The sequence below is a fragment of the Zea mays genome, chromosome 2 (assembly GCF_902167145.1).
Source record: "Zea mays cultivar B73 chromosome 2, Zm-B73-REFERENCE-NAM-5.0, whole genome shotgun sequence".
NCBI lineage: Eukaryota > Viridiplantae > Streptophyta > Magnoliopsida > Poales > Poaceae > Zea > Zea mays.
This window is the reverse complement of record NC_050097.1, coordinates 202,483,783-202,551,043: the sequence shown is the minus strand read 5'-3', so window position 1 is coordinate 202,551,043 and position 67,261 is coordinate 202,483,783. Positions and strand designations below refer to the sequence as shown.

At 44.5% G+C, this 67,261-nt stretch overlaps 4 protein-coding genes across 5 annotated transcripts; all 4 read right to left on the bottom strand.

Moving 5' to 3' along the window:
• Nucleotides 1-12,820: 12,820 nt before the first annotated feature.
• LOC103647622 (CDP-diacylglycerol--serine O-phosphatidyltransferase 3) lies at nucleotides 12,821-16,704 on the bottom strand. The gene is made up of 12 exons (XM_020549120.2): nucleotides 16,452-16,704; nucleotides 16,059-16,306; nucleotides 15,749-15,876; nucleotides 15,605-15,676; nucleotides 15,290-15,349; nucleotides 14,719-14,809; nucleotides 14,538-14,592; nucleotides 14,355-14,434; nucleotides 14,132-14,248; nucleotides 13,950-14,034; nucleotides 13,505-13,596; nucleotides 12,821-13,269 (listed from the first exon to the last, which is right to left on the bottom strand). The coding sequence occupies exons 1-12, from the start codon at nucleotides 16,702-16,704 to the stop codon at nucleotides 12,937-12,939; spliced, it is 1,614 nt and encodes a 537-aa protein (XP_020404709.1). The 3' UTR covers nucleotides 12,821-12,936.
• A 1,230-nt stretch (nucleotides 16,705-17,934) lies between these two features.
• LOC100279523 (uncharacterized) lies at nucleotides 17,935-21,784 on the bottom strand. 2 transcript variants are annotated; one of them, XM_008669568.3, is made up of 12 exons: nucleotides 21,422-21,784; nucleotides 20,848-20,913; nucleotides 20,676-20,740; nucleotides 20,470-20,582; nucleotides 19,560-19,629; nucleotides 19,381-19,457; nucleotides 19,213-19,274; nucleotides 18,982-19,113; nucleotides 18,843-18,896; nucleotides 18,420-18,485; nucleotides 18,254-18,328; nucleotides 17,935-18,153 (listed from the first exon to the last, which is right to left on the bottom strand). In XM_008669568.3, exons 1-12 carry the CDS (start codon nucleotides 21,584-21,586, stop codon nucleotides 18,103-18,105), a joined length of 996 nt encoding a protein of 331 aa, XP_008667790.1. In that variant the 5' UTR covers nucleotides 21,587-21,784; the 3' UTR covers nucleotides 17,935-18,102.
• A 1,268-nt stretch (nucleotides 21,785-23,052) lies between these two features.
• LOC103647621 (uncharacterized) lies at nucleotides 23,053-24,124 on the bottom strand. The gene is made up of 2 exons (XM_020549373.1): nucleotides 23,404-24,124; nucleotides 23,053-23,266 (listed from the first exon to the last, which is right to left on the bottom strand). The coding sequence occupies exons 1-2, from the start codon at nucleotides 24,107-24,109 to the stop codon at nucleotides 23,229-23,231; spliced, it is 744 nt and encodes a 247-aa protein (XP_020404962.1). The 5' UTR covers nucleotides 24,110-24,124; the 3' UTR covers nucleotides 23,053-23,228.
• Nucleotides 24,125-51,226: 27,102 nt separating this feature from the next.
• LOC100282919 (uncharacterized) lies at nucleotides 51,227-59,361 on the bottom strand. Its single transcript, NM_001155824.1, is given in 7 exon segments — nucleotides 51,227-51,528; nucleotides 56,931-57,039; nucleotides 57,125-57,246; nucleotides 57,349-57,390; nucleotides 58,453-58,502; nucleotides 58,588-58,945; nucleotides 59,032-59,361. Coding segments are annotated over 7 exon segments (972 nt in total). The 5' UTR covers nucleotides 59,269-59,361; the 3' UTR covers nucleotides 51,227-51,474.
• Between the last annotated feature and the right edge of the window lie 7,900 nt (nucleotides 59,362-67,261).

Below are 67,261 nucleotides of genomic sequence, written 5' to 3'. Positions count from 1 at the left end.
AGGAGGATGAAGAACAAAGGCCGCCACACCCAAGAGTTCACCAAGCAATTCAACGAGATCACCCCGTCGACACCATCCTCGGCGACATTCATAAGGGGGTAACCACTAGATCTCGTGTTGCACATTTTTGTGAACATTACTCGTTTGTTTCCTCTATTGAACCACACAGGGTAGAGGAAGCACTGCAAGATTCGGATTGGGTGGTGGCGATGCAAGAGGAGCTCAACAACTTCACTAGGAATGAGGTATGGCATTTAGTTCCACGTCCTAATCAAAATGTTGTAGGAACCAAATGGGTTTTCCGCAACAAGCAAGATGAGCATGGTGTGGTGACAAGGAACAAAGCTCGACTTGTGGCCAAAGGATACTCTCAAGTCGAAGGTTTGGATTTCGGTGAAACCTATGCACCCGTAGCTAGGCTTGAATCAATTCGTATATTATTGGCCTATGCTACTTACCATGGCTTTAAGCTTTATCAAATGGACGTGAAAAGTGCCTTCCTCAATGGACCAATCAAGGAAGAGGTCTATGTTGAGCAACCTCCCGGCTTTGAAGACAGTGAGTACCCTAACCATGTCTATAAGCTCTCTAAGGCGCTTTATGGGCTCAAGCAAGCCCCAAGAGCATGGTATGAATGCCTTAGAGATTTCCTTATTGCTAATGGCTTCAAAGTCGGAAAGGCTGATCCTACACTCTTTACTAAAACACTTGAAAATGATTTGTTTGTATGCCAAATCTATGTTGATGATATTATATTTGGGTCTACTAACGAATCTACATGTGAAGAGTTTAGTAGGATCATGACACAGAAGTTCGAGATGTCTATGATGGGGGAGTTGAAGTACTTCTTGGGATTTCAAGTGAAGCAACTCCAAGAGGGCACCTTCATTAGCCAAATGAAGTATACTCAAGACATTCTAAACAAGTTTGGGATGAAGGATGCCAAGCCCATCAAGACACCCATGGGAACTAATGGGCATCTCGACCTCGACACGGGAGGTAAGTCCGTGGATCAAAAGGTATACCGGTCGATGATAGGTTCCTTACTCTATTTATGTGCATCTCGACCGGATATTATGCTTTCCGTATGCATGTGTGCAAGATTCCAAGCCGACCCTAAGGAAGCTCACCTTACGGCCGTAAAACGAATCTTGAGATATTTGGCTTATACTCCTAAGTTTGGGCTTTGGTATCCTAGGGGATCCACTTTTGATTTGATTGGTTATTCGGATGCCGATTGGGCGGGGTGCAAAATCAATAGGAAGAGCACATCGGGGACTTGCCTGTTCTTGGGAAGATCCTTGGTGTCTTGGGCTTCAAAGAAGCAAAATTCGGTCGCTCTTTCCACCGCCGAAGCCGAGTACATTGCCGCAGGTCATTGTTGCGCGCAATTGCTTTGGATGAGGCAAACCCTGCGGGACTACGGTTACAAATTAACCAAAGTCCCTTTGCTATGTGATAATGAGAGTGCAATCAAGATGACGGATAATCCCGTCGAGCATAGCCGCACTAAACACATAGCCATTCGGTATCACTTTTTAAGGGATCACCAACAAAAGGGAGATATCGAGATTTCTTACATTAACACTAAAGATCAATTAGCCGATACCTTTACCAAGCCTCTTGATGAACAAACTTTTAACAAACTTAGGGTGTGTTTGGTTTGACTTTTGGCTTTTGGCTTTTGCCCCCTAAAAGCCAAAAGCCAACCAAAGGGTTAGATCCAGGAAGCAGCTTTTTCTAAAAGCTGGCTTTCTCACAGTGCAAATCTGAAAGCACCCCTGAACCTGCTTTTAGTGGCTTTTCGAATGGAACTGTGAAAACATATATCGAAGAACTTTTAACGACTTTTAGTGGTTTCCACCAAACAGTTTTTAGCTTTTTAACGGCTTACAGCCTACAGCAGCTTTTTCCATAGCTCACAGCCCACAGCAACTTTTTTCACAGCCACAGCCCAACCAAACAGACCCTTAGGCATGAGCTCATTATTCTTGATTCGCGTAATTTCTTTTGCTAATTTGCACACATCGCTCTTTTATATACCTTTGATCATGTCTCTTTCATATGCTATGACTAATATGTTTTTCAAGTCTATTTCAAACCAAATCATAGGTGTATTGAAAGGGAATTGGAGTCTTCGGCGAAGACAAAGGCTTCCACTCCGTAACTCATCCTTCGCCATCGCTCCATGTCACTCTCCATCTTTGGGGGAGAGAACAAAAGGACTTCGTCTTTGGTATAATCTTAACTCATTTATTTTTGACCAAAGGGGAAGATAGTACTTCAAGGGCCTATATTTCATTCCAAGTATCCGTTTTTGGCGATTCATGCCAAAGGGGGAGAGAATATTAGCCCAAAGCAAAAGGACCGCACCACCACCTAAATTTAAAATGATTTTCAATTGGAAATTTCAAATTGGTATCTTATTATGATCAAAAGGGGGAGAAAGTAGTATTTCAAAATTGATATATCAAAACCCTCTTGAACACTAAGAGGAGAATTTCATTTAGGGGGAGTTTTGTTTTAGCCAAAGGAAAAGCATTTGAAAAAGGGGGAGAAAATTTCAAATCTTGAAAGATGCTTCGCAAAATCTTACTCATTTACCTTTGACTATTTTGCAAAAGACCTTTGAAAAGGATTTACAAAAGAATTTGCAAAAACAAAACAAGTGGTGCAAGCGTGGTCCAAAATGTTAAAAATAAAGAAACAATCCATGCAAGAATTTATATTGGCGCAATTCTAAGTAACCTTTACACTGACATTATGCAAACTAGTTCAATACTGCACTTCTCTACTTGCTTTGGTTTGTGTTGGCATCAATCACCAAAAAGGGGGAGATTGTAAGGGAATTAGGCTTACACCTAGTTCCTAATTAATTTTGGTGGTTGAATTGCCCAACACAAATAATTGGACTAACTAGTTTGCTCTAGATTATATGTTCTACAGGTGTCAAAGGTTCATCTACAACTATACTAAATCGATTGTCCGGAATACCGTAGATTATTCCGGACAGGAGAAGCTTTTTGGAAAAACAGGCCAAGCGCGGACCGTCCGGGCCCTTGCAGCGGACCGTCCGCAGCACAAGGATGACCCTCGGACAGAACCAATGCAAAAATCCGAGTCTGTACTATGGACCGTCCGGAGGATAAGCGCGGACCGTCTGAGACCTCGCTCGGACCGTCCGGCCTCAGGCGCGGACCGTCCGGTAGGCAAGGATCCGAAAAACTCGAAGGTGACGGGTTCGGAAGAATGAATTATAGCGGCCTCGCGGACCGTCCGGGGTGCACGACCGGACCGTCCGCGACTGGGTCTGTCTGACATCTGACGACGCATTAAATGCAATATAGCCGTTGATATAGCCGTTACTGCTGACCGTTGCATTTTCAGCCGTTGATCTACAGGGGCGGACCGTCCGGACCTGGCGGGCGGACCATCCGCGCTCAGCAGAATGGAGTAACGGCTAGGAAGTGGTTGGTGGCTATAAATACAACCCCAACCACCTCCATTCAAATATCCAAGCATTCCAACCTTCAACATTCAATACAAGAGCTAGCAATCCATTCCAAGACACATTCAAAGCCTCCTTCTCTCCAAGTTTCACAATTGAGAAAAGAGATCATTAGTGATTAGTGGCTTGAGAGAGAAAGTGATCCGTGTGTTATTTGTCGCTCTTATCGCTTGGCTTTTGCAATCGTGCTTTCTTTCAATCTTTCTTGCGATCAAAACTCACTTGTAATTGAGGCAAGAGACACCAATCTTGTGGTGGTCCTTGTAGGAACTTTGTGTTCCAAGTGATTGAGAAAAGAAAGCTCACTCGGTCCGAGGGACCGTTTGAGAGAGGGTAAGGGTTGAAAGAGACCCGGCCTTTGTGGCCTCCTCAACGGGGAGTAGGTTTGAGAGAACCGAACCTCGGTAAAACAAATCCGCGTGTCTCACTTGATTATTCGCTTGCGATTTGTTTTGCACCCTCTCTCGTAGAGTCTATTATATTTCTAACGCTAACCCGGCTTGTAGTTGTGATCATTTTTGAGAATTTCAGTTTCGCCCTCTGTGGCAGAACCTCGAAGTTATTGGGCCCACATGCACCTGTCCTTGTCCCGAAGACCTCAGACGGCTATGCATGTGCACCAGATAACTTAACAGTATCTGTCCGATTGCCCCAAGGACATCGGATAAACCACTTACAACCAGAACCGCGGGATTAAGTAACACGAATCACACACACCAACAGTTTGCAGCGGAAATCTTATTACCATATTTTACAAGTTACAAAAAATTTACTTTATTATATCGGAGTGATTACAAAAGTATAAGTTTGAAATATATGCTAGCTCAAATGACCATCCTCAATAAGAAGTATGGAAGAGTTACTTAGACTTATAAGAAGGCCGAGCCCACCGGCACTTAACACCATCACAGCAGCACAAAGTTATATCCTGAAAAACAACAGGGAATAAAACCCTGAGTATGGAATTACTCAGCAAGACTTACCCGACTAAAGAAAAGACTCTCAAGGGTATGCTGGAATTGGGAATCAAGGAGAGGCTTTAGCAAGAATCAACTTAGATACTTTTGCAGAAATAACTTACTAAAGTGAGTCCTTACTTTCAACATTTTAATGCTAGATTAAGTATTAATAGACCTTGTTTGCATCTAGTCTAATTTCACCATCACATTAATCAATCCAACATGATTTTTGCTCATTAAGATTCCATCCATGACTTAGATTGCAGGGCAGTGACCAAGTCTTCATAACCGCGAAGGTACAGCGATCCGAATCGATTATACTCAGCTGAGGATCTCCAATCACACGACATATGTAGCACTTAACCCTTGCATATGTCAACCCGCCACCGGGGTTCTTAAGACCAGATCAGGTTCACGCAAACCGAGAGCACAGATACACCACCGTCCAGCCTCTTGCTACGGAGGGTACACGCTACTCTCGCCACCGCTCCACGCCCATTTCGTGTTATCTTATTCTGGCCTTAGTCTGCCTGAGGCAAGGCTTACCCATGACGAGGCATGTGACCAGCTAAAGGGTCCTCGATCATCAAGCCTACATTCAGTATAATCCTTAATCAACCTGGGTAGAACATCACCTGTTCTTAGCCCAAGTCTCGATTTAAGTACTTCCACCCTTAGGATTGTTTGTATTCCTTAGGATGAAAAGAGCATCACATGGAACTTTGCAGTAAGATCCCACCATGCTCCCAATGAAAATATATTCTTGCAGGTAGAAGCCATCTTTCCTCAGGATAACCCCTGAGCAAGGCCTTAACGCAAAAGATAACCTCTATCCACAAGATCTAAGCAGAGCTAAGCATTTTTGTAAATCATATTTTTGATACTTCACCAGAAGTATCTATAAAGGTATGGATATCAAGGACGGCAATGCATCAAAGGGTTCCAAGCAACTCCTATAAACCTAATGCACATTTCACTAGACTTAAAGTGTGCAAAAATTATTTAAAAACACAAGGAAGGGGTTGCATGCACCGGGGCTTGCCTGAATAACACTAGGTTAGTGTTGTTAGGTAGCGACCACTTGGCGACCATCTCTTGTTCTGATCTTGTTTCGTCTATCCATCTTCAGATTAGTTCATCAGCTTCATCCTGTGGATTAGCCCGCGCTTGGGGTCGACTTGGATCGTCTTCCGCATCGCGCGATTAATTAACGTACCTGAATGAAATGCATTATGCACATGAATGCATATCGACGGAAATATTACAAACCTAAATAGTGTTACGCGATAGCGGAACACCTAGCGGCGAGGCGTTGCGACTACGTATAATAATTACGCTTCTCTAAATTAAACGAACCTAACACAAACATCACAAACAACAAATCATACACTTTAAACATAATTAGCCTAATTTTGGCTACACGATAATAAATCGAATACCTAGTGACGAGGCACAAATAACATTTAAAAGCAATTACCAGATGCTGGGATATTACTAAGTACAATGATCGCATTCTTCCAGTCTAATTAGATCTAGTTGCCACATCACGGAATTGATAAACTATACACACGCTCTACCCTCCTTAGCTAAAGCTCAACACCCTAAGACTAACAAACTTAGACTTATTAGTTTTAGACATCTAAGTGCAAAACAAAGATAGAGGCACAGTAACTACCTTTGTAAATTCTCATCCGGACTAATGTGCACAATACGCTAATTATATGAACATTACACTATTCTATAGTCTAGTAGGTAGAGCATTATCAAGGACTATAGACCTTTATACGATCACAACTTAAATCCTAAAGACTTAAAACACTAATAGAAAATATCCATTAAGTAGCTTTCATATTTTAAATGAAGCGGACCAAACGATGTTGCTTACCTCCAAATAATTTGGACCATGATAAACAGGATAACGATAAACATTTATTTGAGACTATTACTCTGAACGATCAATGTTCAACTTCGACGTTTACCAATCAACGATCATGGATTATAATAACAACTAACGCAGGACACCGATCCCATCATATAAACACCTTTCATCAAAAGCAGCACTAACAACCTATCAACTAAACGTTCGAGACCCGAAACCTAAACTTTACTAGCGAAACAAATACGATGCCACAAGCAAAGAGTTATTTTCACAAACATCTGACACCACCACAATGTGCCAGTGCTATCGACAAGAGAAACGACGTAACTAACGTGTCTAACCAAATCCATCCGACCAATAGCAGAAGTAACGAATCGACTTACCACATCACAATTCGTCTCGATATCAGCGAGAACGATGACGACGAACTTTGGTTCAGGTGTTTTGTTGAGCGCCTAGCGAGCGCCATTTCGGGCTTCACTTTCTTCTATACTCCACACCCATTCCTAGTGCGTCGGCTGGAGATGAGGGACGCAACGCACAGGTAGACGACCATGGTGTCGATGACAGCGTACACGCAGGTTCCACCCTCACGGCGAGCTAGACAGGACGGGGAGGGAGCTCGACATGGCGAGGAACGACACTGGCAGGCGCGCTACCGAGACGAGGCGAGGACGTGGCGGCATATCGAATCGACGGCGAGCATCAGGGAGCCACGACCAGCAAGCAGAGGGGCGCGCGGTCCACCGGTGACTGAGAACGACGCCCAGGGCAGAGCAGAACTGGTAACCGGCGTGCAGTGAGCCAGAAGCCAAACACCGGCCATGGGCGAGCAGGGATCCGTGCGCGGGGCCCTGAATCCGAGCAGGGAAGCAGGCGCTGGAAAACTGAGAAGGAGCTGGGGTGCTCGGTGGCCATGGCTGGGCGCGCCAGGGGAGCTTCGGCAGGTCGCGGCGAGCTCGGAAGAGCAGACGCGCGGAGGGAGAGGCTCGCGAGCACAGCTGGACACCGGACTTGGGGATGAAGCCGCGACGCTGGGGCGAAGGCCAAGCCAGGTCCGAGCTAGGGACGCGGCCATGGCAGAGGACGCTCGGCAGGGAGTTGGGGCTGGGCACCGAGCTCACGGCAGGAGAAATAGAGAGAGAGCAAGGCGCCAGAAGCTGGACGCGCGCCATGGAAATCCGGCCGAGCAGGGCACGGAACTGAGAGGAAGGAGAGCGGGCTGGGCGTGCGTCCAGGAAAGAGACTTCGGCTGGGCGGCTTCGGCTGGGCGTCGGACAGGAAGCTCTGGCCATGGATGGGGTAGAGGACGCCGGCCACGGAGAAGAAGCAAAGCACGGCTGATATTTGAAGACTCCCAGGGGCGGCGCCGTAGAAGACGAGCTCGGCTGAGAAAAATCCGGCGAGGGCGGCTGCGGGGATAAGCACCGGCGAGCCAGGAAAAATCTGCCGTTGCTAAGGACGACGACAGAGAATTCAACAGGGAACGGCGGCGGAAAAATCTGGGAAGGAAGAAGATAGGAACGATGACGCGTAATGGATGAGGCTACGGCTGAATTTTTTTTTATTTTTCTTTACACGAGAACACAAAGATAATTTAATTCTCTGATTAAATCGGTGCGAGATGTAAACCGGGCAAAACAAAAGATATCCGTCAATAAGTATAGACTGCGCTTGATTTAATTTAGAGCAGATAATTTTATCCGCAGTCTGAACAGGGAAACAGATTAGTTATGAATACTCAGCTCGGTTCTAATTTTTTTAGCAATGCATACGATATAGACAGTAAGGATGACATGGTTTTGATTTAGCGAATGCTTTGCAATCAGATGAGTTTGCGCCGTTATTTATATCCAAAGTTTGGGATCGAGGCGGACAGATTTCGTCTTCGAGAATTTGTTCTATGGGATTCGACTAAAATTAGCCAAAACCATATCTGAATTATTAACGTCACGCCCGATTTTCAGAACAAATATGTTCCGAACATCACAAAAAATTAGGACGAGCCCGAATAGATGAAAATAAAAACGATGTCGCACTCACGACAGACGGCACAGATGCGATATTAAAATCGCGAGAGGCGAAGATTATTAAAATTTCGCATCCGTTTTACCCACTGATATTACGTGCTTAAATCCGTACTCGTTGTCGAGCGGAATATAAACACCTGGGGTGTTACACCCTCACCCCCCCTCTAGGCGACTTTCAACGCCCACGACCTGGTGATCCAGCTCAACAACGCGCCCGCGGGCGACGGTGTACACGCGACACGTGGTTTGCGTCGTTCGCGGCGTGGATTGCGGAGGCGGGCGGATTGTGGCGGCGTTGGCTGCGTGGTTTGCGAAGGTGTTTGGAAGCACGGCAGGGTTCGCGGGCGGGCGGGCAGAGGTAGGGGCGGTCTATAGTACTAACTTAATAGTTAGTAGAGATTAGGGGAAGCATTGAAAAGAAGTCAGTTCATTTTATGTTTGAGCGACAAATTGACTAACATATCGCAGGCTACTAAAGAACAGTTGCAGCAACAAATTCGCTTGAAAGCTTACCTTGGCTTGAGAAGCTGTGGTAGCCGTCGTTGCGTTGCAGCGAACCCCCGGCGGTATCCTGCCATCCGGTCCGAGTCAACCAAGCGGCTCTCCCTTCCTTCTTCCGCACCCGCTCGCTAGCTGAAACAACAGGCTATTAAAGAATGAACAGTTCCTTTTGTAGCTCCTCGTTTGTCATACTAAAAAGGTGTGACATACAATGTAACAATTTATATTTCTCCAATATCTAAGAAAGCATTCTACTCTTTGAAATAATACGTCTGAGATTGTGACAATAAAAAAACATGTGTTTAGAAAAAGATTTTGTATGATAAGAGTACTGAAACTGAACCTGTTGTTCGGTCTGTCCAGAGTCCTTGGCCACTCGTTTCCTTCTCTCGCGTGATTCAGCAAGAAGCTTTGGTCGTTCCCTTTCCTCTGCATAAGCACCAATAAACAACTGACCATACAGATAGGGGAGACGAGTTTCGCCATCAAGGAACTTAGGATTAGTTATTGACTGAGACACTGTTTAGTTAGTGGCCTTAGCCTCGAAGCTAAATATGATGATATGATAGGAATGCATCCTTGTGGTCAGAGTTCAAGCTCATAAAATAAACGTTCTACTAAACATATATTGATAATACCTCTGAGATTGTGACAATATATTGGTTCGAGTATGAACATGCTAATACATGTGTAGTATGAACATGCCACCAGACTGGATAATGCAGCACAAATATATTGAATAGGACCTGGCTTGATAGGAGTCGGTAGCAGCAGTAAAACGTTCTCAAACCAAAAACAATAAAAAAAACATGGTGAAAATGCAGATTCTATTCAGAAGACAAAAGTAGTGTTTCCTTTTGGCAGAAATCATGCTAGAATAATAAATAACCTACTTGATACTGAAAGTTTTAATTGCGTGATGAAAAGAATACTTAAAAATGAGAATCCTTGTCATATTTGGTCATAGATATTATCTGTTTTCTGCTTTTAATTTCATCAAAGTGAACGCATTCAAAGATAACTCGAAAGCCGGAGTTAATAAAGTAAAAGTTGAAAATGGAAATATAGAGTGAAACAAAGCACATGATCCATTACTGAATATTCATTGCATGCAGGATCCATTTACTGAATAAACAGTGATAAAAATGTTTCTTTCAGTAGTTAGTTGGCAGCACAGAATCCTCAAACAACATTGCTTTGACCAACCAGATTTCATCTGTCAGATTATCTTACTAACAAACAAATGGCATAAAAAACTGGATAGTTCAGATAGTACTATCTGAACTCTGAACTATGAACTCAGAACTAACATGTAGTTCAACTTATAATAGGAATATCTGAACTCAGAACCAATATTAGAATTAAAGCATGTATCATACTATTTGCAACTCAGAACTAACATGTAGTTCTAAATGATGCACTCATGAGCTATTTTCGACAATATAAGTATGCTTGCTAGCTGGAATCAAACAGTGATCATGTTGTCAGTAACAGTATTTTTTTAGGTGCATAGCTTGTTCTTCTCTTCTTCAAACAATGGATTTAAAATGGGATATATACATGATACATACATCTAATCTAAGCTATGCTTGCTAGTTGGAATCAAACAGTGATGATGTTGTCAGTAAAAGTATTTTTTAGGTGCATAGCTTGTTCTTCTCTTCTTCAGACAGTGGATTTAAAATGGGATACATGTATGTCTAAGCTAAGAGCTGAAATCTGATAAAAATGTTTCTTTCAGTAGTTTAATTGGCACCACAGAATCCTCAAACAACATTGCTCTGACCAACCAGATTTCATCAATCAGATTATCCTACTAACAAACAAATGGCATAAAAACTGGAAGGAGGCAGAGATGCAATAACCCATCTGAAAGAAGCAAGGGAAGGAAGAAAGGAAGGAAGGAATAAGTCCTCGACGCTTCGTCCCCTGCCTTCCTCCTCTCCACTTGACCAGGGAGAAAGCCAATGAACCATTCAGTTAGTAGCCTAGGCCTGGGGTTAAATCCATCCGTCCAACCCCACCGATCATGAAGCAACTACTGACTGAATGGCAGATCCTCATGCTTGCCTCTTCAGACACTCCTTGCGCTGTTCTGTTTGTTCTGCTGCCGACCAACTTCTGTGCTGCAGTTGACACACGAACCAAGGCCATGATAGAAGCAACACACAACTACACACGTACAGAGCAACAACTCAGCTGAACCCACGATCCTTTTTTTGTGTTCTTCAGGTGAAAGCTCATCATTTTTTCTTGAACTGTCAGCAAGTATAGTCTAACAAATACAACGAACAAATCTGTAGGAATTCTCTTTACAAGCTTTCAATTTCCCATTTATCCTCCCTCATAAACAACAGCCTCTTTCCCAATTCTACACCCCCCAAAAAACATAACTTATTTGTACGAGCTCTGTACCATGCCATGACCGCGCACTTACTGACTGACGGCGTCGCCACGGCCAATGGCGGACCGGACACCAGATCCACGACGTCTTGTCCTGCGCGCCAGGGTCACCCCGCGCGGATCCGCTTCTTGGGCGGCAGGGCGCGGAACACGGTGGTGAGATCGCGCGACAAAGAAGAAGGTCCGGCGAGACGACGCCGCGGAGGAGGGCGGGGACGGCCTGCTGCGCTTGTTGGCGGGGACGGCCTGCTGCGCTTGTTCTGCTGCGCGTTGCGGGTTGCGGGAGGGGATTCGCGGCGGGAGGTTCGCAGCGGGCGGGTTTCGCCGGCCTGCTGCGCGTTGCGGGTTGCGGGAGGGGTTCGCGGCGGGCGGGTTTCGCGGAGGGGCTCGGCGTATCGCGGCACGCGTGCGGGGGTGGGCGGGGGCGGGCGGGGCGCTTCGCGGCGTACGGTTCGCGGCGGGCGGATTGATCGGGCGGGCGGTTGTTAGGCGGGGGCAGTCTACACTAACGTCTTAATAGTTAGTACAGATATAGAGCTCATTAACACCCCCTATCAACATCTCTTTTCTTTATCAACCATCAAAATTGTGGTGACCTTTTTTTCCCTTAGAAGATAAGAGATCTTCGAGAGCTCCCTACAAAATGACTCGTAAAAATCAGTTTTAAGAAGCATCTCATAAATTATTGGGAGTAGATTTTAACTCTTTCCCCTCAAAAGTGAATAAAAATGTAAACTAGTCCAGATCATCCTTAGGCCCACGTTTATTGTTTTATGGGTGTATTTTTTTTTCTTTCACGGCTTTGATCCTTGCCAAACAGCCCAACCTACACCGCCATCAGATGTTGCTAGTGGTACATAGGCAGTCGTGGCCGACGAGCTTTGATCTTCGCCCAACAACCCAACCTACGCCGCCGCCATCAGAGGTTGCTAGTGGTGCGTAGGCAGCCTCGGCCGACAAGGGAGGACCAACAGCAAGGCCAAGCAGCAAGCAGCAACAGAGGGCTGACCGACGATGAAGGTCCAATAGAGGGTTGTGCGGTGGTAGATGTCGGATAGCGGGAGACCGCTATCGACAGTGGACGATGAGCTTACGCGGGCAGCGATGAATTGTGTTTCTAGAGACTAAAAAAATCTCACTTTTGTAGCTACAAACGAGAGAGTTTTAAGAACTACGAAAAATTAAGAGCACTTTAGAGAAAAATGTTAGAGACATGTTTTTGTATTTTTTTTTCTAAAATAACTTGATTTAGGAAAGACTTTTAAGAACCTATTGGAGATGCTCTCACAGAGCGCAACATACCAACCGAAAATTGTGGATCAACGGCCACTCAGAATTGGTCCAACACTGGAGTGTTAGATGGTCATGGTCTGACGGTCATAAAAAATGGGGTTACAAATACTCCAACCGGCACATAATAGATTAACTAGATACATGCCCGTGCGTTGCAACGGAACCAATATAATAAAATACATTGATATGAAAAACACTAATTTTCAGTTATCTATGGTCATTGTACTTTTGTTATTGGATGAATGGCAAAAGTACATGCTATTGAATGAATGGCAAAACCAATACATAGGCATATGGCTGATCAAATCAAACCAAGCATTATGGAACCAAGAAACCCCTAAAAATTATAAACTTAATATTAGATCAATAGTAGGTGGCAGATCGCCAGATCAACACCCCATTGTCGTCCTCGTCAGAATGCGTGAAGAGCAGACATGTCGTCGTGCTGTCCATGGAGACAAATGAAGCTAAAAGAATAGAATAGGATTCAGCGAGCACGGAAAGATCCTTTAGAGGAAAAAAGGTCGGTGCCTGGTGCTGTAGCCTCCCTCTAGTACTGCTTCCTTTCAGAGTTTTAGTCAAAAAACACACAGTTGTTTTTTCTTTCTGCTTTGTGTTGCTTTCGGCGAAAGAATCGTTTCGTTGGGCGAAACATCGTGAGATCAAATTCAGACGTCGCCATTTTCCTCGACCAACCTTGCATCAAAAGTTGAGCTTGTAAACAACAACGAGAGTTTGCGTATCATGCAACAAACAAAACGACTGTTTATATCATAGCTAACAGAACTGTAGCCGGTGGCATAACAGATTCAGGAACAAAAATGGGGGAGGAATGAAGGTCATATCTATATAGTGACAAAATTATGACAAGAGTAACCATTCATGAAATGGAGAAACCATGTTTGTGTTAATGTATTGTCAATAAACATACCTTACCCATGATGCTTCGTTGGCGGCTCAGTCCGACCCATTCATACGTTTTGCCATCAAAGTAACGGACTGTGTGCATTCCTGCCCAAATACCTGTATCAAAAATAGAAGTGTTTCAGTAGAAAGAATAGAATTATCAGTGCTAAACAATGTCACAAAAGCCAGCAATTCTTCTTGGATTCCCAATGCCATGAGTATTGAACAAGTGACATAACATTAAATGTTATAGTCAAATAATGCGATGTCAGATGTATGTCAAAGATGTTTTATTTTCCTTTCCGACTTAAGGATATAATTGATAGAATCTTATGCAAAGAAACTGTATAAAATCAAGCAAGTGGAGAACATGTGGACTGCTTACTTCTAACTTATTGCAGATCACATTAATGTAAGCAAGGTAACTGAATGTATGAGACATGAACATTAATTATCTCCAAAGGTCTCACCAAACCAATTGCAGATCAAGATATCCAAAATAATGCTATCCCACCAGCACTCATTAAAGTTTGGCAACATATGTCTGAAAGTTAGCTGCAAAATGTCATAGTAAGCATTCTTCCTTGCCAAAAAGATGACATGAATGAAAAAATATCTTTGAAGTCGTTCCAATAGTACACCCAGATCTAACCTCCATTAGCTCAAAGCCGATCGACAAGACCCAAAGTAGAAGTTGATTTCGTATCATCACAGCTTTGCCAAACCACCCAAGGATATGGGCAACAACAAATTCATCAAACAATGTCTCCTACACATAGATCAGACAGTCTAGATTTAATAGAGCAATAGCAATGATGAGAAGCAGAGCATGTGCGTCTTCATAGAGTAGGAAGGTTCATACAGAAAAATCATACATAAATATTTATGAACTTGTTTTTAGGGTTTTCTGGAACATACAAACGGCAATCAGCTCCATAAGATCTCTCTGGCAATTCTGCATTGGAAAGACAAAAGGTTTATTATCACCACCGTCTTTTTTAAAAAAAGAAAGAAATATATTACATTTCTTGTGAAACTATTTGGCGCAGAAATTTTACCAACTCCAAGATCAGGGTGGAGGAGTTTCATGAACTGGCGAGCATCGTCACGATTCTGGGAAATGAGAAACAGATAAGAACCAGTATGCCCTTCGGACTGAGTTGCCAAAACTAATAAAATCATCGCCAACAACGACAACAGAACATTATACGTCCAACTGAAACCCCACATCTGGCTAACCTGGAAAAGGAGGAAGGTAAGAGCAACGAGGTAAACGACAGCCAGTCCATGTACCAGGCGCCAGACAGCAGGGTGGGGCCTAATAAGTATTCTGTGACAAAATTGCCAGGAGCACTGAATCAGTACAGCAGATTTATGGGAGCTGAAATGGCTATGGATTATCAGTAAAGCACTACTGCGATTTATGGGAGCTGGAAATGGGTATAGAATGAACGACTGGTGATGCAACATTGCGAAGACAGGAATATAAGGAGCAGAATCTTGCAGCAAGCACAGGCAGGTAGTGAAGATGCCATTGGCACCGTGTGTCCCTATGGGCAATTTGTCAATTGCTACATGAAAATAGCATCATCCACATATGCACAAAAACTTCTGCGGCTTCAGCACCAACCGCCAATTGACAAACAAGATGCAACTCCACTGATAAAGCTCCTATGTTCGAGTCGCGTTTTTTTGAACGAGTAGAAACTGACAGTGCCTGTTTTTATTGATATAGAAGAAAAATACAAACATACAGCCATAAGAGGCAATCTTATCTACAAGAGAGAGAAAAGATAGGAAATTTACTCACGTTGAAGGTGCCTGAAGCGTGCAGTAGGCAAGGAAGGATGCAATCATAGCCCAGACACCCCTGGAAGGTTTCGGTAAGAAGATGAGTCAGCAGCAAAGCATCACTCTCACTCTCCAATCATTGTGCAATGCTGTGAAGGTAAAAAACAGCTCGAGTCCAAAAAGGCAGCATCAGAACGGAACGAGCAGAGCAGTGGCCTGATCATCCTTTTTCCGTTCGAAACACGTGAAAAGTAGCGTGCGTGTTCCTTCTTTTCTTTATTCCTACTTTTGAAACAAAAGTCATAATTAAATCCTGACGACGATTCAGCCATACCTCTTGATTGATGTCAAGCTACTGTGAGCAGCAGCGCCTTCAGGATCGAGTGCTCCACTTGCCCAGCTGAAAGGCAAGAACAGTTAGTTGAATGTATGCGAGAAAGCTCAAAGGAAACGCCCCCACATTTGGTCAGTACGGTACGGTTGGTATGGCATCCACCGCTGTGCCCAGTCTCGAGGAGCAGTTGCAGGATCTCGCCATGCCAAAACAATCAGAGCATCAGGGGGAGGCGATCGATCCACCCACTCGCTCAGATGAGTCCCTTGTTCCTGCAGCAAAGGCGCATCACGAATTTGTTAAATGCGAGCATGCAGATGTGATGCGTCGCCATACCGCTATCTCATGGAGTGAGGAAGGAAGAGAGACAGAGCACATCTATGTCTGCTTGGAGAAGGAGGGCCCCGCGGCGGAGGCAGAGGACGACGAGGTCTTGATGCGGAAGATCATGTACGTCAGCGGGAGCACCACGCCGCTCATCATGATCGCTGCCCCCACCAGTCGAGCTGTACTGCGGCAGACGAGCAGCGTAGGGCGCCGCCGTGCTGGGACCGGCCGAAGGGTAAGCCGTCACCGGTTCGCCCCCCTTGCCTGGCTTGCCTGCCGCGGGTGGGTAGCCGGATGAGGGCGGGTAAGCAGCGTCGGCCTTGCCGCCGGCGGGCAGGTAGGCGCCGTATGGAGGTGGGTACGCGTCGGCCTTGGCTGCCGGCGGGTATGCGGTGGCAGGGGGGCGTACGCGTCGGCCTTGCCTGAAGGAGGCGGGTACGCGGCGGGAGGCGGGTAGGCATCAGCCTTGCCTGAAGGAGGCGGGTACGTGGCGGTCGGTGGAGGCTGGGCGTAGGCGGACTGGGCGGCGGGGCGGGGGCGTAGCCGTTGGCGACCTCGCCGAGCTTGTACGAGAGGTTGAGGACTCCCTGGGGCTTGCCGGAGGAGATCTTGCGCACCTGGTAGGCGACGAACTTGGCGGGGACGGGGCCGTCGGGGGCGCCGGAGAGGAGCTCGGACAGCGGGATGTGGACCTCGCCGACGTCGCGGTCGCAGAGGGCGCGCTCGGCGCGGAGGAGGACATGGAGGGAGGAAGGCACCACGCCGCTCATCATGATCGCTGCCCCCACCAGGTACCTCACCGGCGAAGGCGCCCCCACCTCCAAACATCGATACTCGACGGCAAGCGGGGGAGGAAGGCAGGCGCGGCTAGGGTTGGCAGCGTGGTGTCGTCAGCGACGCCCGTGTATGGCTCGCGACCCTGAGGGTCCAAGGTGACGCTCTCTGGCTAGTTCGCGCATCGTCGTCCTCCTTCTCCTCACAGCCCGGGGTTGAAGCAGACGGCTGGGGGTGCGACGGTCTTGAAAAACTTTGAAATCTTGTAACGCGGACGCGGGATACCCGGAGGGCAAGGCCGCCTGCGCGCCCGGTCCGGCCCACCGCCGCCGCCGCGGCACCACAGCGCGCAGCGTACACGACGCGCGGTCACGGCCAGCCCCACCAAAGAAGAACACGCGCGCTTCACGAGGCAGAGCAGTAATTGAAAGCAGGTGACTCGGCGAACCGTGACGTCCAATCCGCCGTACGCCGGGACCCACAGGACCTCTGCCCCACGCACCGCTCCCTCTGGACTCGCCTTTTGTTTTTCTTTTTCGCCACCTCCGTCTTCTCCCCTTCCCTTCAACTCTTCCCAGCTCGAGCCTCGAGCTGCTCTCGCCGGCGGAGCGCACCTGCGCCCCGGGTGAGAGGAAGGCAGGATGGCGAAGCCCGCCGCCGCTGAGCCATTCTCCATACGGTAAGCGCGCGCGTTTTTCTCCATTTTTCCCGGCTCGAGCTTCTGTTTCGTCTTCTGACAGTTTGGCATGGCTGCTGTGTTTTGACACGAGCGGGGGTGTTCCCTAGCGTACGTGGCTGACCTGTTCGACTGAATGCGAAGGGGTTACGCCATGAGGATGCGGGCTGTCGACGCGGCCGAGTGCTACCCGTTCGTCGGTGGCTGCTGCAGCGAAGGGGAGGGAGAACTGCCGCCGCGGTTCCCGCAGATGGACCCGAAGCCGCTGCCACGGTGGTGGAAGCACGAGCTCGCGGCGGGGCAGGCTCAGCTTTTGGCTGGCGCCAAGGGCGGAGAGGCTGCGGCAGCCGGCTACCGCGGCGGTGGGCTGCGGAAGGGGACCAAGAGGAAGGCGGGGGGGGGGGGGGGGGGAGGGAGGGGATGGGGGCGGACCTGAGCGGGGTGAGCGGGGGCCACGGAGGCGGGGGCGGGGGCACGGTCTACAATTGGCTCTTAATAGTTGTAGAGGTAGTACTCTTGCCCCTTTAATAGTTAAAGCAACATATTTGGAGTGTGAGAAAGAGGCTTTACCTAGTACTCTATGCAGGACATGTTTGCAAACAACAGTAATAATTTATGCTATTCAAATCGTCACTTGTGCCATTCTCATATTCTTGAGTGCTGGTAATTTCGGACATCCAAAGTACAAAATAATTTAACTCTCTATGTATGATGTTCCATGCTAATCCCCATGGATTGTGTAGCGTTCCCACTTCTTCGTTGGGTCATAGATCTGTAAGGTAATTTGAGTCATTAGTGAATGAACATAAACTGTTGATAAACATATCCCTATCCACACAGTTGATGAAAGAAGATGAAGAAAATTGCCGAACCTCCCATCTTGAGGCTGGGAATATATGCTTATTTTTCTCATACCAATGCCTCTCTACAACTTTCCCCGCGTGGGACTGCAGTGAGCCAGTGACCAAGCATTTGTTAGAATGCAGCATATCAATGGAAAACTAGACTATAAATAAGACATTACGAAACGTCAATCACCTCATCCTTTTCTTTTGTTGCGTCGGCAATGGTACGAACATCCTCATGAACGTCAAAATGGAAAAGCTGTCAACAAAAATCAGTGTCATTAAATGTTTAAACTCTAATGCCATGAAGAAATAATCCATCTGGAATAACAAAAAGGATCTCTTAGCATCTGTAAGCAACTACAATTACGAAATCATTTGGTTTCAGCTCCAATATTCTTAAAATTGCGAATTAATGAGGTTAAAGAAAGAAGAAACTGCTAGTCTTCTGTGATGAAACGATAACAGTGATCAGTTAAGCCAAGTATTACATGGTGGAAACACCAATGGAAAAAAGAACTGCACAGTTGTTTATAAAAAAAACTAGGAAAAACTTCACAACAAACAACATGTTTTGAGCAGAATATATACACATCACAAAAGAAAGAAGAATTACTGGTCCACTCTTGCCCCTTGCTTTGTTGATAATTAATTCATAAAAGCTGTGTTGCTGTCAAACAAATGAGAGAACATGGAATCAGAAAAAGGTTGAACTTCAACAGAACTTTGTAGATTACAAGAGAATGAACACATACATGAGGGATGATAAGATCTTCCTTCACATAAAGTAGATTCTCAACTGAAGTTGTCCGTACTTCACGGAATTCAGGGGCAAGCTGCTGTTGAACAGCCCTTAGAAATTCTCCAATGGTGTCACCTTTACGGACCTGGCATCGTAGTAGGCTTTGTTTTCATTGTACAGTCCACAGATCAAAAGCTTAAAACGGGCAAATAAGAAGCAAGTTCACAATTGGTTAGAAATTAACCTGGATTGCTCTTCTGTGCCCAGTCCCATCCCAGTAACTGTAAGTAATTGAAAGAGGTTCATCTGGAATGTGATAAAATGCTTAATCAGTTAGGAAGAAATTTTATCAAAAAATTGTGACTCAGTGGATTGATTAAAGGTGAATAGTTCTATCAGAATGTGGCAGTACTTTTAATCAATTCCTGCTCATGCGACCACTGCTTCTTCAGTCGTTCTCGTTCTGCTTGTTCCTCTGCCTCCCTTTCTCTGAAGGATCACTCTTAGCAAATAGCTTGCAGGTCAAACAAAGTATGGAAATGGAGAATCAATCAACACTCCAAGGTGGTAGTCATAAGCTAACAGAAATACCTATCAGGTAGAAAACTTGTCTCCACAGTTGGATCCTTCCCAAGTTTGGCAGGGCCATTTTTCTTGGTTTCTTCTGTTCAGAAAAGCAAGGATATGTTCATATTAAGAGTGCTTCTATTATTCTTCAGTAACTTCAAGTAATAATAGTTTAAAAGTCAAGACACTGAGAAACATTGCTGTTGGCACTGGGCAAGGGTCAAGACATTCTACGGAAAGCCCTGTGCAAGACCTATTTAATTCACTCTGGTGTTTCTCTACAGGTAAACTATACATGAAATGAACTAAATAGCAGGATCATGAAGACAACAAGGTTATTGCCACAGTTGCATCAATAAAACTCCATTTCATTACCAATTTAACAACTCAAGCAAAAGTTTAAAGCAAACGATTGCAACAGAAGTAAGATCTCGAAGCCAAGATTGTAACACAACAGGAAAAAGAAACATAAAACAGTGCATCACAAAACAAAATGTTGAATTTGATAAGCATGATGCAAAACACAATTATCAGAAGTAAGATCTCGAAGCCAAGATTGTAACACAACAGGAAAAATAAACACATAAAACAGTGCATCACAAAACAAAATGTTGAATTTGATAAGCATGATGCAAAAAACAATTATCAGAAGCAAACTAGTACACGACCAAAGAATATACAGATGTGCTATATTTAGTATTGTTCATAAACTACGTCTCGACTATGGTAACAAATGAAATATGAAACCATAAGCTGCAATCAGCCCACACAAGTGGGGAATAATGAAACAAAGCAAAAAAAAAACTTGGTCAATGCAACAAAGAGAGACATGTGCAATACGCCCAAAAAATGAACAGATCTGCTTGAGATGGACATAAATGAGGTAAGAAAACAATAAAATAATAAGAGTACAGATAGGTTAGAAGCAGCTTACGATTCTCAAAATCATCTTCGTCACTTCCATTCTCAATGTCATCACAGAAAGATAAGCGTGGATCACTCTTCACTCTCCTCTTTTTCCTTTTCTGCATTTGCAATTCTTCTTCTCTGAAACACACATAACATCATTGTTTGTCTGGGGGAAAGGAATGCAAAGGTACTTATGATTTTACCAGGCTTCAATTGAAAGTTCGAACTCACTCTTGTTGCAGCTTTTGAAGTTTCTCTTTCTCTTCCTCCTCAATCTTGGTTCGAATGTTAACCCTCTACTAGGACAGAAGAACAATATATTAGATGGAAAATCCCAGTTTTCAACAAATGAGCCGGCTGATAAAGTGATAATGATGTATGTATGAATGAATTGGCCAATTACCTTCTCGACATACTGCTCCCTGGTGACGAGACCAACTGTTTCCTTCTTAAATGCAGTCTCAAGAATCTGAATGTAGCAGCAATTAACATTAGCTTAATAAAAGTCAAGGGTATACACGAGCTACAGTAACAGCTTACTTACAGAAACTCAAATAATAATTAAACGAGCGAAGAGGTCTATACATGTTTTACAAATTAAATGACATAAATCAGCCAAAACGACATCAAACACACACACACACAAACAAACATATCCATTGGTCACTTCAGTAACAAAACTGATGAGTGGAAAAGGACTCGAAAGTGAATCGTTAATGGGTAACTAAACAGACGACAAATCTCAAGCTGGTTTTGCTAAATCACAAGTAGGGCTAGCTATCCAGTTAAAATTACAGGTGATTACAACGAAAAAGAGACGAATCCTAAACGACCGTGGCGACAAGCGAGTCAGTACCTTGTCCCTTGCTCGTAGCTTGCTGGGCAATTACAACGCATCGACAGGATTAAAAGAATTCGGTAGCGAGACCCGTAGAGGAGCGGAGGAAAGCGAAGCGCGCGGCCGTGACGGCGATTACCTCGGAGGTGCTGGAGCCGAACTGGAGGAGGCCGGGCTGCCCGTCCGCGGACTTGTTCTTGAGCTCCTCGATCTTGCGGCGCTCCGCCTCGCGCTGCTTCTCCAGCCGCCGGATCTTCACCGCGTCCTGCGCCGTCCCCACGTACCCATCGCCGAAACCCGACATCCTCCTAGGTCAGAGCGGGGTTGCCAGTTGCCAACTGCGGTGAAACTTGCAGCGGCCGCCGGCCGGTCGGAGGGTGGAGAAAGAACCGGGGATTTGTCCCTGTACCTACAACTGCGGCCTGCAGCGGCGCCGGGCGACCGCCGGGGTGCTTAGGTACGTGGGCCTAACCGACTTAGAATTCTTCACCTTGATTAAGTTGGGCCACGTCTTATTGAGGCCCATAACAGCCCAACGGGTAACAGGCGAGTTCCTCGACGTCGAATTTGCACTCATTTTGGTTTCATTCCGAGCAAAGGTTACGCTTATTCATTTGGTTTCAACTGTTTGAGAGCGCGTGCTAGTATGAGGTGAACTTCATGATGTGGCCTGTGTACTACTGTAGCCTGTGGGGGAAACAAATACGTGCTTGAACAGAAGGAGGGGGGGGGGGGGGGGGGGGGGGGGGGGTCAAAACCCGCATCACCTGCCCACCAGACAGCCAGGTAAAACGATTCAAGGATTTAAACTACTACTGTCGAGAATGACAGAAACAGGAGAAATTTAACCGCCATACAATACGCGATGTATGTTAACAGGCCAGACCTACATTGGATATAGGGAAGTATTTGTCCTGCTCGAATTCGTATTTTGGACAAATATAAAAACAGTATTAAAAAACAGAAAAAAAATGAAAACGGTTTAGGCTATATCCCGGCCGTTTTCTCGTAGTAATATGAGATTATATCGTATTCAAATACGGTATTTATGTCGTTAGTGGGCCTATTGTCATGCCCACATGGTGTATCCATATTTCTATTTGCAAATTATATCTTGTATTTCTATATACAAAATTATAGAATGACAAAGACATAGAGAAGAATGACCAGGAACATGATGATGAAGAGAAATAATACATTGACGATGATCCTAATATCATGGATAATTATACTGAGCTTTGAACTATAGTTGTAGAGTATTACTTTTAGTTTGAATTATTATGTCATGTGTGGTTGACTTTTGTGAACTACAAGTGTGCTTGTGCAATTGTGGGCGTGTATTTAATTATTTACATATTGATATTGGCTTGTTTCATGTTTTATAAACCTATTATTAATATGTCGTTATGTACTTATCTTACCCATATTAATATATTGTACGTTACCATATATTTGTTGTTCATTGATGAGACTATGTATGATATAGACGATGTTTTCATTTTATCTTCCTGATTTTCAACGGTTACCACTGCATTTCTGTTCGGGTTAGTTCGTTTTCGTTATCACGCACATTCCGTGTTCGATTCCGTTTCCGACAATACCTTACTTGTTTCAATTAAAATGTAAAAATGAAAACAAGAAAGGGTTTATCCCGATAGATTCCGTTCGTGTTTACGACGCTAGTTGGATATAATAGGCTCTAGATTATAGGCTATTTTATTTAAGTCAAATTTCTTTGGTTTCGACTATATTTATTTGAGCTTATGCATATCGATGTATTATTTCTCTTCAAAATGGTTAGAGTGAAAAAGATTGTTCAAGAATAAACCTAAAATTTGAACGGATGGAGCACTACAAACTATAAAAACATAAATTATTCTGAATCTTGTTGCCAGTAGACAACAGGCGACGGCAGGCATAGGCGAAGAATTCAGCTCCTTGACGAATCAGATAGCTCCTGATCCATTTTGGCTTCCACGAGGAGCTGCAACACAGGCACAGCAGCACAGTGATCAGTCTTGAGACATGAGATGTCACTTAGCAACCGTAGCACGAGAAGCAACGATCAAAGCTGAAGAAAAAAAATACTAGTATTCTGAAACGATGCAGAGTAATCGGTACCTGCATGTTTCTCGGGACGATGATGTCTAGCAGCGGCCTCCTTTCGCTTGGCCATCCTCCTGCTCCTCCGCTCCCTGGCCTCGACCGCCGCCGCTTGGTCGCCAGCGCCGAGTGCCTCCTGGTCCTGGGCGGGCAGGCGAACCTGATGCCTGCTCGGCACAGAGGAGGAAGCCGCCCCAGAGGCCTGCAGAGCCATCCCCTCCACTGGGCCCAAACTCGCCCGTCCATCTCCCACCATCTCTTCAACGAGACCGTCGAGAAAGATTTTGTCGAGGGTCCACTGGTCGAGGACGCCGGCCTCCAGGAGGAACTCCTCGAAGCTCTTGTCGCCCGGCACCCGCGGCGGCTGCGCCTGGGGCGAGCCGCCAGCTGCTGGAGACGCCGTCGCCGGTATACCAGGGCGCTGCGCTGGAGGCGCCCAGGCCCATCTTGTCTGTCCACCAGGTTGCTGCACGGGAGGCGCCCAGGCCCAGCTCCCGGGCATGGTCGTCCTGCGGGGTTGGTTCTCCGGCTGTAAAGTCTGTGGCCCTATGGCCGGCGGCACCAGCGTGTCGGCAGTAGGATGGCGGCCTAGCTGCGGAGCCCTTGCACCGGTAGAAGGACCGCATTGGCTGATGTTGGCCGGAGCCGGAAAAGACGGCGTGAAGTGGCCCGACGGGTTGCTTGGACGAGCCATGTTTCCTTCTGAATCTCCTGGATGCACCATGTCTCTCTCCGGATTTGAGACCTGCTCCGACGCCCCCCCCCCCCCCCCAAAAAAAAAAACACACACACACAAAAGCAAAATAAATAAAACAACGAATGGAAGATCGAGAGACATTCTTCAAAATTCTCCGTTCATGAATCATGGCAGGTAAGGGCAGCTCCAGCGTGCACGCGAAACAAACACAAGCAAGAGAGGAACAGCTAAAAAAAATCATATATATACACTGGAGCAACCGAACCATGCGCGTGTCGCGCTTGCTGTTTCCGGTTTGACGCAAGAGCATTCTATTAGTTTCACTTGATGATATGCAAAAGAGAAAGCAGATGAGCTCTGATCTCTACTTGTCTATTGTTTGATGCGGGTCAAAAACGAACTGCACAGAGCAATGCTCCTTACCTTGCAAACGAATGGAATGGCTGTATTCGTGGCCTGACACGTACAGCTCGGTTCGAGGCCACACTAGGGCCGGAGCTGGAGCTGCTCTAATAGCATTTTCGCCGGATCAGTTATCCTCTGCCCTGTCTATTAGATCACAGTAGATCTTCTATCAGATATTTTATCTTTTTTATCTTTAGAAGATCTTCTAAATCTACCACTAAAGAAAAAGGAGTCTTATATGTTGTATCCTCCTCAGTGGCAGTGGCGAAATTATAACACAATTAAGTAGGGCATGTTTGATCTTATGGCTATATAAGATTTTTTTTTCTAGGGTGCATATATGCATATATGTTATAGAATTCATATTTTTAGGGGTGCATTTACACCCTGTTGGTGCCGATCTAGACGACAATCACTACGATGAGTACCGGCGGTGGTGCTCTATGCAAAGGCGCGGACGATCCGCGACCTGGCGCAGAGGCTAGGGTTTCTGCCTGACGAGTCGGACGGTCCGCGTGTGCGCTGAGTCAATGGAGTTTGCCAACAGCACCTGGATCTCGCTCCCGGGAGGGACTCCGTCAGAAGGAGAGATCCTACGGTTTGTCTTGGGATCGGCAGGCCACCCAAGACGGCTCTAAACGACGTAGAGCCGGAGAGAGATGAAGATTAGAGAAAGAAGTCTATATTACTGTCTACTCCTAGGGCGAAAAATAAAGAACGGAAGATAAATTGATTGTTTGATCGATTGTTGGTTTTTCAATCGGTCATACCCCTTCAAATATATAAGGCGCCCCTTCAAATATATAAGGCGGGAGGTCTAGACCCTTTCCTAGGCGTTCTCCAACAGCTCCCAAGGGATTAGAGGACTAAACACGTGAGAAGAAGGAGTTTTAACCGTCTGATCTGATCTATTCGTGGATCGTTCGCGCTTGAGGGCGGACCGTCCGTGGTCCGGACCGTCCGGACCTCAGGGCCGGACCTCAACACACCCTCTAACTATAACCTAGATTTGCCCCTGATCCTCCTTCCATCTTATAGAATGTATGAGGCTCTTCCTAGTTTCCAATCAGTCAACGTACTCCGGTGAATCACAATTCCAAGCAACGGGACTGGACTAACACGAAAGATGAAAGGATTGTATGTACATGTATACCTTTATGAGTTCTACACTTTGTTTGAGTCAATAATAGTCTATGAGTTTGTATACTTGTGCACGCGTGGTTAATGCGTTTTGTTGACATCGTTGAGTGCAACAACAAAATAGGATTGGTTTTGGGTGGGCAACTACCGGTCACGTACAACTCCACCACTAAACCTTCTCACCATCGTACCGCTAAGCAGCTTAAGGATCGATGATCCACAAGCAAACAAAACATCAATCTCTTCAACAATATCTACAACCACTTGTTCACGAACCAGTCGAGTGATCAGATGATGTGACCTAGTCGAGTGGATCAAATGATGTTATGTTGCTCAAAGCGACAAAGAAGAGCTTCCACAACGAGTTCGATGAGACATGTGGCATTAGTAATGTCAATGTGACCTGACCCCTGATTCTCGGCAGGGAATTCTTCCATTAAGGGACAGAAATGGGAAAGTTTATTCCCACATGGAGATGTAAATGGGGAAAAATTATCTCCTGATGGGTAAACCGGGAAGCATTCACCATCCATGTTCCCCGTGGGGATTAAACCCGCATGTAGCGATGTTTCCGTGTAATAGTTAATGATAAAAATAAATAATTACCTTGTCAAGAGATCATTTATCGTATAAATGTGTTCATTTTGATGTACACATAATGATTTATTACATATGACAATGTGTATAAGTGACAATGTTTTGCATTAATAACAAAGAAAGTACATCCTAGTTATAATTTAAGAAACGGGGATCCCCGTCGAGGATGTGTCCTTGCTGTAACACCCTGGTGTTACGGTATCTAAAACATTGGTATGTCATCATCTACACTTTCCATTAAACGAACTTGCTTGATCTACCTAGAATGCATTCACTAGGTCAAAAACTTGCAATGAGTGTGATGTCGTGTGTTGAGTATAGGACTTAGGTTGAGAACCTTGCTTGGTATTGTGGATAAACAAAACAACTCCTAAACTAAGGACATTTTGAACATGAGCTTCATATACTAAAGTTGGATTGGGTACTAAGGAGTAGCTTGGCTTTTAGGATTATGGATTGAGGTCATGAATCACTTGAAGAAAAGGGACCACATTTGAAACCCCAAACTTGCCCCAAAAGTGGAATTAAAAATCTAGAGAGAATTGGGCAAAAGTTGAAGTACCAAAGTTGTAGAGCTTGGAAAAGTGAACAACTTTCCTATTTGGATATTTCCAAATTGTGTGGAAATAATTGGAGTAATTTGCAAAGGTTCAGTGTTGAATCAAATTTGAGAAGCTGAATATAATAGCAATTAGTCAACTTTGGACCTTTGTAACTTCTGATCTATAAATATTTTGAAGATGGTCATTATAACAACATTATAGAGCTATATGAGGAGTATAAGTTTTGTTAAGTTACCTAGCCTAACACTGTTTGAACTTAGAGAAAAACTGGTCTAAAATAAAGCTGTCATAAATTTTAGATTTCAGACTTAGTGAAATTCAGTGTCTGAATTTCAACATTTGGAGCAATCTTTGGGCTATTGTAGTTTGGAATTGAAAGGGAAATGTGCCCTTGGGTCATTTCTAAGTATTTTGGTGATTGAGTGACAACACAAGTGCTTAAATGTAAATCAATGCCCATGGTTGAACAAAGTGCAAATCTGCAGCAAAGGTATGTTTCTAAGTCTTAGTACATTGGTTTTGTGTACTAATATATTTGTCTAAGTGTTAGAAACAGATATAAGAAGAGAAGAGAAGACTTGGCTGTGTACAGCCAAGGGGCTGTTTCGGTCTGGGGCACCGGACTGTCCGGTGGTGCACCGGACAGTGTCCGGTGCGCCAGGCTCCCTCGGCCGAAGAGCCCGCTCTCGGGAATTTGCTGACGGCGTACGGCTAAAATTCACCGGACTGTCCGGTGTGCACCGGACTGTCCGGTGTGCACCGGACTGTCCGGTGAGCCAACGGTCGGCCAGGGCCAACGGTCGGCCGCGCGATCAGCGCAGGACACGTGGCCAAGCCAACGGTCGGAAGGGGGCACCGGACTGTCCGGTGTGCACCGGACATGTCCGGTGCGCCAACGGCTCCCGCATCTGCAACGGTCGGCTTCGCCATCTAAGGAAAGGAATCGGGCACCGGACACTGTCCGGTGTGCACCGGACTGTCCGGTGCGCCCGACGACAGAAGGCAAAGATGGCCTTCCAGATTTGTTCTCAACGGCTCCTAGCTGCCTTGGGGCTATAAAAGGGACCCCTAGGCGCATGGAGGAGAACACCAAGCAACCTTTGAGCATTCTTGATCATCCACACTCAGTCTTTGCGCATCCGTTTGTGATTCTAAGTGATTCGAGCTCTGTTCTTGTGAGAAACTGTGAGATAGTCTTTGAGCTCGATTCTTGGCCGTGTGTGTGCGCGTTTCGCTATGGATTTGTGTGTGTTGCTTCCCTCCCTTACTCCGTGCTTCTTTGTGAATCTTAAGTGTAAGGGCGAGAGACTCCAATTTGTGGAGATTCCTCGCAAGTGGGATAAAGATAAGCAAGGCAAAATACTGTGGTATTCAAGTGGGTCTTTGGACCGCTTGAGAGGGGTTGATTGCAACCCTCGTCCGTTGGGACGCCACAACGTGGAGTAGGCAAGTTTTGTACTTGGCCGAACCACGGGATAAATCACCGTGTCTCCTCTGTGTTGAATTCTCTGTGATTGTCGTATTGTGCAAGATCTTCTCTTTAGCCACTTGGCAATTATTGTGCTAACCCCTAACAAGTTTTGTGGCTATAAGTTAAGTTTTTACAGGATCACCTATTCACCCCCCTCTAGGTGCTCTCAATTGGTATCAGAGGCGTTCTCTTCACAAAGGGACTTACCGCCCGAAGAGATGGATCCTAAGGGGAAGGGAATTGTGATCAACGACAAAGAGAAAGAATCCTTCGTCAACGAGCCGAAGGACGACAAGCCTACCGACTCTGGCTCGGGGCATAGACGAAAGGAAGGGAAGAAGAAGAAGACAAGGCGCATCAAGGAGATCATCTACTACGACGATAGTGATGAGTCTACTTCTTCCCAAAAGGATGATGACAACGACTATAAAAAGACGGTCAATTCGAACTTTTCATTTGATTATTCTCGTATTCAACATAGTTCGAATTCACATTTGCTTTCCATTCCTCTCGGCAAACCTCCACACTTCGATGGGGAGGACTACGGATTTTGGAGTCACAAAATGCGTAGTCACTTATTCTCTCTCCATCCAAGCATATGGGAGATTGTGGAGAATGGAATGAAATTTGATAGCTCGGATAGCCCTTTGCTTATAAATGAACAAATTCATAGAAATGCACAAGCTACTACTGTTCTCTTAGCGTCTTTGTGCAGGGAAGAGTACAATAAGGTGAGCGGCTTGGACAATGCCAAGCAGATATGGGACACCCTCAAGATCTCTCACGAGGGGAACGACATCACCATGCTCACCAAGATGGAGTTGGTGGAGGGCGAGCTTGGACGATTCGCCATGATAAGGGGAGAGGAGCCAACTCAAACTTACAACCGGCTCAAGACCCTTATCAACAAAATAAGGAGCTACGGAAGCACGCGTTGGACGGATCACGACGTCGTCCGCCTAATGCTCAGGTCCTTTACCGTTCTTGATCCTCATCTCGTGAACAATATTCGTGAGAATCCCAGGTACACGATGATGACGCCCGAGGAAGTACTTGGAAAATTCGTGAGCGGGCGGATGATGATCAAGGAGGCAAGATACGTCGACGACGCGTTGAACGGTCCACTCCACGAGCCTCAACCCATTGCTCTAAAAGCAACAAGGAGCAAGGAGGCGCTACCCAGCAAGGTGGCACAAATTGAGGCTGCCGGTCTTAATGATGAAGAGATGGCTCTCATCATCAAGAGATTCAAGACGGCGCTAAAAGGTCGAAAGGGACAGCCAAGCAAGGCCAAGACCAAGGGAAAGCGATCATGCTTCAAATGCGGTAAGCTTGGTCATTTTATTGCTAACTGTCCCGAAAATGATAGTGACCAGGAGCAAGGGAAAAATGGGAAGAGAGAGAACAAGAAGGTTTACAAGAAGGCCAAAGGCGAAGCACACCTTGGAAAGGAGTGGGATTCGGATTGCTCTTCGTCCGACTCCGACGACGAAGGACTCGCTGCCACTGCCTTCAACAAATCGGCTCTCTTCCCCAACGAGCATCACACTTGCCTCATGGCAAGGGAAAAGAAGGTGATCACTCGTAATGCTAATACTTATGATTCTTCTAGTGATGATGAATCCAGTGAGGATGAAATTGATTACTCTAGTTTATTCAAGGGATTGGATAGAACTAAGATAGCTAAGATTAATGAATTGATTGATGCCTTAAATGAAAAGGATAGAATCTTAGAGAAACAAGAAGACCTTTTATATGAAGAACATGATAAATTTGTTAGTACACAAAATTCACTTGCTCTAGAAGTTAAAAGAAATGGAATACTTTCTTGTGAACTTTCTACTTGTAATGAAACCATTTCTTCTTTAAAAGGTGAAATTAATGTTTTAACTGCTAAACTAGAAGTAGCAAGTAACTCGTGTGTTGAAAATATTACAATTTGCACTAGGTGTAAGGATTTTGATGTTAATGCTTGTAGTGAACACTTAGTTTCAATTTCAAAACTAAATGATGAAGTGGCTAGTCTTAATGCTCAACTTAAGACTAGCAAGAGTGAAGTTGATAAAATAAAATTTGCAAGGGATGCCTACACAGTGGGTAGACACCCCTCAATTAAGGATGGTCTTGGCTTCAAGAGAGAGGCCAAGAACTTAACAAGCCATAAGGCTCCCATCTTCGTCAAGGAGAAAGGGAAGGCCCCTATGGCTAGTAGTGCTAAAAGGAACCATGCTTTCTTGTACCATGATAGGAGACATGCTAGAAATGCTTATAATGATTTTGATTCACATGTTTATGATTCTCATGCCATGTTTGCTTCTAGTTCTTCCTATAAGCATGATAGAGATATGTGTAGGAGAAATGTTGTGCATATGCCTAGGAGAAATTCTGCTCATGTTCCTAGAAAAGTTGTGAACAAACCTTCTACAATTTATTATGCTTGCAATGCTCCCTTTGCTATTTGTAGAAAGGGTAAGAAGGTAATTGCTAGGAAGGTAGGGGCAAAATGCAAGGGAGACAAAACTTGCATTTGGGTCCCTAAGGAAATTTGCACTAACCTTGTAGGACCCAACAAGAGTTGGGTACCTAAGTCCCAAGCCTAAATTTGCCTTGCAGGTTTATGCATCCGGGGGATCAAGCTGGATTATCGACAGCGGATGCACAAACCATATGACGGGGGAGAAGAAGATGTTCACTTCCTACGTCAAGAATAAAGATTCCCAGGATTCAATTATATTCGGTGATGGGAATCAAGGCAAGGTAAAAGGGTTAGGTAAAATTGCAATTTCTAATGAGCATTCTATCTCTAATGTATTTTTAGTAGAGAGTCTTGGATATAATTTGCTATCTGTTAGTCAATTATGTCAGATGGGGTATAACTGTCTATTTACAAATGTAGATGTGTCTGTCTTTAGAAGAAGTGATGGTTCACTAGCTTTTAAGGGAGTATTAGACGGCAAACTTTATTTAGTTGTTTTTGCAAAAGAAGAGGCCGGTCTAGATGCATGCTTAATAGCTAAGACTAGCATGGGCTGGCTGTGGCATCGCCGCTTAGCACATGTAGGGATGAAGAACCTTCACAAGCTTCTAAAGGGAGACCACGTGATAGGTTTGACTAACGTGCATTTCGAAAAAGATAGACCTTGTGCAGCTTGTCAAGCAGGTAAACAAGTGGGAGGAGCGCATCACGGCAAGAATGTGATGACCACTTCAAGACCTCTGGAGCTGCTGCATATGGACCTCTTCGGACCCGTCGCCTATCTGAGCATAGGAGGGAGTAAGTATGGTTTAGTTATTGTTGATGACTTTTCCCGCTTCACTTGGGTGTTCTTTTTGCAGGATAAGTCTGAAACCCAAGGGACCCTCAAGCGCTTCCTCAGGAGAGCTCAAAATGAGTTTGAGCTCAAGGTGAAGAAGATAAGGAGCGACAACGGGTCCGAATTCAAGAACCTTCAAGTGGAGGAATTTCTTGAGGAGGAAGAGATCAAGCACGAGTTCTCCGCTCCCTACACACCACAGCAAAATGGTGTGGTAGAGAGGAAGAACAGGACGCTAATCGATATGGCGAGGACAATGCTTGGAGAATTCAAGACCCCTGAGTGTTTTTGGTCGGAAGCCGTGAACACGGCTTGCCACGCCATCAACAGGGTCTATCTTCATCGCCTCCTCAAGAAGACTTCGTATGAGCTACTAACCGGTAACAAGCCCAATGTATCTTACTTTCGTGTATTTGGGAGCAAGTGCTACATTCTAGTGAAGAAAGGTAGAAATTCTAAGTTCGCTCCCAAAGCTGTAGAAGGGTTTTTGTTAGGTTATGACTCAAATACAAAGGCGTATAGAGTCTTCAACAAATCATCGGGTTTGGTTGAAGTCTCTAGCGACGTTGTATTTGATGAAACTAATGGCTCTCCAAGAGAGCAAATTGTTGATTGTGATGATGTAGATGAAGAAGAGGTTCCGACGGCCGCTATACGAACCATGGCGATTGGAGAAGTACGACCACAGGAACAAGATGAACGAGATCAACCTTCTTCCTCAACTATGGTGCATCCCCCAACCGAAGATGACGAACAGGTACCTCAAGTGGAGGCGCTTGATCAAGGGGGAGCACAAGATGATCAAGTGATGGAGGAAGAAGTGCAACCGGCACCTCCAACCCAAGTTCGAGCGATGATTCAAAGGGATCATCCCGTCGACCAAATTCTGGGAGATATTAGCAAGGGAGTAACCACTCGATCTCGATTAGTCAATTTTTGTGAGCATCACTCCTTTGTCTCTTCTATTGAGCCTTTCAGGGTAGAGGAGGCCTTGCTAGATCCGGACTGGGTGTTGGCCATGCAGGAGGAGCTTAACAACTTCAAGCGCAATGAAGTTTGGACACTGGTGCCTCGTCCGAAGCAAAATGTTGTGGGAACCAAGTGGGTGTTCCGCAACAAACAGGACGAGCACGGGGTGGTGACGAGGAACAAGGCTCGACTTGTGGCAAAAGGTTATGCCCAAGTCGCAGGTTTGGACTTTGAGGAGACTTTCGCTCCTGTGGCTAGGCTAGAGTCCATTCGTATCTTGCTAGCATATGCCGCTCACCATTCTTTCAGGTTGTACCAAATGGATGTGAAGAGCGCTTTCCTCAACGGACCAATCAAGGAGGAGGTGTACGTGGAGCAACCCCCTGGCTTCGAGGATGAACGGTACCCCGACCACGTGTGTAAGCTCTCTAAGGCGCTCTATGGACTTAAGCAAGCCCCAAGAGCATGGTATGAATGCCTTAGAGACTTTCTAATTGTTAATTCTTTCAAGGTTGGGAAAGCCGATCCAACTCTTTTTACAAAGACATGTGATGGTGACTTGTTTGTATGCCAAATTTATGTCGATGACATAATATTTGGTTCTACTAACCAAAAGTCTTGTGAAGAGTTTAGCAGGGTGATGACGCAGAAATTCGAGATGTCGATGATGGGCGAGTTGAACTACTTCCTTGGGTTCCAAGTGAAGCAACTCAAGGACGGCACCTTCATCTCCCAAACAAAGTACACGCAAGATCTGCTAAAGCGGTTTGGGATGAAGGACGCCAAGCCCGCAAAGACTCCGATGGGGACCGACGGACACACCGACCTCAACAAAGGAGGTAAGTCCGTTGATCAAAAAGCATACCGGTCAATGATAGGTTCCTTGCTTTACTTATGTGCTAGTAGACCGGATATTATGCTTAGCGTATGCATGTGTGCTAGATTTCAATCCGATCCTAAGGAGTGTCACTTAGTGGCGGTGAAGCGAATTCTTAGATATTTGGTTGCTACGCCTTGCTTCGGGCTCTGGTATCCAAAGGGGTCTACCTTTGACTTAGTTGGATACTCAGACTCCGACTATGCTGGATGTAAGGTCGATAGGAAGAGTACATCGGGGACGTGCCAATTCTTAGGAAGGTCCCTGGTGTCATGGAACTCTAAGAAACAAACCTCCGTTGCCCTATCCACCGCTGAGGCCGAGTACGTTGCCGCGGGTCAGTGTTGCGCGCAACTGCTTTGGATGAGGCAAACCCTCCGGGACTTTGGCTACAATCTGAGCAAAGTCCCACTCCTATGTGACAATGAGAGTGCTATCCGCATGGCGGAGAATCCTGTTGAGCACAGCCGCACAAAGCACATAGACATCCGGCATCACTTTTTGAGAGACCACCAGCAAAAGGGAGATATCGAAGTGTTTCATGTTAGCACCGAAAACCAGCTAGCCGATATCTTCACTAAGCCTCTAGATGAGAAGACCTTTTGCAGGTTGCATAGTGAGCTAAATGTCATAGATTCGCGGAACCTGGATTGAATTGTAGCATACATGTACTTATGCTTTTGATCATGTTCCTTTTTGCATTTTGTTGCTTTATTATGGTGCTCAAGTTGTAAAAACACTCCCTGGACCTCACAAGTCCGTTGCAAAGTGATGCACATGTTTAGGGGGAGATGTGTTACAACTTGACCCTTTGAGACTAACCATGTGCTTGAGTTTGACGTTTTAGTCTCGAAGGAGGATTGAAAGGGAAAAGGTGGACTTGGACCATGAAAGACTTCCACTGCACTCCGATGAGAGGGTAACGTATTCCAAGTTCATCTCATGCAATCTTATTGCCTGTGTATTCTTATTGAAGATCTTGGTAAGGCAATGGGGTTAGAAGGCCAAGATTGATCCTGTTTTGGTGCTTGATGCCAAAGGGGGAGAAAATAAAGGCCAAAGTGATAAATGGATCAACTACCACTTGAGAGATTTTGAAAATAGTAGAATAGAGTTTTTGTTGTGTCAAAAGCTTTTATTGTCTCTATTGTCAAAAATTGGCTTCTTGTGGGGAGAAGTGTTGATTATGGGAAATAGGGGGAGTTTTTGAAATCTTTGATCAATCTCTTTTGGAATGACTCTCTTTATGCCTCAACATGTGTGTTTGACATAGAAATAGAGATTTGAGTTTGATTTGCAAAAACAAACCAAGTGGTGGCAAAGGATGATCCATATATGCCAAAATTGAATCAAAACAAATTTGAGTTTTTATTTGAAGTGATTTTGCACTTGTTCTATCTACTTTATGTTGTGTTGGCATAAATCACCAAAAAGGGGGAGATTGAAAGGGAAATGTGCCCTTGGGTCATTTCTAAGTATTTTGGTGATTGAGTGACAACACAAGTGCTTAAATGTAAATCAATGCCCATGGTTGAACAAAGTGCAAATCTGCAGCAAAGGTATGTTTCTAAGTCTTAGTACATTGGTTTTGTGTACTAATATATTTGTCTAAGTGTTAGAAACAGATATAAGAAGAGAAGAGAAGACTTGGCTGTGTACAGCCAAGGGGCTGTTTCGGTCTGGGGCACCGGACTGTCCGGTGGTGCACCGGACAGTGTCCGGTGGTGCACCGGACAGTGTCCGGTGCGCCAGGCTCCCTCGGCCGAAGAGTCCGCTCTCGGGAATTTGCTGACGGCGTACGGCTAAAATTCACCGGACTGTCCGGTGTGCACCGGACTGTCCGGTGAGCCAACGGTCGGCCAGGGCCAACGGTCGGCCGCGCGATCAGCGCAGGACACGTGGCCGAGCCAACGGTCGGAAGGGGGCACCGGACTGTCCGGTGTGCACCGGACATGTCCGGTGCGCCAACGGCTCCCGCATCTGCAACGGTCGGCTTCGCCATCTAAGGAAAGGAATCGGGCACCGGACACTGTCCGGTGTGCACCGGACTGTCCGGTGCGCCCGACGACAGAAGGCAAAGATGGCCTTCCAGATTTGTTCTCAACGGCTCCTAGCTGCCTTGGGGCTATAAAAGGGACCCCTAGGCGCATGGAGGAGAACACCAAGCAACCTTTGAGCATTCTTGATCATCCACACTCAGTCTTTGCGCATCCGTTTGTGATTCTAAGTGATTCGAGCTCTGTTCTTGTGAGAAACTGTGAGATAGTCTTTGAGCTCGATTCTTGGCCGTGTGTGTGCGCGTTTCGCTGTGGATTTGTGTGTGTTGCTTCCCTCCCTTACTCCGTGCTTCTTTGTGAATCTTAAGTGTAAGGGCGAGAGACTCCAATTTGTGGAGATTCCTCGCAAGTGGGATAAAGATAAGCAAGGCAAAATACTGTGGTATTCAAGTGGGTCTTTGGACCGCTTGAGAGGGGTTGATTGCAACCCTCGTCCGTTGGGACGCCACAACGTGGAGTAGGCAAGTTTTGTACTTGGTCGAACCACGGGATAAATCACCGTGTCTCCTCTGTGTTGAATTCTCTGTGATTGTCGTATTGTGCAAGATCTTCTCTTTAGCCACTTGGCAATTATTGTGCTAACCCCTAACAAGTTTTTGTGGCTATAAGTTAAGTTTTTACAGGATCACCTATTCACCCCCCCCTCTAGGTGCTCTCAGGAATCCAAGAGGTTTTGGTTAGTGGTCACTATATCAAACTTGTATAGGAACTATTGGAGTATAATCTTTATTGAGCAACATGTCCCTAAAACTATATGGTACTAGACGAAAAGGTAGTCCAAAATGGATTGACAGTTTTCTGAGTTTTCAGACTAGAAACGGTAACTGAATCTGGAATTCAGTGTTGTGAGTGTTGTTTTGAAGCTGATTTGTGGCTAACCTATAAGGTTTTAGGTTGTGGAGATATTAAAAACCATATGGTAGTGAACAACTTTCATTAAGTGGTTATAGCATGATCCTATACAAAAAGTCGAGTAAAACAGCTGCTTCAAGTTGGACTGTCAGTTTGCTGGTAACTGAATTTCTATAAGCTATTGAAACCTGAAATCAGTGAAAGATGCCTAGTTTAGAGCTCTTTTGTGACCAGTACATTAGGTTTTGAATTGTGAATATTATAAAAAAGTTGGATACCATAGCAAAGTGAACAAGTTTGCTAAAGTGACTTGGACTTGGTTCCACATAAACATGGGAGAAAGGGTTGTTCCAAGTTGTGTCGTCAAACTGAAAAAGAGGGGAATTCAGTTGATTGTTCCTAAGCAATTTAGTGTGTTTTACTCACCTTTGGAGCTTTGTATAAATTGATCCAAGGAGATTTGGATTAAGAACTCCATCTCAAAGTCAAAGACTAAGTATAGTAAGACAAGTTATTGCAAAGAAATTGTGTTGTTACTGTACACAATTTGCTGACAGGGGTGCTACAAAATCCTCTGTCAGACTTAGTGTAGACTGGTTCATTTAACTGAAATATGTTTTAGGGTTTTGTTTACTCAACTTTAGAACTCTCTATTATCTGATCTATGTAGTTGTAAGCCACACTGTATGTAGAAAATTTGAAGACTATAGTACAGTGAATAGATTCTCTTAGGAAAGTGGGACTTGGTGCTGTACAAAACTGAGAGTAAATTATGTCAGAAAGTTCTCTGTCAGGTTCTGGTTTCAAATAGCTGAATCAGAAAATTCAGTGAGTTGGAGGAGATTTGGTGTATCATAACTTTTGATCAGTGTGTTTTTCATCTTGTGGTGCTATACCAAGTTGCTAGACCATTTCAAGGGGGACAAGTGTATTGAAGTGAAGTGAGTCTAGTACTACACAAAATAGGGAATAAAATGCTCTCGGATCTGCTCTGTTAGACTGGAGGTGTGAAATATGTTTCAACTAGCTAAACTGAACTTCAGGGCATTGTGCTCGACTTGCGAGTAATTTACCTGGTAATCCCTGCACCTCTAGCTTTAAGTGTTATAGCAAACTTGGAGAAACATTCTTGGGGAATAAGTTTGTTGTGGTGAAGTAGGTCTGTCCTTGTCAAGGATTGGTAGAACAAAAGGGGTGAATATCCCTAGTTTAGTGGGCAGCAACAATTCAGTGCAGTTACAAATATCTACTAAAAATATCACCCTCCACTATAGACCCCAGCTCGACTAAAATATCATGTTGTGGGCTGTGCTGGGAGCAGTATAACCTTATCTGCTCTCCTCCATACTTGAATCGCTGGACAAGTTGGATATTTTGGCTAGATGTATATGCTGGTGTGGTGCTTGAAAGCCACGTGGGTGGACCTATGTAGTGCTGTCACTCTGGGAACGTCTCTCCACTGGATGTTAGACAGGTTCAGAGATTCATGTCCTTGCCTATAAATTCGATGCCTTATGGCTTGGATCAGTGAAACTTTCTCCCTTGCCTAGAGCTCTAGCCATAGACCACAGGGAGGGTGTGGTGATTCTTGTCTTCATGGTGATGCTAACCCCCTCCCAATCTTTTGGTTGGTCAGTTCTAGAGTTGTGCGCGCTGTCTTCCTGTGTCTGTGGTGACCACAACCGCATAACTCTCACCTCACTGTGGCCAAGACACCTCAAGGAGTTTCGTGTCTGTGATGTGCGAGTTCCGGGCTCTCCCTATGTCAGAGCAGCTTGCCCCGTTGGTACTTTGAACTCTACTATTGTCGGTTAATTGGAACACGGTTGCGTCGCTGCATATCGGCGCCATGGACAGTCCTGCCGTCGACCGGTCACCTGGCGCTTTCTCCGAGCAGCTTCGCGTGAGCACCGAGACTTATATGGTGTTTGGTTTGAGGAATGAGCTAGTCCATCATTTTCTCACTCCTCACTATTTTTGTTTGGTTTGTGGAATGGAATGAGTTGATCCATCACCACCTCATTTCTCATAGTTAGTTAGTTAGTACTAATATGAGGAATGCGGTCATCCCACCAAATTTGAGGAATGAACTCATGATGCACCACCTCAATTTGGATGTAGTGATTCCTTAAACCAAACATCCCCTTAGGTAAGATGGTGATACTCTATGAGCTCTTAATTGAAGCTCTACAACATGGGTGGCTCAGGATCGGGTTTCTCGGGCCAAGCGTCTCGCCGGCGTTGTGGTCAGAGCACGTGGGTGTTCGATAGGGGTAGTAAAACTTTGGAATCCCTATGCGCCGATCGTGAACATGTCTCAGTGGTAGTCTACGGGCGTCGGAGGTCAGCGCCGCCGTGAGTGACCGAGGTCACCTGCTCGTCGGAGTAGGGTGGCGGGTATCGGGGCTGAGAGCTTGTGAATGAGCCAAAATCGAGGGACGGTGCAATGGTCAACGTCACATGGTAACAATGTATCGGGTCAATATTGATTTAGTTGGAGCGCGGGGTCCTTTTTGCAAGATGTGCACGTGTGGGGCGCGAGCTCCTGAACGCGGGCTGGCTTTGCCCTGTTGCACGGTTGTGTGCGCCGGTTTGGGGCCTGATACCGTTCACATTTTGACCTTTTGTTTTACGAGAGAACTTGAGAATTGTGCCGTAAATTGTAGAAAAATCCAAAAAATATGGGACAAATTTTGTTAGTTGTATAAAACCAAGGTCTCTCTGGTAAAAATATATTTAGAATTTTTAACGTAGTTAGCAAATTTTAAGTGAATTAAGGGTGCTCTGGGAAGGACTATTTTAATTTTATAAATAAGAATTGAGCACCAAAAATTTGAAAGTTCTTGGAGAAACTTGTTATCAGAAGGTGAATTAAGATATGGTTTGCTTAGCGAACTAATTATTGCCCAAAAAGAAAAAGGACTTCACCTATGAAATGAGGACACCTAATAGTTTAGTGAAGTGATGAAGTTGCTTAAGGAGTTTTAAGCTTTTGGATGAGATCTAAGATGGATTAGTTCTCTGGTTTGCCTAAGTAAATTCAATTTGGTCACTTTTGTAAAGTGTTAGGTTGTGTAGAAAAATGTGTGTACTTGTTATATGCTTTAATTTGTGGTGTTTATGTTCCCCACCTCTTCTTGTGAGAGTTTGTATTTCATATAATTACATAAGCATTCATGTATTTACAATTGACCTGTAGAACACCTAGAAGAAGTGGTGTTTGCATGAGGAGTCTACTCCAGTGTCTGCTGATCAAGTGGAGGAGCCATCTAACTGGGTATTTGATAGAGGGATCTGGAGCCTCTTCATTGTAATAAGGCAAGCCCCGATGCATTTGCTCCTTCCTTGTATTTTTAAAAGATTTTTATATGCTTTAAGTCTAGTGAGATGTGCACTAAGTTCATATGAGTTCCTTGGAAACTATTTGATGCATTGACTACCTTGATATATATTCCTTTTATAGATACTTATTTTAAAGTATCAAATATTGTTTACAAAATTGCTTATCCCTGTCTAGAGGTAAGTCTTGCAGATAGAGTTTGTCCTTTGCACTAATGCCTAGCTCAGGGTTTATCTTGAGGAAGGATGGCTCTACCTACAAGAATATTTTCACCAGGATCATGGGGAGATCTAATGCAAGGTTCTATGTGATGTTTTAATCATCCTAAGGTACACAAATAAGTCTGAAGGATGAAAGTACTTAAATTGAGAATTGGGCTAGGAACAGATGATGTTCTGCCCAGGTTGATTAAGAATTATAGCGAATGTAGACTTGATGATCGAGGACTATATTAACTAGACACATGCCCTGGTATGGGACAGGGTAAGCCTAATCTCAACTTGACCAATACCTGAAAGGCTACCACGCAATGGGAGTGGAGAGATGACGAGAGTAGTGTGTACCCTCCATGGTAAGAGTCTGGACGGTGGAGTAATTGTGCTCTTGAAAGTCGCCTAGAGGGGGGGGGGTGAATAGGGCGAAACTGAAATTTACAAAGTTAATCACAACTACAAGCCGGGTTAGCGTTAGAAATATAATCGAGTCCACGAGAGAGGATGCAAAACAAATCGCAAGCGAATAAAGAGTGTGACACGTGGATTTGTTTTACCGAGGTTCGGTTCTCGCAAACCTACTCCCCGTTGAGGAGGCCACAAGGGCCGGGTCTTTTTCAACCCCTTCCCTCTCTCAAACGGTCCCTCGGACCGAGTGAGCTTTCTCTTCTCAAATCAACCGGGAACAAAACTTCCCCGCAAGGACCACCACACAATTGGTGTCTCTTGCCTCAGTTACAAGTGAGTATTGATCTCAAGAAAGAATGAGAAAGAAGAAAGCAATCCAAGCGCAAGAGCTCAAAAGAACACAACAAATCACTCTCACTTAACACTAAAGCTTTTGTGGAATTGGGAGAGGATTTGATCACTTGGGTGTGTCTTGTATTGAATACCTAGCTCTTGTAAGTAGTTGGAAGGTGGAAAACTTGGATGACTTGAATATGGGGTGGTTGGGGGTATTTATAACCCCAACCACCAAACTAGCCGTTTGGTGGAGGCTGTCTGTCGCATGGTGCACCGGACAGTCCGGTGCACACCGGACAGTGTCCGGTGCGCCAGCCATGTCACCAGGCCGTTGGGTTCCGACCGTTGGAGCTCTGACTGCTGGGCCCGCCTAGATGTCCGGTGGCACACCGGACATGTACTGTAGAGTGTCCGGTGCACCACTTCGCGCGTGCCTGACTTCTACGCGCTCTGGCGCGCATTAATTGCTTCTGCAGGTGACCGTTGGCGCGAAGTAGTCGTTGCTCCACTGGCTCACCGGACATGTCCGGTGAATTATAGCGGAGCAGATTCCCGAAGCTAGCGAGTTCAGAGACGCTGAGTCTTGGGGCACCGGACACTGTCCGGTGTAGCACCGGACAGTCCGGTGAATTATAGCGGAGCGCCTATGGATTTTCCCGAAGGTGAGGAGTTCAGCGTGAAGTCCCCTGGTGCACCGGACATTGTCCGGTGGCACACCGGACAGTCCGGTGCGCCAGACCAGGGCAGCCTTCGGTTGTCCCTTGCTCTTTTTGTTGAACCCATTTCTTGGTCTTATTATTGGCTAAGTGTGAACCTTTGGCACCTGTATAACTTATACACTAGAGCAAACTAGTTAGTCCAATTATTTGTGTTGGGCAATTCAACCACCAAAATCATTTAGGAAATAGGTGTAAGCCTAATTCCCTTTCAATCTCCCCCTTTTTGGTGATTGATGCCAACACAAACCAAAGCAAGTATAGAAGTGCATAATTGAACTAGTTTGCATAATGTAAGTGCAAAGGTTGCTTGGAATTGAGCCAATATAAACACTTATAAGATACGCATGGATTGTTTCTTTAATTTTTGATATTTTGGACCACGCTTGCACCACATGTTTTGTTTTTGCAAATTCTTTTGTAAATTATTTTCAAAGTCCTTTTGCAAAATAGTCAAAGATAAATGAATAGGATTTTGCGAAGCATTTTCAAGATTTGAAATTTTCTCCCCCTGTTTCAAATGCTTTTCCTTTGACTAAACAAAACTCCCCCTTAATGAAGTCCTCCTCTTATTGTTCAAGAGGGTTTTAGGATATCGATTTGAAATACTACTTTCTCTCCCTTTTGAACACAATAAGATACCAATTTGAAATTTACCAATTGAAAATCTTTAAAATTAGGGTGGTGGTGCGGTCCTTTTGCTTTGGGCTCATGCTCTCTCCCCCTTTGGCATGAATCGCCAAAAACGGAATCATTAGAGCCCTTATAACTACTTTCTCCCCTTTGGCAAATAAAATATGAGTGAAGATTATACCAAAGATGGAGAGTTGCTCGGAGCGACGTCGAAGGATGAGTTACGGAGTGGAAGCCTTTGTCTTCGCCGAAGATTCCAATTCCCTTTCAATACACCTATGACTTGGTTTGAAATTCACTTGAAAACACATTAGTCATAGCATATGAAAGAGACATGATCAAAGGTATATGAATGTACTATGTGTGCAAATCAACAAAAGAAGTTCCTAGAATCAAGAATATTTAGCTCATGCCTAAGTTTGTTAAAGGTTTGTTCATCAAGTGGCTTGGTGAAGATATCGACTAATTGATCTTTAGTATTAATGTATGCAATCTCGATATCTCCCTTTTGTTGGTGATCCCTTAAAAAGTGGTACCGAATGGCTATGTGTTTAGTGCGACTATGCTCAACGGGATTATCCGCCATGCGGATTGCACTCTCATTATCACATAGAAGAGGAACTTTGGTTAATTTGTAACCGTAGTCCCTAAGGGTTTGCCTCATCCAAAGTAGTTGCGCGCAACAATGGCCTGCGGCAATGTACTCGGCTTCGGCGGTAGAAAGAGCTACGGAATTTTGCTTCTTTGAAGCCCAAGACACCAAGGATCTTCCCAAGAATTGGCAAGTCCTCGATGTGCTCTTTCTATTAATTTTACACCCCGCCCAATCGGTATCCAAATAACCAATCAAATCAAATGTGGATCCCCTAGGATACCTAAGCCCAAACTTAGGAGTATAAACTAAATATCTCAAGATTCGTTTTACGGTCGTAAGGTGAGCTTCCTTAGGGCCGGCTTGGAATCTTGCACACATGCATACGGAAAGCATAATATCCGGTCGAGATGCACATAAATAGAGTAAAGAGCCAATCATCGACTGGTATACCTTTTGATCCACGGACTTACCTTCCATGTCGAGGTCGAGATGCCCATTGGTTCCCATGGGTGTCTTGATGGGTTTGGCATCCTTCATTCCAAACTTGCTTAGAATATCTTGAGTATACTTCGTTTGGCTTAGGAAGGTGCCCTCTTGGAGTTGCTTTACCTGAAATCCCAAGAAATACTTCAACTCCCCCATCATTGACATCTCGAATTTTTGTGTCATGATCCTACTAAACTCTTCACATGTAGATTCGTTAGTAGACCCAAATATAATATCATCAACATAAATTTGGCATACAAACAAATCATTTTCAAGTGTTTTGGTAAAGAGCGTAGGATCGGCCTTTCCGACTTTGAATCCATTAGTGATAAGGAAATCTCTAAGGCATTCATACCATGCTCTTGGGGCTTGCTTGAGCCCATAAAGCGCCTTAGAGAGTTTATAGACATGGTTAGGGTACTCACTATCTTCAAAGCCGGGAGGTTGCTCAACATAGACCTCTTCCTTGATTGGTCCATTGAGGAATGCACTTTTCACGTCCATTTGATAAAGCTTGAAGCCATGGTAAGTAGCATAGGCCAATAATATACGAATTGATTCAAGCCTAGCTACGGGTGCATAGGTTTCACCGAAATCCAAACCTTCGACTTGGGAGTATCCCTTGGCCACAAGTCGAGCTTTGTTCCTTGTCACCACACCATGCTCGTCTTACTTGTTGCGGAAAACCCACTTGGTTCCTACAACATTTTGATTAGGACGTGGAACCAAATGCCATACCTTATTCCTAGTGAAGTTGTTGAGCTCCTCTTGCATCGCCACCACCCAGTCCGAATCTTGAAGTGCTTCTGCTATCCTATGTGGCTCAATAGAGGAAACAAAAGAGTAATGCTCACAAAAATGTGCAACACGAGATCTAGTGGTTACCCCCTTATGAATGTCACCGAGGATGGTGTCGACGGGGTGATCTCGTTGGATTGCTTGGTGGACTCTTGGGTGTGGCGGCCTTGGTTCTTCATCCTCCTTGTCTTGATCATTTGCATCTCCCCCTTGATCATTGCCGTCATCTTGAGGTGGCTCATTTGTTTGATCTTCTCCTTCATCAACTTGAGCCTCATCCTCATTTTGAGTTGGTGGAGATGCTTGCGTGGAGGAGGATGGTTGATCTTGTGCATTTGGAGGCTCTTCGGATTCCTTAGGACATACATCCCCAATGGACATGTTCCTTAGCGCGATGCATGGAGCCTCTTCATCACCTATCTCATCAAGATCAACTTGCTCTACTTGAGAGCCGTTAGTCTCATCAAACACAACGTCACAAGAAACTTCAACTTGTCCAGAGAACTTGTTAAAGATTCTATATGCCCTTGTGTTTGAATCATATCCTAGTAAAAAGCCTTCTACAGTCTTAGGAGCAAATTTAGATTTTCTACCTCTTTTAACAAGAATAAAGCATTTGCTACCAAAGACTCTAAAATATGAAATATTGGGCTTTTTACCGGTTAGGAGTTCGTATGATGTCTTCTTGAGGATTCGGTGTAGATATAACCGGTTGATGGCGTAGCAAGCGGTGTTGACCGCTTCGGCCCAAAACCGATCCGAAGTCTTGTACTCATCAAGCATGGTTCTAGCCATGTCCAATAGAGTTCGGTTCTTCCTCTCCACTACACCATTTTGTTGTGGCGTGTAGGGAGAGGAGAACTCATGCTTGATGCCCTCCTCATCAAGGAAGCCTTCAATTTGAGAGTTCTTGAACTTCGTCCCGTTGTCGCTTCTAATTTTCTTGATCCTCAAGCCGAACTCATTTTGAGCCCGTCTCAAGAATCCCTTTAAGATCTCTTGGGTGTGAGATTTTTCCTGCAAAAAGAACACCCAAGTGAAGCGAGAATAATCATCCACAATAACTAGACAGTACTTACTCCCGCCGATGCTTATATAAGCAATCGGGCCGAATAGATCCATGTGTAGGAGCTCCAGTGGCCTGTCGGTCGTCATGATGTTCTTGTGTGGATGGTGAGCACCAACTTGCTTCCCTGCTTGGCATGCGCTACAAATCCTGTCTTTCTCAAAATGAACATTTGTTAATCCTAAAATGTGCTCTCCCTTTAGAAGCTTATGAAGATTCTTCATCCCAACATGGGCTACTCGGCGGTGCCAGAGCCAACCCATGTTAGTCTTAGCAATTAGGCAAGTGTCGAGTTCAGCTCTATCAAAATCTACTAAGTATAGCTAACCCTCTAACACTCCCTTAAATGCTATTTAATCATCACTTCTTCTAAAGACAGTGACACCTACATCAGTAAATAGACAGTTGTAGCCCATTTTGCATAATTGAGAAACGGAAAGCAAATTGTAATCTAATGAATCTACAAGAAAAACATTGGAAATAGAATGGTCACGTGATATAGCAATTTTACCCAATCCTTTGACCAAACCTTGATTTCCATCCCCGAATGTGATAGCTCGTTGGGGATCTTGGTTTTTCTCGTAGGAGGAGAACATCTTATTCTCCCCTGTCATGTGGTTTGTGCATCCGCTATCGATGATCCAACTTGAGCCCCCGGATGCATAAACCTACAAAACAAGTTTAGTTCTTCACTTTAGGTGCCCAAATGGTTTTGGGTCCTTTGGCATTAGATACAAGAACTTTGGGTACCCAAACACAAGTTTTTGATCCCTTGTGTTTGCCCCCAACATACTTGGCAACTACCTTGCCGGATTTGTTAGTTAAAACATATGATGCATCAAAAGTTTTAAATGAAATGTCATGATCATTTGATGCACTAGGAGTTTTCTTTTTAGGCAACTTAGCACGGGTTGGTTGCCTAGAACTAGATGTCTCACCCTTATACATAAATGCATGGTTAGGGCCAGAGTGAGACTTCCTAGAATGAATTCTCCTAATTTTGCTCTCAGGATAACCAGCAGGGTACAAAATGTAACCCTCGTTATCCTGAGGCATGGGAGCCTTGCCCTTAACAAAATTAGATAATTTCTTAGGAGGGGCATTAAGTTTGACATTGCCTCCCTGTTGGAAACCAATGCCGTCCTTAATGCCAGGGCGTCTCCCTCTATAAAGCATGCTTCTAGCAAATTTAAACTTTTCGTTTTCTAAGTCATGCTCGGCAATTTTAGCATCTAACTTTGCTATATGATCATTTTGTTGTTTAATTAAAGCCATGTGATCATGAATAGCATCAATATTAACATCTCTACATCTAGTGCAAATAGTAGTGTGTTCAACGGTAGATGTAGAGGGTTTGCAAGAATTAAGTTCAACAATCTTAGCACGCAATATATCATTTTTTCCTCTAAGATCGGAAATTGTAACATTGCAAACATCAAGTTCTTTAGCCTTAGCAAGTAATTTTTCATTTTCATTCCTAAGGCTAGCAAGAGTAATGTTTAATTCTTTAATCTTAGCATGCAAATTATCATTATCATTTCTAAGATTGGGAATTGAAACATCACAAACATTTGAATCAACCTTAGCTAACAAATTAGCATTCTCATTTCTAAGGTTGTCTATAGTTTCATGGCATGTGCTTAGCTCACTAGATAGTTTTTCACATTTTTCTACTTCTAGAGCATAAGCATTTTTAACCTTAACATGCTTTTTGTTTTCTTTAATAAGGAAATCCTCTTGGGAGTCCAAGAGATCATCCTTTTCATGGATAGCACTAATTAGTTCATTTAGTTTTTCTTTTTGTTGCATGTTGAGGTTGGCAAAAAGTGTACGCAAATTATCTTCCTCATCACTAGCATTATCATCGCTAGAAGACTCATATCTAGTGGAGGATTTGGATTTAACCTTCTTCTTTTTGATGTCCTTTGCCATGAGGCACTTGTGGCCGACGTTGGGGAAGAGAAGTCCCTTGGTGACAGCGATGTTGGCGGCGTCCTCGTCGGAGGAGGAGTCGCTAGAGCTTTCGTCGGAGTCCCACTCGCGACAAACATGGGCATCGCCGCCCTTCTTCTTGTAGTACCTCTTCTTCTCCTTTCTTCTCCCCTTCTTGTCGTCGCCCCTATCACTGTCACTAGAAATAGGACATTTTGCTATAAAGTGACCGGACTTATCACACTTGTAGCAAACCTTCTTGGAGCGGGGCTTGTAATCTTTCCCCCTCCTTTGCTTGAGGATTTGGCGGAAGCTCTTGATGACAAGCGCCATTTCCTCGTTGTCGAGCTTTGAGGCGTCGATTGGTTGTCTACTTGGTGTAGACTCCTCCTTCTTCTCCTCCGTTGCTTTAAATGCGACCGGTTGTGCTTCGGACGTGGAGGGACCGTCAAGCTCGTTGATCTTCCGTGAGCCCTTGATCATAAACTCAAAGCTCACAAAATTCCCGATTACTTCCTCGGGAGTCATTAGTGTATATCTAGGATTACCACGAATTAATTGTACTTGAGTAGGGTTAAGGAAAATAAGTGATCTTAGAATAACCTTAATCACCTCGTGGTCATCCCATTTCTTGCTCCCGAGGTTGCGCACTTGATTCACCAAGGTTTTGAGCCGGTTGTACATGTCTTGAGGCTCCTCCCCTTGGCGAAGACAGAAGCGACCAAGCTCCCCTTCGACCGTTTCTCGCTTGGTGATCTTGGTTAGTTCATCACCCTCGTGCGCGGTCTTGAGCACGTCCCAAACTTTCTTGGCGCTCTTTAATCCTTGCACCTTGTTGTACTCCTCCCTACTTAGAGAGGCGAGGAGTATGGTTGTGGCTTGGGAGTTGAAGTGCTCGATTTGGGCCACCTCGTCCTCATCATAATCCTCATCCCCTACGGATGGTACCTGTGCTCCAAACTCAACAACATTCCATATATTTTGTGGAGTGAGGTTAGATGAAATTTCATTAAATCACTCCACCTAGCATAATCTTCACCGTCAAAGGTTGGCGGTTTGCCTAATGGAACGGAAAGTAATGGAGTATTTCTAGAAATGCGAGGGTAGTGTAAGGGGATCTTACTAAACTTCTTGCGCTCATGGCGCTTAGAAGTTATGGAGGGCGCGTCGGAGCCGGAGGTGGAAGGTGACGAAGTATCGGTCTCGTAGTAGACCACCTTCCTCATCTTCTTTTTCTTGTCGCCACTCCGATGCGACTTGTGGGAGGAGGCTTTCTTCTCCTTCCCTTTCCCTTTGTTGTGGGACTCTTCCGATGTAGCCTTCCCGTGGCTTGTAGTGGGCTTTTCGCCGGTTTCCATCTCCTTCTTGGCGTGATCTCCCGACATCACTTCGAGCGGTTAGGCTCTAATGAAGCACCGGGCTCCGATACCAATTGAAAGTCGCCTAGAGGGGGGTGAATAGGACGAAACTAAAATTTACAAAGTTAATCACAACTACAAGCCGGGTTAGCATTAGAAATATAATCGAGTCCACGAGAGAGGATGCAAAACAAATCGCAAGCGAATAAAGAGTGTGACACGCGGATTTGTTTTACCGAGGTTCGGTTCTCGCAAACCTACTCCCCGTTGAGGAGGCCACAAAGGTCGGGTCTTTTTCAACCCCTTCCCTCTCTCAAACGGTCCCTCGGACCGAGTGAGCTTTCTCTTCTCAAATCAACCGGGAACAAAACTTCCCCGCAAGGACCACCACACAATTGGTGTCTCTTGCCTCGGTTACAAGTGAGTATTGATCTCAAGAAAGAATGAGAAAGAAGAAAGCAATCTAAGCGCAAGAGCTCAAAAGAACACAACAAATCACTCTCACTTAACACTAAAGCTTTTGTGGAATTGGAAGAGGATTTGATCACTTGGGTGTGTCTTGTATTGAATGCCTAGCTCTTGTAAGTAGTTGGAAGGTGGAAAACTTGGATGACTTGAAAGTGGGGTGGTTGGGGGTATTTATAACCCTAACCACCAAACTAGCCGTTTGGTGGAGGCTGTCTGTCGCATGGTGCACCGGACAGTCCGGTGCACACCGGACAGTCCGGTGCGCCAGCCATGTCACCAGGTCGTTGGGTTCCGACCGTTGGAGCTCTGATTGCTGGGCCCGCCTGGATGTCCGGTGGCACACCGGACATGTACTGTAGAGTGTCCGGTGCACCACTTCGCGCGTGCCTGACTTCTGCGCGCTCTGGCGCGCATTAATTGCTTCTGCAGGTGACCGTTGGCGCGAAGTAGCCGTTGCTCCGCTGGCTCACCGGACAGTCCGGTGTACACCGGACATGTCCGGTGAATTATAGCGGAGCGGATTCCCGAAGCTGGCGAGTTCAGAGACGCTGAGTCTTGGGGCACCGGACAGTCCAGTGAATTATAGTGGAGCGCCTATGGATTTTCCCGAAGGTGAGGAGTTCAGCGTGAAGTCCCCTGGTGCACCGGACACTGTCCGGTGGCACACCGGACAGTCCGGTGCGCCAGACCAGGGCAGCCTTCGGTTGTCCCTTGCTCTTTTTGTTGAACCCATTTCTTGGTCTTATTATTGGCTAAGTGTGAACCTTTGGCACCTGTATAACTTATACACTAGAGCAAACTAGTTAGTCCAATTATTTGTGTTGGGCAATTCAACCACCAAAATCATTTAGGAAATAGGTGTAAGCCTAATTCCCTTTCAGCTCTCAGTTGGCGTGAACCCGGTTTGGTCTTGAGATAGCAGGGGGCATGTTGGCATGTGCAAGGGTTAAGTGCTACATATGTCGTGTGGTTAGGGATCGCTAGCTGGGTAAATCGATTTGGATCACCGTTATATCCTCAGATAATGGAGACTTGGTCACTGCCCTACAATCTAAGTCATGGATGGAATCACAATGAATAAAAATAATGTTGTATTGATTAATGTGATGATGAATTTAAACTAGATGCGAATAAGGCCAAATAATACTTAATTCGGTATTAAAATGTTGAAAATATTTTTTGCTAAAGCCTTACCTTGATTCCCAAATCTAGCATATCCTTGAGAGTCTTTTTCCTTAGTCGGGTTAGATTTGCGAAAGTACACTCCGTACTCAGGGTTTTCGAACCCATGTTGCAGGTGTCCCTGTGGCTGGAAGATGCTTCGAGTCTTGAAGCAGGATTAGTTAGGTTTATGTGTGAGCTTTGGAAGGGTTTTATCTTTCTAGTTTTGTATGTAAGTTATGATCAGGACTTGTAATAAATATAACTCTTTCTAACATGTAAAACTTGAGTTTTGAAAAGGTAAAGAATGTTTGTAAAGCCTTCCGCTCTATCTTCGAAGTGTGTGCATCGAATGTGATTACTGCAATATACATGTTTTGCGGGAGATCTCTGGGATAATGAGTTCAGGTTGTTGAGCTCGATAGCCTTGTTAAATTACACGGTACACATGCATAGCGAGGCCGTTAATGGCAAAGATTGGTGCATGTGGACCTAATAACTTAGGAGATGGCAAGGGCATGAAGATGAGGAAGTAATGTCCCTCACAAGCATTCGTATGGATCCCCTCGTGGAAAATTTTTTATCGCAAGCACGAGGACGGGGAACTATTCCTCAATAGGAAATCCCCACTGCCATCCCTATGTGGCATGCTCTTCGACATCAATCCAAGTGGTGTGTGCTGACACGGTGACTCACTCGGGCGACACAAGCAAACGATGATGTGTCAACATGGGCCCAATAGTGTCACCAACACGCCCTATTAACCGCGATAAGAAAAATGCAAGGGTAAGAGGCCAATAACAAATAGAAGCTAGTCTCTTGTCAAGAAGGGCGTGGTGAAGAATCTATGTCAGTCGAGCGAGAAGATAAATCAATTAAGTTTGCAAGTACAACGTAATCAAAATTGTACGAGCAATTTACCAAGTTGATAGATTAATCCACCGCTGAAAACAGATTATGACATAAAAAAAGGCTACAGATTGATCGCAAACAATTAAAACTAGAAGAGGAAAATGAAAAAACAATAGAGAAGGATGAGACAATGAGTAGTTTTGATTTTTTTTTTATACGAGCTATGTAATTTTAGTTTTTTCGTATTTCATTTACTTTGTATTTTCCCTTAAATTATGTGCTGATAAAATGTCGTGTTTCATTTTACGTAAAGTCTATAAAAATATTATAGCGGTAGAACAATGATAAAATCTATGCTCTAGAGTGTCTGTGGTTAGATAAAATCTGTCGACGATCTCTAGCACGGTATAGACCGAATGCATTGGATCCGGCCTTATTCTAACAATAAAATATGTAGAAGAAAAAAATGTTTTATCACCATTTAACAAGCAAATATATACGACGATCATGCGATCAGTAAAAAGAATAACTAACAATATAATATAATTGGCATGTTTTATGGATCATAAGGCGTCCGAAGGGAACTAAGACCATATAAGCTGCAGGGCCAATAAATCCAGTGAGCAGAAAACCAGGACAAAACTTTAGATTGACAAGAGGATTATTTCCTGATCTCCTTGCATGTATGTAAGACGTTCCTTTATGCTTTTGCTTGAAGCATAAAGATGCTGCAGTGGTGCCGCTAGTTAATCCCATCAAATGCCCAAGATGGCCATCCGAGAGCAATCATGGCTCCTTGTTGCTGGAGGTTGATACTTCTGCACTGCACATAGGGCATACCTACAAGAATCGGGATATTGTCACATTTTGGAGCAACAAAAACTGTTGTGTATAAGTACCCACACCATGTTCATTGTAAACCATGTTGAAATTAATTCAAGCCAGGCAGTATGCATAATAGAAGTTACTCACTCCGTCCCAAAATATAAGTCATTCCAATAGAGAATCATAGTTTTTAAAGTTTGACCAAAAGTATATCGAGAATCATAAAGATTTATGACACGGAATAGATATAGTATGAAAATATATTTAATGTAGAATCTAATGATATACATTTGATATCGTAAATGTTATTATTTTATTGTATAAATTTTGTCAAATTTGAAAAAACTTTAACTCTCCAAGAATCTTATAATGACTTATATTTGAGGACGGAGGGGGTACTTTTTAAGGTAGGGATCAACATGGCATGATCAGCCAGCAGGAATGCTGAAATCTATATCTATATCTATACTAATCTATTAAGAATCTAATGTGGGCACTTGCGCTCCACGGCTCCACCCTCCCCACGCCCAGCACCTGCAAGAAATAGTGCAAAGTGAGCACTCGAACCCACACCCCGGTGCTCTAGAAATTTGGGGCTAACCACCAGACGACATGTACTTTAGTGTTTAGAAGTAAACAATAATTATATTTGTAGTCTAGACGCCGCTCCCCGTGCTCCCTCGTCTCGTGGCAACGCACGGACACATAACTTGTATATACTAAGACTAGCGAGAGCCCATACGTTGCTTTCGAATCCCAATTTGTGCATAATTTTAGCTTTTTACCATTTACATAGTGGCATCGTAGCCCATGTGAGAACTGCGACAGAGGTCGGGACTTAAACCTATGATTTGGTGTGGGACATATAATGAGATTTTTTTAACCACAACCTGAAATTCGCTCCACAGAGAGTCGAACCCAAGACCTTAAGAGTGGTGCTAATCAGACCAACTAACCAACTCAGCTAGAAGCCCTTTCACAAAAGGCAACGACTGCTATGTAAGCAGTCCTTCTGTGCAAGCGTGCAAGCAAATCATCTGATACATTAGATTACGATCCAATCACAGATACAACCATGGTTTGTTAAGGATTTTTTTATAAAGATTATTGAGCTGCTGGTGGAAGGGTTTAAGTGTTAAATATGACCTACGGTTGGATCACGATCTAATGGATCAGATGGATTGCTTGCACAGAAGGACTGCTTGCATAGCAGTCGTTGCCTTCACAGAAATACTGAACACAGCCAAGCCTATAGCTAGTCACTGTGCGTCTGTGCCAGACGGTAACATAACTGATAACAGGAATCAAGCAATTACAACGGTTCTGTCAGCCTCCATAGATAAATAAAACTTCATAACTTTTTTGAAGGCGCTAAGTTTTCTTGATCAACTTAAGAGCATCAATAACGATTAAATGAAGAGAAAAACAGTCACAGGCAATAATGATGTTACTACTACTAATAAAACACTAATAGAAAGACATTGAAGATTTAACAGACTGGACTGGTTTCAGAACAAAAGGTTGCTCAACTACTCTTATATTCAAAAAGAGTAAGGATATATTTAACCAACCCCCAAATCTACCCAAGATTAATGCGTCTGAACATGCAGAATATAGAAGTATTTTATCTATAATCAACATGCGAAACCTAGATAATATGCATTGTTTTCATATCGTCCGACTAATCGCGATTAGTCGGGCTGATCGATACTCAGTGCTCGATAAGGGGGTTCGATTCGATCAGGTGATCTGATCGTCCATATCGTCCGATTAGTCGGCGATATGTTGCGATTAGTTGTCTGGTTAGCGATCAGTCACGTTAATTACTCAGGTTCAGAGTTTAAGACTTTAGTTAAGACTTCAGACTTCAGTTGTATGATGATCTCATATAGGTGTTGCCTTCTTGGTCATGGTCTAGTAAGTTGTACAATTGTAATTTCATATAGAATTGTTGCTAGAGATGTACTGTTGTTTTGAACTATTCAAGTATTCATACTGCTGTTTTGGACTATTTATTCTGCTGCCTTGTCTATACTTGTGCTTGTCCTGAGCAAGTCTCTATACTATATAAGTATATATCTATATATAGTGCTATATATGTCCTGGAAATACATAGGACGACCAGGGGACGATTAAGGTCGATCAGGGGCGACTAATCGCCCTGATCGTCGCCTAATCGCGACTAATCGTCTAATCGCCCAATGTCATCGATCAGACGATCAGGCGATCTGAAAACAATGATAATATGTCCTTAAGTGTCCATTAGTGAACACAGCTTACCAGTTTCCAAGGTTTGTTGATTTATTAAACTTTCAAATCTTCTTTTTTTTCCCGGCCCCCGCCACATGGTGTACCCAAATTTCATTACCACAACAACAAAATTACATGAATCCACATGTCAACATGAAGGAATGTCAGCAAATTAAAACATCACTAGACCATGACAGAAGTACAGAACACCATAGGCTCCATTAAAACTAGAAGGCTGAAGGCTCACAACTTCAGTCTGATACAATGCAAGGGCACCAGAATCTTGACCGCGAATACAAATGTAGGGACTACGTCAAACAAATAACATAACGGGGCGTTTGGATCCATTCATTTTGGAGGAATTCGAATTTACTTAATAAAGTAACCTTTTTAGCTTGGAATTTAACATTCCACCAATTTCCAAAGTTCAGATATAAGCTTATGATAACTTTATTATGGTCAGTCAAGATGCTGCACCATAAGAAAATCCCTGCTATTTTCTTGAAGCTGGACATTAAAAAGGCCTTTGACTCAGTACATTGGGCATTTCTTCTGGAAATTCTTCGACATTTAGGTTTTGGACAGGTTTGGTGCAATCTGATTTTGAACTTACTATGGACTTCATCCACTCAAGTTCTTGTTAATGGAGTGCCTGGACAGCCTATAAAACTCAAGCGTGGGTTGAGACAAGGCGATCCTGTCTTCCCTTTTATTCATCTTAGTCATGGATGTTCTTAATAGTCTATTCATCATTAATAGTCTATTCATCAGGGCAGGTGTGGATTATTGCACCCCCTTGCTGGCAGAAGCATTAGCCAAAGGGTTTCAATGTTCGCAGATGATGTTGCTGTTTTTGTAAAACCAGTTTCTGGGGACTTAGTGGTGATCAGAAATTTTGAGGTGTTTTGGTGTTGCCTCAAGTCTTCAAACTAACTTGCAAAAAAGTTTCTCCTACCCAATTCAGTGCAATTTTGAGAGAACTGCGTTGGCTGTTCAAACCTTGGGGTGTGCCTCAAAAAACTTTCCCACAACCTATCTTGGTCTCCCTCTGAGCAGCAAAAAACTTAGTGCTGAAGACCTCGCTCACTGGATAGAGAAAATTGCTGCCAAGCTTCCAGGATGGAAGGCTGAACTTTTAAATCTTGCGGGGAGAATCACTCTTATCAAATCTGTACTCTCTGCCATCCCAGTTTACTTATTTATTGATCTTAATGCTCCTAAATGGGTTATAAAAGCCATTGATAAAATTCAACGAAACTTCTTATGGAAAGGAAGAAAGAAGGCTAGAGGAGGTAACTGCCTTGTATCTTGGGATAAAATCTCTCGGCCTCTTGATTTGGGGGGCCTTGGAATTCCTAATCTCCAAAAGATGAACTGGGCCCTACAATTGCGATGGCTTTGGCTATAAAAAACTGCTCCTTCTAAGCCTTGGAGTGGCCTGGATCTTAAAATAGCATCCCAGGCCCGAGCTTTATTTCAGGTTGCAGTGTCTACCACTATTGGTAATGGTATTTCAACTTTCTTTTGGAAAGATAAGTGGATTCATGGGTATTCTATTATGGATATAGCTCCCCTTATTGCTGCTGCAGTTCCGAAGAAAATTAAAGTTGTAAGGACTGTGCAGCAGGCTCTTACCTCTCACTTCTGGGTTCATGATATCCAGAGGAATCTCTCTCTGGCTGAGATTGAGCAATATCTACAATTATGGGAGGTAATTGATTCTTTTCAGCTTCAAAATTCAAATGACCAACATGTGTGGATTTTTAGCAGCAATGGACTGTATACCTCCAAAACTGCCTATAGAGCTTTTTTCATTGGAGCGGAATCCTTTGAGCCCTAGAAAAGAATTTGGAAGAGCTGGGCAGCCCCTAAGTGTAAGGTCTTTGTTTGGCTGGCCATAAACAATAAATGTTGGACAGCTGACAGACTCAAAAAAAGAGGGCTTGATCACCCTGAAAATTGTGTTTTATGTGACCAAGAGGACGAAACTGTGCAGCATATTTTATCTAATTGCGTCTTCACAAGACAGTTTTGGCATAGTATCTTAACTCCAATTGATCTCTCTTATGTGGGTCCTAAAAGAAGAGATTCAGACTTTGCTGAATGGTCGAGAAAGGCTTCATCCAAGATTCCCAAGAGCAAAAGAAAGGGATTTAATAGTATGGTAATCCTTGGGGCTTGGAGTATTTGGAAGCAGCGAAACAGGTGTGTTTTTTATGGTGCTCGACCCTGCCTTTCTACCTTAGAGGATGGATTTAAAGACGAGATGAGATTGTGGGTTTCTGCTGGAGCCAGGAACCTGCGCTCTCTTTTCGACCCTGGATAGAGAAAGGAAAGACTTGAAGCCTATTGAAAGACTGGGGTGTTGGTGTGTCGTATGTGTCTGTGTTGTGTGTGTTTTGTGGGTGTGAGTGTGTGTTTTGTTTTGTGTTTGTTCTGTTTGTCCCGGGCCTCAGGCCTTTTTTCCTCTATTTTAATTTAATGATACGCAGCCCTCCCGCGTATTCGAGAAAAAAGATATAAGCTTATCTCAAATTCATGGGATGAAGGATGGAAAATGATTTTATGTATCAGTAGAATTTGTTTCTACTCTACAACTTATAAGACGCTCTTCGGTTAACCCCTCTACAGTAAAAATGTAGCACATAAATATCTCCGACATTTTGCTAATAATATTATATAAATATATTTTGTATAAAACCGAATTAGCTTAATTGATATGTGCCTAAATTACTATTATTAGAATGGAATTCAATTCCAATGATCCAAACGGGGTATTCTTCCTTCAAATGTACAGATTGCTGCCCTGTTACTGTGACCTTGAATACCATTGCATTCTATGTTTTATATGCAACCAATTTTTTGTTCAAGGAAAAAATGATGAACTAAACACAACTGCACAACTACAATAAGAACATCAGTTGACAAACCATTAGCCTGCCTAGCGGCCCACAGAAAAATCTTAAGTTTTTTATTTCGGTTAGAAGTTACCAAACATAGTATACTATACAGACTAGTTGTGATAAAAACATTCCTCCTTCAGGTACAGGCGTGTGTGACAGTCTGAGATACTTCACAGAATCACAATAGTATTTAAGGACCAATGAGTTAATGGAATGAACTTTCTAGACATTCAACTATGTGGAGCTTAAGAAGATCCATCATACCTTATTTATTTGCAGCCACTGGTTTATGCATTCAGGATGGTATAAGTGCTTGCAGGGAAGTGCAATCAAAGATTCACCCTCCTCCAATTCCACACGGCAAATTACACATCTATCAACAGTACTGATACATCAGGACATCATATACAGAATATAGATCATTATAAAACTATAAAACTTCAATTATTTGCACATACTGCTCTGTGTTGCCATCCTGAACACTTTGCATCTTGTATGTTACTGAAGGTAAAGAAGCAAGTGCATCAGCAGAGAGACCTCTGTTTTCTGTGCCAACTACTTCACCCAATGCAACTAGCTCCTGATATCAACATGAAAACTATTAACATGACATATTGATGTATGAAGCTTCAAATGAGGGGCTTGGAGAACTAAGGATAACACAACAAGCAATGTAACTTGCCTCATAGGAGTACTCGTCTGGATCAACCTCTTGCCATGCCTCCTGGGTTTTCATAAAAGCATAGAGAAATTTAAGTTGTTTATCATTCATCATAGTTGACTGATTACAAATAAGTACGAAAGAAATTAAAACCAATATGTGAACAATGACATAAATCTCCCCTGTATAAAAACTCTAGGGATAAATGGGAAATATGTCAACCATCTCTAGAGGACTGAGGACAATAGTAGTACCTGGCTAGTAATCATAAAACAATAGATGCTATATGTTGCTTATGAATTTTATTACTAGAATGGCAGATGGTTCAAGATTAGTAAAGGAAAACCTAATCATAACTAAAACATCAAACTATCCAAGTAGATATGGCTCTTTATTTAGATCCTGAACTACAAATCTAAGTGCGAGAAAAACTCTGTTTATATCATTTATAGTTGAAGCCAAACAAGCAGAAATAAATGCAATCTAACAGCAATGAATCCATACTAATCTTTGATAGAACAAAAACAACATGAAGGAAAGTCATGCACATATAGACAGCTCTTTAAATGGGCGAGATATAAAGATTACACGTGTCTCCAAAACCACTTCCAAAGTGGCAGTAGTCTAGTGTGGTTTTATTTACAATCAACATTTAAGTTGCCACTCACTGCAACAACATTTCATTTTAAGTGAGAAATATAATTAACTAACATATAAATGAGTAACTGATAATCCCTTCATTAAAAAATATAAAAAGACCCCTAAAATCTGTACAATCAAAATTCCAAATGCATAAATTTAGAAAGAAAAGGAGCAGATGTGTTCCAGGTAGGAAATATCATCAACAATCTATCTAAGGAAAGTATTATGGTATCAATAACTAACAAGCTAAATTATTTTAGATGAATCAATAAACTATGGCACAAATCATGCTCACTGTTGTGAAACATCATACATGTTGCATTGATCAAAGAACAACTCCACTAGTTTGCATGAACAGAAATTAACAAAGAGCGGGATATGGCATTTTGTTTCTTATGAGACCATTAATTGCAAACTCAAGTGATCTTCCCTAGCACCAAGCCACCAAAGGTAAAATTCATCAACAATGAGATGAATCACAACCTGTGGGTCATTCACATGATCCTCCTCATGCTCCACATCCACAGTTCGCCCTGCACAGGAAAGCCAAAATTACACCAGCAACCAACTAAATTGTAAACTGAACTAGAATTGGGGCAATGAATAGTATGTGCTCACAATCGCTGAGACCAGCGAGAGCCATAAGCCGCGCGGCGACCTCAAGCTCCTCAGCATCCTGCAGCGCACGCGCATAAGCCTCATCGTTCTCAAACTCCGCGGGATCTACTTCCGGCTCCCCTTCTTCGTCCTCCTCGTACTCTTCGTCGTAATCGCTCCCCTCGGCGCCCTCGCCCTCTCCCTCTCCATCACCATCGCCCGAGGGGTGTTCGTGGTGGTGGACGCGGAGGTGGTGCTCCAGTTCCTCTTCGTAGTCATCTCCCTCTTCGTCGTACTCGTAGCTCCCTGCATCAGAGCTCCCGTAGTCGCTGCCCTCGCCACCGCTCCCGTTCATCCGGAGCAACATGTACGCCCGCTCCTGCAACGATCCGAAGCACGGGTTAATCGGAGGAGGCAACAACCCTATGAGCAGCCCCGAGGCCGCGAGATCTCGTCGTCGCTTACCTGCTCCTGCAGGACGCGGGCTAGGGCGAGGTCAGCCTCCTCCTGGCTGAGGGCAGTGAACGGCCGCCTGGCCGCCTCGGCAGCTGCCGCGGCCGCGGCCGTGGCGCCACCGTCATCCGTGGCTTCGACATCCGCTGCGGTAGGTGGCGGCAGATTCAGACTAGGGTTCGACTCGGCGCTTGGCTTTTCGGACCCGGCACCGGCCCCACCACCTCCACTCCCCTTCGAACCTTCCATGGCGGCGAGCGAGGATGGAGACGGGGAGATACAAGGAAAAGGATTAGCGACTCGAGTTAAGCCCCTTTCCCGGGAGGCCACGGAGTGGTTACTGGTTGGTCTTGCGCTTTGTCTAAACTAATGGCCGATTAGCAGTGTGGTTTCGGTTTAAACTGGACCCTAAATGTAGGGGTGACAGTGGACTCTGCATCTTAGGGGGTGTTTAGTTTCTAAGGACTAATATTTAGTCCCTTCATTTTATTCAATTTTAGTTCCAAAATTACCAAATATTGAAACTAAATGTAGGGATGTTTATTTTAGTTTCTATATTTAGTAATCTATAGACTAAAATAGAATAAAATGTAGGGACTAAAAATCCTTAGACTATAAAAGTTAAAGATAAAATCTGATTAGGGCCGGACTCTATTTATGTTTATTTTTAAACTAGAAGTAATATAGAGTCCTATCAAATTGTGAAGGAGCATTTAGATCTATTTATGTTCATTTTTAAACTAGAAGTAATTTAGGGTCCTATCAAATTGTGAATGAGCATTTGGATCAAGATCTATTATCATCCCTACCCGAATGACGCAGAGCCTCAGAGCCAACTTGATTGCGGCTTGAGGTCAATTTGGTTGGGTTGTTAATGTGGAAAAAACTACAGTGGTTTATGGACCGTGAAAAAATGTTGTTGTATGCTATCAGTTGTAAAAAAAAGTCGTTGAGTGGAAGCTAATAAAATCGCTCAACATGGCGTGTTGTCTATCTTTTTTAATATGTGGGTCATTGTTGAGACTCCTTTGTTGAGATCTCCTATGACTGAGGCTCATCGACTCTACGGGCAACGGGGGCATGCCTCAACCATTCTTGGGGACATACAAGTGTGCCGGTGATGATCCCCTAGCGCTCATCATGTACAGTGCGCGCACATCCATATGTGGCTGGATGATGATGTGTCTTGTCGCAGCTGGTGTGGGCGTACCACAAGATTCGGGTCTGTCTCGTGGCTTGCTCGGCGAGGGTTTGGTCGGTCGGTCGCTCCGCCTCGCCGACTTGCTCGGCGAGGACTTGGTCGGCAGCTTTGTCGAGCAAGGCAACTCTGCCTCGCAGACTTGCTCGACGAGGACTTGGTCGGCCACTCCGTCTCTCAGACTTGCTTGGCGGGGACTTGGGTTGGTGTCACACCTCATTTTATAAGGTAAACCGAATGTGAACCATGTACGTGCCAGGATAAGAAATTCACGTACATAGTGATTACATAGTTGAAAATCATCACACATTGCTCAAAATAATAGCGCAAATAAATACTTTATTGTATCAAGATGTCCAAGACATCCACAGAGTCATTAACTTAAGTCATAATCAAAGTGCTGAATGAAACACAGTAAGATAAGGCCTTCATAGGCAGCTGACTAGGGTTTGCCACTAAACTAATCTAGAACTCATCGAAGTCCTGAAACTCCTGAAAGTCCTCCACATTGCCTTCATCTTCTCCTGAGCACTGGTTGCAATGTGGACAACCTAGGTTTTTGGTGTTTTAAAGCAAGGGTGAGTACACATCAACGTACTCAGCAAATGTCCTGTTTGGCTAAAGTGGACTAGATGTATGTTTGGCTAAAGTACACATCAACGTACTCAGCAAAGATATTTATTACCAGTAGAAAAACCAAGTTTTATCAATAATCCCAAGTCATCACCCAAATGACACTCATTCCAAGAGGAAATACCATGCCATAGATATTATCATCATCATTAAGCATCATCATAAAAAGATTCAGAGTAACTCTAATAAAAGGAGCTCTCAAGGCTGCTCATAACCGTGAGCACGGCTGATATACTAGTTTCTAACACTCTGCAGAGGTTGCACACTTTACCCATGAATCGTGATCCCTTCCCAGTCTGTGTTGTACAGACCCGATCTTCACTACCGAGGTGAATGGCCAGGGATTCACTACGTAGCCTTTACAAAGATTCCCCTGATGTGTAGTCGCCCGTTAGGTTTCACCGGTCGTACAAAAACAGTACTCCTCCCTAAGGTGGGTGACTAACAAAACCAAATTGAATGAACCTCGGCACACACCCTTAGCAGAGCAAGCACTATGCCTCGGCCCCCATTGACGGCCCAACGACGAAGCCAACTACACCCCCAAGTTCCTCTAATTAATCAGCTAAGGGTGTTACAGTTTAAGCTCAGCATGATGCAACAATTCAGGTCTCCCCTATGTTTTAATATTCTAAAGAAATAATACACCTCTCAAACAAATACCTAAAATTCTATTAAAAGGAAGAGAAAGGAAATCTATAGGGATGAGAAAAGGAGTAACACCTGAAATTGGTAGATATTAGAGAAGAAATTTTATACCCCAAATTTAAGGTGTTACAGTTGGAAAAGGAGGTTATAGGCCTATTTAGGGTACCATGTCCCTGAGTACTCGACAACAGCCTTCGAGCTGCTCCTTAGAGTAGCGTCGAGGTTTTCTCTTGAGGCTTTGTGTGTTCCGGTGCACGCGGGCGCATCTGTTAGATGTAGCCCTTGATCAATCTGTGTGGATTGTTTGAGGGTTTACTTTAGCTTCTCGACGCAGTTTAGGGCGGACCCTTTCTATGGTGGTCATTGCACGCTGATGAAGCATCACAATCCTCTAGGACTCAAATGTGATACAAATACTAGTCCCAGGAGGCTAGTATACACATTTATACATCAGATGGTTCAAGATCCGTTTAAACGAGACAAGCCTATAAATGTGGCGATCAACTTTAAGAGTTGGTCAACAACTCGGGACATATCATCGGAGTGGGGCTGAAGCAGCCCGATGTACGCATCGAAGCAAATCAGCGGTCCAACAGCCATAGGCATGGTTAGGAATAGGCGTAACTCTTACCCGATCAACGATCTCCTTATCTGAAAAACAACAAATAAGAAAGAGTTGGTACTTATGTACCCTGTAGCCCACCTTCACCCATGGAATGGGGAAATCAAATATAATGCATGGAGTATGTGGAGCACAAGATATTTTTGCAGAAAGAGAAATTTTTATGTAGGGCTATTTTGTAAAACATTTTATCTTTTTCAAAGCGCATCCTCTCCCAAAGGAGCAGAAAGTTTTTCAATATAGAACAAAATTTCCTGGACTAAACCATCCAGGAATCTCGGTAGTTTCCCATTAGTTTTCATTTTTTAAAACCACTACTGGACTTCCCATTCACCATAGCTCACGGCTCAACCTCTAGACCTTTTAAAACCACTTTTCAAAAATATTTTGGGAAACAAAACACTAATTGTCAAATACATGCCATAACTCATCTATATCCGTGAACATGCACTCTTCGAATAGGTTTTTTACTCTGCGTAGAGGTGTACACTTTACTCACTACTCCAGCTCTGCGATTTCATGGCCAATGAGACCTGAAACCGAAACTCTCTCCTCCCTTGCACGACTTTACCTTGACAGTTATACCGAAAGGAACAAGACCACCTCCTCGCCCAAACCAGGACAAACTTATTCCCCCTCCTTGTCATTATGGTGCTTCCCAGCCACCATAACCCTAGGGTGTAGACCATGCAAGTTCTGGTCAAGCGACTGACTATATAATCTCGAGTGGTTGTACTTGATAAGAGTATAGGTAAGGAGTGATGACAAACCGGTCCTTATACGAGAGGGACAATCCTTCATGCTCACACCTAACCTGGCAGAGTCATCGCCTTAAGACTCTCCCCAAACCGGGGAGTCCCTGATCATCCCACTCAAAGGTGGGGTGATAACCCTTCATCATACATATTTTGAAAAACATTTTCTTTTGAAAAACTTACACTTTTCTCAAATCATTTAGTGACAAAAATGTCAAGGAGTATAAAGATGAACTGCAACAAAGTTCTAAGGTTGGGTGGCCATATAATGCATAAAATAACAGGCTGAGGGTTGTATTTAAAAACATAGGTAATTTATGCATCAAAGGGATCCAGTGAGCATGACGTTGCTTTAACCGGTGAAAGGGTGAGGGCTCGTGGGACTGGCTTCTGGCTCCATAGTTGTAGGATCTAGGACACCAGCTAGAGGGGGTGAATAGACGGTTTTAACTAAAAGCAAAGACACTAGAGAAATTTAATCAAAACAGACCATATTTTATACATTTGCATTGTCTCATTGGTTATTTAACCTTGTGTTGAACCTTTGTTCACTGATCATTATCTATACTACTTCTTAAGACAGTAGTGTAAGCATCCACATCCGTGTAGTGCACGGTTCTGCCCCCCTCTCCTCCGCAATCCTCCCCAACGCGTAGATCCCGGCTCCACAACGGATGCCTCCGCCCCACGTCATCCGCGCCGCCATCAAGGGATCTCCTACACCAGCACGCAGATCCCGTCTCCACGATGGATGCCTTCGCCCCACCCTCCTCCCACGCCATAATAAGTCTTCGTGACGGCCACAGCGCTGTTATCGGAGAGGCTGTCCGCGCCCGACCCGCGCGCCCAGCGGAGCGCCAACTTCATGATGGTCGTGAACCGCGCGAACAGCGCGGAAGCAGCGTTGCCCAGCGCGGCGCAGGCGTCGAGGGAGAGGCAGCGGCGTGTGGTGGCGTCGACCTCCATCCAGCGCGAGCAGGCGAGGGAGCAGGCGTTGCGGTCGGTGGGCGAGAGCGACACGAAGACGAGCGCGAGGATCTCGTCGGGCAGATCCTGGGTGTAGTCCTGGGCGGGCGGCGCAAACGAGGAGGAAGTGCCACTGCCGCTGTCCTCCGCAGCGATCTGCATCGGCGCGGTCAGCCGCAGTGGCGGACCCATCGGTGAGAGCGACCTGCTGCGGCGTGGCGGGGAGGAGAGGCTGGATTTGGAATGCGAGGAGAGAGAGTGGCCCATGCTACGGAACCCCAGGGCGGGCGGAGGAAGAAGTGGCCATCCGGGACGCGCGCGGGGTAGATGCGGGCAGATTTGCCGACCTGGGCGGCACCGGCGGCGTGGGAAGGGAAGGCGGGGGCGGAGGACGGGATGCTCTATTATTACAGGGTCATTGAACACCCACTTATTCTGCATTACAAGACCGCTCTGCGAATATTGCCTCATCTAGGTATGTTGTCGTCTAGCCCTTCCTTTTGTTGCGTGTAGATACAATGTTTTGATAGTTGGATAGTAAAATGTTTGATTAAGATTTAGTACCGCTGGCATCATATATGCTACTGTTGTTTTACTTGGTCTTAAGTAAACCTTGCTGTTCTATCACTTTGTTTTTTTGGGAGCTTCATTGCTCCTGTGAAACTATAGATTGGTTATGACTAGCACTGCTTTTTCTGCAAATGGTTTTAGTGTTTCACATTGATATGCACTAGCAATTTCGATTTGATTTTGTTTCTATGGTGGTGATTAGCACAAGTTCGCTAAGTGGCCGGAGAGGTTCAAGTCGATGAATTTGCACCCCACTAAGTCATGGTAAGTTCATATTCTTCTTCGAGGGTCGTTCACTGAATTTTTCACCATGTTGTCTGCCTATGCAGCATGGTTACACTTTGGTATGCTTGTTATTATTGTTGATGACAGTTTCTTCCAGCTAAATATGTTAAGCACGCTGAAAGGGAAATAGGGTCAAACCTTTTCCTAAATGATTTTGGTGGTTGAATTGCCCAACATAAATTATTGGACTAACTAGTTTGTTCTAGAATATATGTTCCACGGGTGCCAAAGGTTCACAGCAAACCAATACAAATATAAAAGAAAGGGTTCAAATCAAAGGAGCAAAGAAAACCAAAGGAAACCCTGGTCTAGCGCACCGGACAGTGTACGGTGCACCAGAGAGAATCACTCTGAACTGCTCAGCTTCGGGAACTCGGGGAGCCCCTCCGCTATAATTCACCGGACTGTCCGGTGTGACAGCGGAGCAACGACTAACTGTGCCAACGGTCGTCTGCAAAAGCAACAGTGAACAGTGCGCGACTGCGCGCGCAGAGTCAGAGCAGGCGCCAGAAGGCGCACCAGACAGTGAACAGGACCTGTCCGGTGGCCCCACTTGTCAGAGCTCCAACGGTCGAACCCCAACGGTTGGGTGACGTGGCTGGCGCACCGGACTGTCCGGTGCGCCCTTCGACAGCAGCCTTCCCCAACAACCATTTTGGTGGTTGGGGCTATAAATACCCCCAACCACCAACACTTCAAGGCACCCAAGTTTTCAGCCAACACATTCAATACAAGAGCTAGTGCATTCAATACAAGACACAAATAGAGTAAATCAAAATCTCTCCAAATCCCAATTCCACTCAAAGCAATAGTGACCAGAAGAGAGAGTTTTGTCGTGTTCTTTTGAGCTCTTGCGCTTGGATCACTTTTCTTCTTCCCAATTTCTTGTTCCCAAGATCTTTATAATCAAAGAAAGAGACACCAATTGTGTGGTGGTCCTTGTGGGGACTAAGTGTCCCAATTAATTGAGAAGAGAAGCTCACTCGGTCTAAGTGACCGTTTGAGAGAGGGAAAGGGTTGAAAGAGACCCGGTCTTTGTGACCACCTCAACGGGGAGTAGGTTTGCAAGAACCGAACCTCGGTAAAACAAATCACCATGTCATCCGCTTTCATTTGCTTGTGATTTGTTTTCGCCTTCTCTTTCGGACTCGATTGTATTTCTAACGCTAACCCCGTCTTGTAGTTGTGCTTAAAGTTTATAAATTTCATATTTACCTATTCACCCCCCTCTAGGCGACTTTCAATTAGTATCAGAGCCCGATACTTTATTAGAGCCTAACCGCTCGAAGTTATGTCGGGAACTCACGCCAAGAAGGAGATGGTGACCGGCGAGAAGCCCGCCACAAGCCACGGGAAAGCTCCATCGGGAGAGTCCGGCAACAAGAAGAGGGAGGAATCACCTCCCCGCGTCAAGTCGCACCGGAGTGGCGACAAGAAAAAGAAAATGAAGAAAGTGGTCTACTACGAGACTGATTTTTCGTCGCCTTCCACCTCCGGATCCGACACGTCGTCCGTCACTTCTAAGCGCCATGAGCGCAAGAAGTTTAGTAAGATCCCCTTACGCTATCCACGCATTTCCAAACGCACTTCTTTACTTTCCGTCCCACTAGGCAAACCGCCGGTTTTTTACGGTGAAGGTTATTGTATGTGGAGTGCTAAAATGAGGCACCATCTAGCCTCACTCCACGCTAGCATTTGGGACATTGTTGAGTTTGGTGCGCAGGAACCATCCGTGGGGGATGAAGGCTATGACTCAGATGAAGTAGCCCAAATCCGGCACTTCAACTCCCAAGCCACTACTATACTCCTTGCCTCTCTAAGTCGAGAGGAGTATAATAAGGTGCAAGGGTTGAAGAGTGCCAAAGAGATTTGGGACGTGCTCAAGACCGCGCACGAAGGAGATGAGGTGACCAAGATCACCAAGCGGGAAACGATCGAGGGGGAGCTCAGTCGATTCATGCTTCACCAAGGGGAGGAGCCACAAGCCATGTACAACCTGCTCAAAACCTTGGTGAACCAAGTGCGCAACCTCGGGAGCACCAAATGGGATGACCATGAAATGGTCAAGGTTATTCTTAGATCACTCGTTTTTCTTAACCCTACTCAAGTTCAATTAATTTCTGGTGATCCTAGATATAAACTAATGTCTCCCGAGGAAGTGATAGGAAAGTTTGTGAGCTTTGAATTTGAAAGGGAATTAGGCTTACACCTATTTCCTAATTGATTTTGGTGGTTGAATTGCCTAACACAAATAATTGGACTAACTAGTTTGCTCTAGTCTATAAGTTTTACAGGTGCCAAAGGTTCACAATAAGCCAATAAAAGGACCAAGAAAAGAGTTCAAACAAGAGAGCAAAAGACAACCCGGAAGGCACCCTGGTCTGGCGCATCGGACAGTGTCCGGTGCACCAGGGCACTCGAGGTTGAACTCTTCACCTTCGGGAATTTTCAGAGGAGCTCCGCTATAATTCACCGGACTGTCCGGTGCACCACCGGACAGTGTCCGGTGCCAAAAGGGAGAGCAACTCTGAACTCGCCAGCTTCGGGAATCCGCTCCGCTATAAT

Coding starts and splice junctions, on each gene's coding strand:
- LOC103647622 (XM_020549120.2), bottom strand. CDS start 16,704: ATGATGAGCGGCGTGGTGCCTTCCTCCCTCCATGTCCTCCTCCGCGCC. Junction 14,593..14,718: donor TTACCTTCCTCCTTTTCCAG/GTTAGCCAGATG, acceptor CTCATTTCCCAG/AATCGTGACGATGCTCGCCA. Junction 14,435..14,537: donor CCACCCTGATCTTGGAGTTG/GTAAAATTTCTG, acceptor TTTCCAATGCAG/AATTGCCAGAGAGATCTTAT.
- LOC100279523 (XM_008669568.3), bottom strand. CDS start 21,586: ATGTCGGGTTTCGGCGATGGGTACGTGGGGACGGCGCAGGACGCGGTG. Junction 18,486..18,842: donor CAAGGGGCAAGAGTGGACCA/GTAATTCTTCTT, acceptor TTTTGTTGACAG/CTTTTCCATTTTGACGTTCA. Junction 18,154..18,253: donor TCCCAGCCTCAAGATGGGAG/GTTCGGCAATTT, acceptor ATTACCTTACAG/ATCTATGACCCAACGAAGAA.
- LOC103647621 (XM_020549373.1), bottom strand. CDS start 24,109: ATGGTGCATCCAGGAGATTCAGAAGGAAACATGGCTCGTCCAAGCAAC. Junction 23,267..23,403: donor TCGTCCCGAGAAACATGCAG/GTACCGATTACT, acceptor CCTGTGTTGCAG/CTCCTCGTGGAAGCCAAAAT.